Source organism: Rutidosis leptorrhynchoides, chromosome 4, assembly GCF_046630445.1.
Source record: "Rutidosis leptorrhynchoides isolate AG116_Rl617_1_P2 chromosome 4, CSIRO_AGI_Rlap_v1, whole genome shotgun sequence".
In the NCBI taxonomy this organism is placed as follows: Eukaryota; Viridiplantae; Streptophyta; class Magnoliopsida; order Asterales; family Asteraceae; genus Rutidosis; species Rutidosis leptorrhynchoides.
The window spans coordinates 550650989-550723077 of NC_092336.1; the positions used below are offsets into that span (position 1 = coordinate 550650989).

At 33.4% G+C, this 72089-nt stretch overlaps 3 protein-coding genes and 2 long non-coding RNA genes across 8 annotated transcripts; 3 read left to right on the plus strand and 2 right to left on the minus strand.

Moving 5' to 3' along the window:
* Nucleotides 1-14913: 14913 nt before the first annotated feature.
* On the plus strand, nucleotides 14914-17691 carry LOC139845212 (serine/threonine-protein kinase SAPK7-like). Its single transcript, XM_071835455.1, has 9 exons — nucleotides 14914-15371; nucleotides 15486-15560; nucleotides 15632-15733; nucleotides 15828-15881; nucleotides 15962-16054; nucleotides 16132-16224; nucleotides 16416-16520; nucleotides 16609-16707; nucleotides 17130-17691. Exons 1-9 carry the CDS (start codon nucleotides 15252-15254, stop codon nucleotides 17466-17468), a joined length of 1080 nt encoding a protein of 359 aa, XP_071691556.1. The 5' UTR covers nucleotides 14914-15251; the 3' UTR covers nucleotides 17469-17691.
* Nucleotides 17692-21067: 3376 nt separating this feature from the next.
* LOC139845213 (ATP-dependent DNA helicase Q-like 4A) lies at nucleotides 21068-28659 on the plus strand. Of its 3 annotated transcripts, XM_071835458.1 has the most exons (27): nucleotides 21068-21150; nucleotides 21531-21599; nucleotides 21699-21878; nucleotides 22086-22143; nucleotides 22243-22437; nucleotides 22552-22704; nucleotides 22785-22915; nucleotides 23092-23467; nucleotides 23754-23885; nucleotides 23972-24058; nucleotides 24163-24290; nucleotides 24382-24502; nucleotides 24584-24735; nucleotides 24811-24946; nucleotides 25040-25163; nucleotides 25251-25321; nucleotides 25409-25477; nucleotides 25742-25840; nucleotides 25946-26104; nucleotides 26190-26270; nucleotides 26705-26866; nucleotides 27095-27150; nucleotides 27255-27387; nucleotides 27558-27652; nucleotides 27806-27883; nucleotides 28120-28195; nucleotides 28304-28659. In XM_071835458.1, exons 2-27 carry the CDS (start codon nucleotides 21595-21597, stop codon nucleotides 28442-28444), a joined length of 3198 nt encoding a protein of 1065 aa, XP_071691559.1. In that variant the 5' UTR covers nucleotides 21068-21150; nucleotides 21531-21594; the 3' UTR covers nucleotides 28445-28659. The 3 variants fall into 3 exon arrangements, with proteins under 3 accessions (XP_071691559.1, XP_071691558.1, XP_071691560.1); XM_071835457.1 differs by having other exon boundaries at nucleotides 28120-28659; XM_071835459.1 differs by lacking the exon at nucleotides 28120-28195 and having other exon boundaries at nucleotides 28304-28411.
* Nucleotides 28660-29130: 471 nt separating this feature from the next.
* Nucleotides 29131-31127, minus strand: LOC139845214 (uncharacterized). Its single transcript, XR_011758237.1, has 3 exons — nucleotides 30805-31127; nucleotides 29766-29834; nucleotides 29131-29617 (listed from the first exon to the last, which is right to left on the minus strand). It is a non-coding gene; the product is annotated as an uncharacterized lncRNA (long non-coding RNA).
* A 290-nt stretch (nucleotides 31128-31417) lies between these two features.
* On the minus strand, nucleotides 31418-31957 carry LOC139842692 (uncharacterized). Its single transcript, XM_071832808.1, has one exon. It carries the CDS (start codon nucleotides 31955-31957, stop codon nucleotides 31418-31420), a length of 540 nt encoding a protein of 179 aa, XP_071688909.1.
* A 1911-nt stretch (nucleotides 31958-33868) lies between these two features.
* On the plus strand, nucleotides 33869-35326 carry LOC139839951 (uncharacterized). 2 transcript variants are annotated; one of them, XR_011757165.1, is made up of 3 exons: nucleotides 33869-33937; nucleotides 34960-35100; nucleotides 35200-35326. It is a non-coding gene; the product is annotated as an uncharacterized lncRNA (long non-coding RNA). The 2 variants fall into 2 exon arrangements; XR_011757164.1 differs by lacking the exon at nucleotides 33869-33937 and adding an exon at nucleotides 34400-34532.
* Nucleotides 35327-72089: the final 36763 nt, after the last annotated feature.

Genomic DNA, 72089 nt, shown 5'->3' on the forward strand with positions numbered 1-72089 from the left:
AAAATAACATGATATTTTATATATATGTACTCATAATTTAATTTTATATGGTTCAGGATCACCCGTAAACAATACGAGAAGATTAATCATAAGATCCCATGATTGTACGCAACACGTCATTTGACAACACCGGTACTTTATGTACGCAACACGTCATTTGACAACACCGGTACCGTGGGTCAAGATTAATCTCGACCAATACATATACGATGGGGGTTTTTATTTATTTCATTGGGGGTTTATTAAACACCTAAAAATGAACCATTAAAATTGAATTACTAACATCGGACTGCTAACTACGGACTAAGGAATTATTAAAAGTATTAAAAGTATTATAAGTATATATATGTGACGTTTGTTTAAAAAGAAAAGGTATTGATATATTATATATGGATAGGTTCATGATATCAATCGGAGACCAAGTCAAAATTACATATTTTCAAGACGAAAGTGAGTATATAGTCCCACTTTTAAACTCTAAGTATTTCGGGATGAGAATACATGTATTTTATGTTTTACGTTATGGACACAAGTAACTGAAAAATATATTCTACGTTGAGTTGTACCACTGGCATACTTCCCTGTAGCTTGGTAACTGTTATTTACAGCGGTATTGTAAACGCGAATCCTGTTGATAGATCTATCGGGCCTGACAACCCCAACCGGACTGGACGACCAGTATTCAACGGTTGCACAGTACTTCGTTTTGTGACTACACTTGGTACGGTGTAGTAAGATTTCATAATAAAGGGAATATGCGACGTGATTAAATGTTAAGTATGGTTACCAAGTGCTCAACCACTTAGAATATTTTTATTAAAATGTTTATATATGAAATCTTGTGGTCTATATATATATATATTGCTGCCGGCATTAAACCTATATCTCACCAACTTTATGTTGACGTTTTAAGCATGTCTATTCTCAGGTGATAATTAGAAGCTTCCGCTGCAACATGTTGAACTTAAGCAAGATCTTGAGTATGCATATTTGTGTCAAAAATAAAACTGCATATCCGAGGAATTGTAATGTAAAATATGCTAGAAATCGTATTATTATCATCACATGTAAAGTTTGTAAGTCTAAGATTATCGCTAAACGATAATCATCTTTATTTTGTCTAAAGCTTGTATCAAAATAAGAATTATGGTTTGTAATGTAAAATATATGCAGTTGTTCTTTTAAAAATGTCGCATATAGAGGTCAATACCTCGCAATGAAATCATACGTTATCTAACACGTTCTTATGGTTAAGGACGGGTTATGACAAAGGGCGTAAGACTTGGTGCAACCAATCATTCCTTAGTATTTGGAAAATGTTTCTACCAAACCATGGAAATGGGTTTTGGTGTTCGGTCGTTAAGCGCGTGTTCACTTTCGCGTTGAAATTGATGAACCATGAGGTTCGTCGGGTGGATTGAAATTCTTGAAATTGAGTCTTGATCTCGATGTATGTTGGTAAAGGAGTCTACGTGACGCGACATTAGGTGCCTTTTTATACCTACTAGCGTGGTGTTCGACTCCGATTGTGTTGCGGTTACATTGTACTTAGGGTACCGAAGTGAAACCCTTAGGTACATGAGCGGTCGGGTGAAATTCGACAAACTAAAGCAATTGGATGATTGCAAGTGTATAGTTCGTGTAATTTGTGGTACACTTTTTGTTCGAAGTGTTTAAGGATAGGTTAGGATCCTTGGTATGCTCAAAGTTGAAGCAAGACGTGGTGATGGGCCGTGTGAACCCAATTATTGGTAAAGTCTACCTTCGGTAGCATTGTGCGGGTGTACGAGATGCGGTTATGGAACGTAGTTCCAAGTGGGGGAGTTACACTCCCGCACGAGGAGGTTTTAGTGTGAGATTTCGGACAATGCTTTTGGTAGATCCGAAATTTGTGTCGGGACCTAGATTTGGTCGATTTGTGGTAGGGTACAATTTCGGTTAAATTGTACTTATGATTTTGGACTTGAAATATCACCAAGGTAGTAATGTGGTAAATCTCGATGAGAGATAATGGACGGGTATGGTGAGCAAGGTGAAATACCTCGGTTAAGGGATGTGCGTATCGGATCCTCTTTTAGAGAATTATTGTTTTGTGCCTATGTTTGATATAGGCGGTTCTTGCTCGATTGTGTGAATGGTTAGTGGTATCCGTTAGGATTCACTATGGCGTAGCAGAGCGCGATGTTACGCTACTCGTTGTTCGAGGCCAAAAGGGATCGTGGATTGGTGGAGCATGACCTTCGGGGTCCTCTGACTTCATTATGAGATCATTGATTGGTGAAGCATGACCTTCGGGGTCCGCTGACTTCATCATGGGATCGTGGATTGGTGGAGCATGACCTTCGGGGTCCTCTGACTTCATCATGAGATCATTGATTGGTGAAGCATGACCTTCGGGGTCCGCTGACTTCATCATGGGATCGTTGATTGGTGGAGCATGACCTTCGGGGTCTGCTGACTTCATCATGGGTGTAGTGTTATATCGGTGAAGCATGACCGTTGACGGGGTCCGCTGAATTCATCCAGTGTTGAGATTTGGGAAGTGGGTCGCGTGTAGTTTTCTGCCAGCCTTCATGTTGTTGGATGTGTGATCTATTGGTTGTTTTATACGTCAATGGTGGGGTCGTAGGGACCACGTTGTGTGAACTAACGGTGGTTTTATACGCCGATGGTGGGGTCGTGGGGACCATGTCGTGAGATTAGTGAGGCGATAGCCGTGTTTCGCTCACATGTTGTTACGGGTGTAACAATAGTCGATTTTTGTACACCTTGGGTTTAGCGTTGCGATAGTCATTTTGGACGCTATCGGTCTTAGCCGTTGCTTATGATGTTAGGATAGTGGCGTATTGGTTGTATCGCGCACTATAAAGGATGTTTAGTGGTAAGTGTAATTCGTAAGGATTCATGTGGTTCGATCTTCAACGTTCGGATTGTTGACTTTAGGTTGAGACTTGGTCCCTTTTAGCGTGGTCCTTGGTAAAGGTACGCTAAGGAATTGATATCTCGGTTCAAGATTGGTCGAGTTTTTCCCGATGTGAGGGATTGAGCAAGGTTTTAGTGCTCGGTTGGTGGATTTGATAAATCGCGGGTGACGATTTAGTTGTTAAAGGTGATTCATTGGGAAGAATTGTCTAGGAAAGCTCGGATTGGGACTTATGATTGAGGACCGTTGAGTAGGTCCGGATTGGTTAAGTGGAGAAGATCACGAGGACGTGATCGAGTTTAAGTGGGGGAGAGTTGTAAGACCCAAATATTTATTGTACATAATGTATTTATGGTGTACGATACGTGTATGAAGTGTACGAAGCATGTACGTGTTGTTTGCTCGAATGTCGAAGGAAACTGGACGTTGTCTGAAGTGACAAGGTGTGTACGTATCTTTTCAACCCCAAATAAAGTTTGAGTTGATGTTTCAAAGCCTTACCATTGGAAAGAAAATCTTATTACGTTTCCAACGATATTTAATTCATCGAAAACGGAGCTACGGTCAAAAAGTTATGGCCAAAACAAGTTTCTGAAAACTGACCTGAAGGTTGGAGCGGCGCTCCACCTTATGGCGCGGCGCTCCGATCGCGTCAGAAGCAATTTTCAGCTTTTTTAAAAGGTTTAAATGAGGGGTACTTTGGTCTTTTCAATTGAGGTCGGTTTAGGGTCACCAAAACTGATCTAGAACTCCATTAGAGCTCATTTCTCACCCACACAAACACTCTCATCCATATTTAGAGAGAGAGGAAGAGTTCTAGAGTGAGAGAGCTTGATTTGGAGAAGAAGGAGTCGAATTCTAGCCAAAGCTCGGGTTTTAAAGTTGTTCATCTCGCTCCTAGCTACGTTTTGGTAGTATTGGTAAGTCCTAACTACGAATTTCATTTGTTAGATTTGATATTCAAGTTAGGGTTTGAGATTGTTAGTTGTAAAACCCATTTGGTTGATGAAGAGGGTTTATGGAAACTTGCTATTTTGATATTTGGCGGGTTTTGGGTTGGTTAATGATTTAACCATGTTTAAGACTTGTAAATGGTGTATAATCACTAGTGTTAGTGATTATTGGTGTTTTGGAAACCATTAGGGTTCTTATGGTTGACTAATTTCGACTAGAGTCAAAATTATGGTTTGTTGATGATTATGACTCAATTACCGATTTAATAAGGTTTATAAACTTAAAATGAATTAAGTTGAAGCATAAAGACGAGTTAAATATGTTTTGGTGTCAAAACTTGCTAATGGCGTGATATTGACTTCTTATGGGTCAAATTAGGGTTTTAAGTGTCATTTTGGGCAAGATAGGTATTTAACACTTATGATTGGGTTTAATTGGCGTATTAGGACCATTCTCACTTGTGTTAGTGATTATTGATTAGTTTGGGCGCGATTTGTGCTTGGAAGTGCATTTGGGTCGAAATTGCACTAGTAGTCAATTTGGGTTGATTTGTATATCCACCCTAATTGTGTTACTTGTTATGTGATAAATGGAATAGGTACATTCCATCGGCGATTGCGGATTATTCGGTGGCATTCTTCAAGGCGACAAGGTGAGTGTTAATATCCTATATGCATATGTATGTGTAGGATGGGTGCAGGTCGGGTGAAGGGGTTCTCGGTTATAGAGCTCACTTCTCATATAGGTGAAATTGTTGGACTTGTGTATAGGTCCAATTGGCACGGTTATGCGTTTTGGTTGACTACCTTGGCGAGGTGCACACTTTGTGTGTACGTTATCACATGGGCGTGTGATGTGGATTATATAACCCCAATGGCGAAGGGTTAATATTGTGAGTGGAATATCTATGTATGTATGCATATGATTTAGTTGCCCGTAGTAATGGTGTCACATAGCCGTTTTTGTAACCATAGTTGTGGGACATAGCCGTTTTGTCCAATTGATAATTATGCACATAGCCGTGTTTGTGCATATGGTGGTGAGTAATAGCCGTGTTTTACTCCCACGTTGTTTCCCGTATTAATTGTTGCACATAGCCGTGTTTGTGCACATGATTGTGAGTAATAGCCGTGTTTTACTCACACATTGATCAAGTGATGCCATAGCCGTTTTTGGAACACTCGGGGGTGATGCCATAGCCGTTTTTGGAACACCTCGGGGGTTAGCATGCCATAGCCGTGTTTGGAAGCTAACGGTTGTTATGAACATCGATGACTTGTTTCGCGAAGTCATTCCCTTGCGAAGATTAGGTTAACCGTGGTTATTGTGTTGTAAGCGTAAGCAAATTATGTTATTCGAAATATATATATGTATATATTGTATACGTATAATGTTGTATTGTCGTGATGTAGCTAACCCTCTGGTGTAGCTTATTGGCATGGTTCATATCGTTGTTGGTGAACTTATATTTTGTTGATGTATCTTTAGCTCGTTGCTTAGTGATCTTACGGTATGCTTAGACTAGCTTGCCTTTATGCTTGGATGCTCCGGTATGCGGTATTTGGTTATTTGTGTGGCGTGTCCATTTTATGCATATATATGTATGTAGTATATTCTCACTCACTAAGCTTTAGCTTACCCTCTCATTGTTGACTTTTTTTATAGATTTGCATGGATGCGGTGGCTCGGGTAAGCGCGGGGACTAGTGAACTTGCGTAGTTGCTTTAAAGGCATGCTTTTGGATTCGATTAGGATTGGGTAGCGTATCCCCAATCGCCATGCTCGGCCTTTATTTTGTATTACAAATCATGTGGTTGAAAACTTGTATTTTCGTACGAAAGTCGTAAAACGGCCGATGTGGGCCCGGTCTCGTAAAACTTATTTTATGAATGGAACGTGTTAGTTTTTCATATATGAATATGTTGTGAAAAGCGTTTTGTCTAAATACGTCGGGAAGTGGTCGAACATTTTTATGTTTTTGACTTTTTGGGACAGCAGCCTGTCCATGCCTTTTTGCGCGCCGCGCAGAAGGTTGGCGCGCCGCGCCAATAGCTGTGCAACAAAATAAATTTTTTTTTTTTTGTGATACTTTAAGCAGGTTCGAACGTGGTTTGGTTTTGGTTGTTACAGATAACCAAATTCAAAGCAAAATAACAAATATACTATAATACTAGTGAAATGACCCGTGAGATCACGATTTTGTTTAAATGAAACAGTTTAATGATATATTTTAGGTATTAAGTGAATTTAAAAGCTAAAGTCATTTAGTCTAATGACCCGACGGATTGCGACTAAGAAACTTCTCGTTGTTTTTACAAACACATTGATGTACTAACTTGATCGGAATAAATGAACTACATTTATCCTCTCACCATCATATTCCAATTTTCATCACAATTACTATTTTTCTTGTCATAAAATTCTACATTAGAACCTGTGACAACCCAGAAATTTCTGACCAAATTTAAACTTTATCTTTAAATGATTTAATGTTTCCGACACGATAAGCAAAGTCTGTAATATTGATTCTCAAAATTTTTGAACTAATGTTATATATTCAGTTAACCTTTGACTATTGACCGACGAATCACGAACATCTATTTGTAAATAGATATATATATATATATATATATATATATATATATATATATATATATATATAAACAAAAAGTTGGAATATTAATTATTAAAATTAATTATAAATAACTTGCAATATGTATATAAAAACTAATTTATGTATATTAAATAAAGATGTATACATATATACATATATATATATATATATATATATATATATATATATATATATATATATATATATATATATATATATATATATTTCAAGTTATTTAGTAAACGTTAGTAACATTCGTTTGTTAATTCAATTTATATTTAGATAAGTGAACTAAAACGTTTAAGATGAACAAGTAAAACACTAATTTGCTACAGTATTTTCGAATTGCTACAGTACCCAAAAAGCTACAGTGTTTTCGCAAATCACTATTTGCTACAGCAAAAAAACTTTGCTACATTAAAACACTATTTCAAAATGAAAATGTATATATATATTTTACAAGGTGATAAAATAAAATATTAACTTAATCTTAAAACGATTTGATTTAAAATAATACTTTTATATATATATTAGTAAATAACGAGACGTCGATATATAGAAGCAAATGACTAAAGCACTCGAGCGATCAAGTTATATTTCAAGTAATATAATTTATGGATAATTTAAGTCTAATTATTAATAAAGGTACACGTCGCAAAACGTAAAGTGCTAGTTTTCTAAGCGTACGAAAATGCGTTCGAGAAACCGGAACCGGGACATAAGTCGAGTGACAACGTACTAGTCATCGGAATTAAAATTACAAGTCAACTATGCACGTGAATTTAATATAATATATAATTAATTATATAAATTAAATATATTATATTTATATTTATTTAATTATGTCGACAAGCAAAACGTTAAACGAATGTGAGCTGTCAGGACTCCCCATGCGATCGCATGGGGAATGAACTATAAAGTCATGCGATCGCATGACTACTGAATGCTGGCAACATCTATAAATCGAGCAAAAATGTTTCAGTTTTGTGCATTCATTTTGTCTTCTTTCACTCTACTCTCTCGATATATATTTATATATTATTATTATTATTATTATTATTATTATTATTATTATTATTATTATTATTATTATTATTATTAAGATTAATATTATTATTAATATTATTATTATTAGTAGTATTAGTATTATTATTATTTATACATAAAATACTACGACGAGGTTCTGCTCGCATGTTTTCAAAACGGATTTTGCGAGCGGGATAGAGCTAAGGAAACTATGAGTTATAGCTATGGAGGTTATGGGTAATGTTCCTGGGTATTGTTCGCAAGTCAAACCTAGTGTTTATCATCTCCGTTGCATCTACGTACTTTCCTGCAATATTGAATCACAATATTGATACGTGAGCATTCATATCTTATCTTTTATATATTAATAGTGTATCCATGTCCAGTGTGATGACCCGAGAATTTCCGACCAAATTTAAACTTAATCTTTATATGTTTCCGACACGATAAGCAAAGTCTGTTAGATAAGTCTCAACAATTTTGAATTTGTTTTCCTGTATACAGTTACCTTTCGACTATTCCCAACGATTCACGAACCATTGTGTATAGGTAGGTATGTAAATAAATGCATATAAATATAAAAGTGTATATATAATATTTTGAGTTAATAAAATAAACTTTAATTAATTGGATTTAAACGTATAAAATAATAAACAATTAAGTATTTATATATAAATGTATACAAGATATTATTATGAATCTATATGTATATATGTGATTTCTAGCAATAATTGTTAATTGCATATTGTGATATATATATATAAGAAATTACTACTCAATATAAGTTGTTACATTATATAAATTATAAAATTACATAAACAATATGTAATATTAATATATTACAAGTTAAAAATAAAGTTGTTATATCAATATTATTACTCTTATCACTATAAAAATTGATATTAATATTCAAATCAGTATTAGGGATATTATTATAGATATAGTTATGAAGTGTGAGAAATAATTTATTATGATATTATTATCATCTATATTACTATTACTATATTATATTATGAGGTATTATTATTAGTAATTATAACATTAAAAGTATTATTATAGTTATAATTATTAATTAATAAGATAAATCAAAATTTATAAATATATATATATATATATATATATATATATATATATATATATATATATATATATATATATATATATATATATATATATAATTATATAAATGCAGAAATATATACAAGTATATAAAATCAGATTTATATACACTGATATATATACAATACAATATATAAAATGAATATTATTTTATTATTAATATAATTATAAATATATAAATTATAAATTTTATAAACTCACAAAATTAATTAAGATTCTATATCAAATAAACCTGTAGGTAAATTGATCCTGTCTCTAAAAATCTAGTATACAAACAAAAAGCAGTACCATTTGATTCTTAGCCATTCACAAAGTAAAAATTCAGTTCCATGTCTTTATCAATTTATTTATTTATTTAATTATTTCTGTTACCTGCGTAAATGGTTGAACCCTTTTGCTATAAAACTCAATCAGTTACAGTTATTAAGGAATACCAGTCAACTTTACATTACCCATTACAATTTATATTTATCCTTAACAGTTTGTGTAAAATCGAATTTAAACAGAAAATCAAAGTTTATTTCTATTAAATGCATAAAAGTCTCTGTTCTTGACCAAGAACATCAAATGTCGATTTCGAATGGATTTTAAAAATCTAAAAGTGTAGAAAGCATCCAATTCAGGTCGTTAATCTTCCTGTAAGTTTTTAGATTTTAATTTAAAGAATTAAAGACGAATTTTAGAGTCAAAGTTATCTTGAAAAAGTCAACAGTCGAGTTCTTCAGCAAAATTCGAGTTCAATTCAATATATTGGATCCAATTGAAGATACATAGAGTTTATACGTTTGATTTACAACCATTTTCATGTAGAAAACATTTACTAAAATGTTCTTAAAATCAAAAAGTTAAAAAAAATTTTTGTTAAACACCGACGCTGCTGTGGCAGTTTTTTTTTATTTTTTTTGTTTTCAAGTAATTTAAAGACCCATTTAGCTTGACTACAATTCGTATGACAGTCTCAAAGCCAATATATAATGTTGTTGTTGTTAATTCGAGCTTGGGTCGATGGTGTCTGAGTTGAGAAGATGAAGCAATGGAGGAAAAAATATTACGGGTTATATGATTTAAACTGGGGTTATAAACCAGGAAATGGGCAACAGCCCAATGGATTAAGGGAGTGTGTAACGAGCGAGAGGTCTCGGGTTCGAGACCCGGCAGTGGCATATCTTTTTAAAATGTGACTTCAAAGGTTGTATCTATTTTTATTATTATTATTATTATTATTGTTATGTTATTGTTATTGTTAATACTAGTATTAGTAATTAAAATTGTTATCATATAAATAAATATTACTAATATAACTATTATTATTACTACTATTAATAGTATCATTATTGTTATGATTATTATTATCATTAAGTATTAAAGCTATTATTATTAGTATTGACATGGTTATTATTATCATTATATTATTTAAGTAAAGTATCATTTTATTATTTGAACTACTATTATTATTATTAATTATTATTTTTATTATTGTTATTTGTATTATTATCATTAGTTATAGACTTATAGTTATTATTATTATCACATGTATTATAATTATTATTAGTATTAATGTTAAAATAAGTATTGGTTATCATTATTATGATTAATATATTATTATTATTATTATTAAGTATCTGAATTATTATTATTAAGCATTATGAATATTACTTATTATTGTTACTACTGTTAACATAAGTAGTAGTTACCAACTATTATTATCGTTAACATAACCCTAGTTACAATTATAATAATTATTATTATTGTTACTACTAATAATATTATTATCAATATAAGTATTAATATTATATAATATGATTATTAATATTATCTTTATTAATCTCAAAAACTATCACTTTTAAGCAAATAAATATTTTGTACATAAAATATATTTATTATATATACTACACTTATATTAAAACTTCACATAACTATAAATATATAAAACCTACTAAAATTATTTATATAAAAACTTACAACAACAAATTATCGATTTTTAATTATAATATCAAACAAGTACGTATATCAAAATATTAATATAACTATGAAAATATTAACCACTTGAATGAACATACAAATTAAAAATATATATTATTAATATAAAAATAATGTAATTAATAAATTTATATATATATATTCATTCGAATACGATTATATGTATTAATGAATATATAAATGATTTAGGTTCGTGAATCCGAGGCCAACCCTATACTTGTTCAATGTCGTCGTATGTATTTTTACTACAAAATACATTAGGTGAGTTTCATTTACCCTTTTTACTCTTTACCTTTTTGGGCTGAGAATACATGCAAATGCTTTGTTAACTGTTCTACAATATTTATATGCGTGAGTTTCATTAATCCCTTTTTAAATGCTTTTGCAATATATATTTTTGGGACTGAGAATACATGCGCTATTTTATAACTGTTTTACGAAATAGACACAAGTACGTGAAACTACATTCTATGGTTGAATTATCGAAATCGAACATGCCCCTTTTTATATAGTCTGGTAATCTAAGAATTAGGGAACAGACACCCTAATTGACGCGAACTCTAAAGATAGATCTATCGGGCCCAACAAGCCCCATCCAAAGTACCGGATGCTTTAGTACTTCGAAATTTATATCATGTCCGAAGGAGGATCCCGGAATGATGGGGATATTCTTATATGTATATTGTGAATGTCGGTTACCAGGTGTTCAATCCATATGAATGATATTTTGTCTCTATGCATGAGACGTATATTTATGAGAACTGTATATGGAAATCTTGTGGTCTATTAAAATGATGATAATGGTTATTTATGTTAAACTAATGAACTCACCAACCTTTTGGTTGACACTTTAAAGCATGTTTATTCTCAGGTACGAAAGAAGTCTTCCGCTGTAAAATTGCTCATTTTAAAGATATTATTTGGAATCATTCATGACATATTTCAAAAGACGTTGCATTCGAGTCGTTGAGATCATCAAGATTATTATTAAATCAGTTATAGTTAGATATATTATAAAATGGTATGCATGCCGTCAACTTTTGTTGTAATGAAAGATTGTCTTTTCAAAAACGAATGCAATGTTTGTAAAATGTATCATATAGAGGTCAAATACCTCACGATGTAATCAACTGTTGTGAATCGTTTATAATCGATATGGACTTTGTCCGGATGGTTTAGGACGGGTTTTCACATCTAGTGCTCGAGTATATATGTTTATGCATGCTTGTATGCTTTAATTTTGTCGTTAGATAGTTTATGATGAATCACGAATTTGATACATATGCTACTGATATAAAGTATATGATATTCATGTTTTTGAAAAGCTGGCGAAAAATTATTAACTTTTCATTTAGAAATCGCGTGATTTCGATAAACGGATTAAAAGATATGGTCAACTGAATTATGATTAATATTAATTGAAATTGCTTTTGAATCTGCAACTGATTTTTAAACAACTTGTTTATAAGATTGATAAATTGAATTTTCAAATATTACTAATCGAGTAAATGAATTTCTATATAAGGCACGTCTCGTTTTGTTGAACAATTGTCAAAGTTGACTGTCTTATCATGTTTTAAAGTTTTATAGACACTATAATCTGATTTTACAAGTATTGGAAAATTATGTGAAATAATAAATCATGTTCGATTACCATGATAATTCAAATATAATATAGCTCCTGAAATAAATAATATTTTGAGTTTGATAAACTATAAATTCGTTCAAATTATCAAGACTTATACTATGCTAATATAATAAACATGTATAGATTTAAAGATCATATTGGGTCAGGTTGACTTTTAAGATGACTTTTGCTAACTTTTGCATGTCGGTCTCGAGCATTAGGATTGTGATACACTATGACCCGACCTAGCTTGTTAGACATGTATTGACCAACATATGTTCTCTAGGTTGAGATCTACGGTTATTTTGCATTCCGAGTTTCGGTCACATTTCGGTGAATGACCTTATGTGCTGCTAAGGTGAGTTTCATATGCTCCCTTTTTAATTGCTTTTGAAATCTATATTTTTGGGATGAGAATACATGCAATTTATTTTAAACGCAATGGATACAAGTACATACTTAATTCTACACTGAGTTTAAACCGAAAATCCCTTAGCTTTGGTAACTAGTAGCTGCCGGTTATAAGAACTGGTGGGCGCGAATAGTTGTATATGGATCCATAGGGCTTGACATCCCCGTCCATTCCAGATATAGAGACCCTAGCCTGAACTATAAAGCAGACGTATGCTATTTGAGTTTAGTACACGTTGGTTTGCGTGTATTGTACATGTTGGTTGCATGTATGTTAAAACAGGGGTACATATACGTTAAGTTTAGTTACCAGGGTGCTCAATTTCGTAGAATATTTTGATAAACGTTTCTGGATGAAACAACTGAAATCTTGTGATCTACCTTTATATACAGATTATGCGCAACATTAAAACTATGAACTCACCAACCTTTGTGTTGACACTTTTAAGCATGTTTATTCTCAGGTTAATAGAAGTCTTTCGCTGTTTGCTTATACGTTATACAAGCTATGTGCATGGAGTCATACATGCTTTATTCAAGAAAACTTTGCATTCACAAAATCATCACCATGTATCTTATTTTGACTGCATTGTCAACGGATGTAGTATTGTAAACTATTATGTACGGTAATTATCTATACACATAAATCATCAGACGTCGAAAACCTTGTATTTATATATTCATTTATGGTGTGCCTTTTCAAAAGAATGCAATGTTTACAAAACATATCATATAGAGGTGAAAACCTCACTATGAAATCAATGAATGATGTATTCGTCCAAGTAGATTTGGACGGGTCATCACAGAACCTTTTATTGAAACGTGTATTTCGCATACATATATAACGTAATTAATCTCGTAAAGAGAACTCATATCTGAAATTGAATAATAATATAATAATAATTAATAATCAATGAGAGTGATTTTTTTCCCGAAAAACGTGAAATAAATAAATAAGTAGATTTAATTTAATTAGTCATTAATTAGATTAATGACATCATCTTAAGGGTTTAGATTTTTTTTCTTTTTCCTTTTAATTTTTTTAATAAAGGAATTAGCCTAATAATGACATCGATTTTAATAGAAACTATAGATATAGATATAGATAGATGGTATTAATAAATGATTTCACCTTCAAAAAAATCTCGTAAAATTGCCGGACTTTAACTAGTTAACTTAACTAATACGAGTAATATTTACAAAAAAAAAAAAAAAAAAAAAAAAACTCCGTATTCATTACAAAGTAGGGGTGTTCACGGTCCGGTTTGGTCCGGTTTTGACTAAATCTCAAACCAAACCGGCATAGACGGTTTCAACATATATGAAACCAGACTAGACCAAGAAAGTTGTCTAACTGGCCGGTTTGGTCCGGTTTGATCCGATCCGGTTTGACCGGTTTTACGGTTTTGAGTTCTTTTATCTTTCTTTTATTTAATTAAAACAATAATATTAAATAAATTAAATAAGTTTGATAAAGGAGTAACCCTCAAAGTCCTGGACATTTTTTGTGATTGAGATACTATTGTTATTTCACATTAATAAGATTGCAACATCAAATTCCATAGCGTCGCAGTAAGGGAGCAAATGTATTGTCAACAGGATACAAGTTTCAAGCAAAACCATTTTTGAAGTTGTTACACCTATAACATAAGGAAGGTAAACACTGGCACATAACATCGGTAAAAACAAGTTATTTAAATGGAGAATCTTAAGAGTAAGACAGTAAACAAGAAGACCTTAGCATATATATATATATATATATATATATATATATATATATATATATATATATATATATATATATATATATATATATATATATATATATATATATATATATACATATGTTAGGGATTGTTGTCATACTTCGTACTTGTTGTAAAACAAACCACTGTATAGCTATTGAAATCGTAAATCGAGAACTCTACATTCATCGTATTGGTTAGTCCGGTCCGGTCCGGTTTAACCGGCCGATGGCCTAATGAAACCGCAAACCGGACCGAGTTTCGCGGTTTGGAGATCTTAAAACCGACGACCGGACCGCTAATATCGAAAACTGGACCAAACCAATAAATCGATCCGGTCCGGCCGGTTTTCGCGGTTTGACGGTTTTATGAACACACCTATTACAAAGTTTGAGATCCTCTCTTTATTCCTCACATATAATAACATATAAAAATATCGCAGCAACAAATCTCATAAACAGACTCCATTATTCGCAGTTTGCTTGCATGTTCTCTCACTATACTTCTCTTAAATCCACAGCAATCTTACGTCTTTTTCACCAAATTCCCATCTTTACACCCTTTTATTCACACTCAAAATCCTAATTTCAATTTCAATTTTACTTCTGATTCCAATTCCCCATTTAAATTACTTTCCATCTACCAAAAATTAGGGTTTTCGCTTTTTGCTACGTAACAGAACAAATTGAATCCCTCAAACTCTCTAATTTCACTTCAATTCCCGATCCCCTAAACCCTACTTTCCTAATTTTGATCACAAATAAAATCCCTATTTTTATTTCTTTTAGGGTTTACGATTTCGGTTTGCGTTAAATTAGACTTAGTAAAGGATTTGTAAATTAAAATTAAATAATGGAGAAATACGAACTTGTGAAGGATATAGGATCTGGTAATTTTGGTGTTGCTAGATTGATGAGAAACAAAGTTACTAAAGAACTTGTTGCTATGAAATATATTGAAAGAGGGCATAAGGTATGTATTTATATGCTTGATCTAGTATTGATCATCTATTTATATTTTGTTTTTACTGAAATTGAGTTCTATAGATGATGAATTAAGATAAGTTTATGTGTATTTTTGTTGTAGATTGATGCGAATGTTGCTAGAGAAATTATTAATCACAGATCACTTCGACATCCGAATATAATTCGGTTTAAAGAGGTAAGGGATAGATCAAGATTTGTGTGATTGTTCTGATGCTATAAATCGTATCATTAATGGTGTTTTTACAGGTGGTACTCACTCCAACCCACCTTGCTATTGTGATGGAGTATGCTGCAGGAGGTGAGCTTTTTGAGAGGATCTGTAATGCTGGAAGATTTAGTGAAGATGAGGTTTGCAAGTGTTATATGTGAAAAATAAATATGCTATTGAGGGTTGATTTGAATCGTTTTCGTTATTGATATGTTGTTGGTTAATATATTTCAGGCTAGGTACTTCTTTCAACAGCTTGTATCAGGAGTTCACTACTGCCATTTTATGGTAAAAATAATACAATGGTTTTTTTCACATGTCTATATGGTATACGTGTGTTTATTTGATTTTGGTTCATGTTTTTTTAGCAAATTTGTCATCGAGATTTGAAGCTCGAGAACACTCTTTTAGATGGGAGCCCTGCACCACGGCTGAAAATTTGTGATTTTGGCTACTCGAAGGTGTTTAACTTGTTATCATGGCTTACTTTATGTTAATGGTATAACTCAAGATGTTAACTTTGTTACTTATTTTACAGTCATCTCTGTTGCATTCAAGACCTAAATCCACAGTTGGCACCCCTGCATATATTGCTCCCGAAGTTCTTTCTCGTAGAGAATATGATGGCAAGGTACAACCTTTTTGACCTTTATATTCTGATTTCATCATATATTACACTTATGTCAATGATGATTTGGATGTTTGCTTATGGAAGTGAGTAATAAATAATTGTTGACTATACATCTTTTATTCTACAATTATAAGTAGAACTTTGAATTCCCTATTTTGCGGGGTTCGCGAATTTTGCTTTGTTGTTTTTAGACGGCGGACGTGTGGTCTTGTGGAGTGACGCTTTACGTGATGCTTGTGGGAGCATATCCTTTTGAAGACCAAGAAGATCCCAAAAACTTTAGGAAGACAATTCAAGTTTGTGACTTTTTACTTTCTCTATTGTAACATGTCGTTTGCCATAATAACACTTGCATTGACCTTTGACCCACCTTATCTTTTTCAGCGAATAATGTCTGTTCAATACAAAATCCCGGATTATGTTCATATATCTGAAGACTGTAGACAGCTTCTTTCTCGGATATTTGTTGCCAATTCAGCCAGGGTAAGTATAAGAACAAAGATGTGGATTTTGTAGTTTGGATGTGCTTTTAGGAATTGATTATCTACTTACAATCATGTTCATAATGTTTGGATAAACACATTCGAATTTAGTTACCGACAGTTATTATTAGGGGATAAATGATTAGGTTTTCATGCAACAAAACTAATTTAAACTGTTACTCTCATTTCATCTTCCCTTTTTTATAAGAACGTTGTTTTTGTTATTTTACGCATCAGCTTTTTTGAATTACCAGATTTTGCCGAATGTGTGAACAACTGTTTATTTGATTGTCGTAACATCTTTTTTGAGCACCACGCCAACACGTGTTATTACTTGAACAACTGAATGCACATCCCGGCACAATTATTATATTTATATTCATATAGATACAATATGAATATTTGTGTTTATTTTTGCTGTAGAGAATCACTCTAAAGGAAATAAAGAGCCATCCATGGTTCCTGAAGAACTTGCCTCGAGAACTAACCGAAGCAGCACAGGCTGCGTATTACAAAAAGGAGAACCCGACATTTTCGGCACAAAGTGTAGAGGAAATCAATAAGATTGTGGATGAAGCAAAGATACCACCACCTGTTCCGCGTACGGTTAGTGGGTACGGGTGGGGAGATGATGATGAGGATGACGAAAATGATGATGATGATGATGTTGAAAAAGAGGCTGAGGGTGAAGCAGGAGACGAAGATGAATATGATAAGAGAGTTAAAGAAGCTCATGAAAGTGGAGAAGTTGGTCCTATCTAAAACCCTTTTTTTGATGAATTAAGAAATTTGTGTAAAAATGGAGGTTAAATTGTAAATTTGTGTGGTATTTATGTTAAATAGGTGTGATTGGTGTGTGAGAACATTAGGTCTGTGTTTCAAGTATGGATCACTTTTCATGTTCAGGAATCAGGTTCTTTTTGATTACTTATATATACTGGGTGATTTGCCTTTCAAAAAAAAAAAATATATACTGGGTGATTTTTTTTTTTTTTTTTTATGTTTTTGATATTTGATTTGTTACATATTATGTAGCTATTATACAAGTGAATCAATTTTGAGTTATTAAGTAATGGAAATGAGAGCATTTGTTCTTTAATGTAAGTGAATTAGGCGTAAAAGGGTTGATTGTTAAACATTCGTGAGGATTCCTAAAGTTCTATTGCTATATAATTTGATCGAATTCAAATATTAACTGATAAAATTTACATATTCTTTTTATAAAAATCAGTCAGAATCATTCATTTATATAAGGTTTTATAACATACAAGACATATAATGTACTCCGTAATATAATATGATTAAGACATCATTAATCTAATCTAATCAATTAATCAATCAAGTTACAAATATGTGATGATTTGGTGCTACGTAACATCACACTTTCACTTCGCCACAATTCATGCACTTATTATGTTCCTGTCGACATACTTTTTCTTGTTTTTTTCTTGATATAAATGCTTAACAAATTACACTAGGTTTTTTATTTTTATTTTGATTTTTTCTTTTGGAAAAAAACAAAAACTTAATAAAAACAATCTCCAAAACAAAGATAAGATAACAAAAGGCCACCACAAAAAGGCTCGAAGACCGATTACAAAGTTAATCAAGCCAACTCGAAACACTATCTAAAACCGAGCATAAACGTGGACAAAATAACACAAAAGAAAATAAATACAAAAACGGAGCAAGAACAAAAAAATATCCAACAAATTACACTAGTTAGTAGTAGTATTTTTATTTATTTATTTATTTATTTATTTATTATTATTATTGTTTTTAGAGAAAACAAAAACTTTATAACAAATTAACTTTCATCTAATATGAAAGAACCTATCAAGATTTATTTGTGGATTTAAGGTTTTGTGATTTAAATTATATACCTATATCTAAAAGGCAAAGGCCAAATGAATATTACTATTCTTTTTTCCACTTTTCACAAACTTAACCCCCCAACTTTTATTAAAATACAAATCGCACCCCACTTTACACTCTTATTAAAATACAAATCGCACCCCCACTTTATACGTATATTTTTTCCCAAATTTCACAAACTTAACCCCCTAACTTTTATTAAAATACAAATCGAACCCCCACTTTACTAACTTTTTTTTTTACTAATACTCAATTTTCACAAACTTAACCCCCTAACTTTTATTAAAATAGAAATCGAACTCCCACTTTATACGTATACTTTTTTTAAATTTCACAAACTTAACCCCCTAACTTTTATTAAAATACAAATCGAACCCCCACTTTACTAATTTTTTTTTAAATAAAACCCGAACGCTAAAAGAAGCAACTTTCACAAAAGGAACAACCCTTCAATGTTAGATGTCGAAAAAAATTCCTTTTTACAAAATAGATCAAGACTTTTTTTTTAACTCGCATTCAAAACGGAGCCCCCGGCGCGAAGCGAGGGCTCCACATCTAGTTTAAACTATATGATATTAATAATTTGTATTATATAATGTAAGGATGCAATACCCTTTTGCATTTTTGTATTTACAACTATGCATACTAATGTATTATATAATATTATAATGTACAATTATCAATTTAATTACGTGTAATTCAATTGATAGTAGTAATACATATAGACATATCCGCATAGGTTAATATTCATTTACATCCTTAATTTTACTTGAAACCCAGGGAATAAATCTCGATTAAAAATGCGAGACAATCACATGTGATTCACATGTGATTGTAATATTCAATCATATGTGATTGTACAGATCTCAAGGAAAATTAAGGATTCAAATGAATATTTCTCTATCCGCATATATGCCAAAATAGCATAAGGTCACATATTTGAACTCTAATACCCTAGTAATTACAACTACAAATGTTAAGTGAATTAAGTATGTCATGTATTCATTATGCATATGCAACCGATTGTTAGTCGTCTAAATACTTTTTTAAGCGAGGCTCCTATGAGTCCGTCTAGATTTTTTGATCATCAAACTTAACAACTAACTTCTCAATTCTATCTTATTTTTTTTGGGGAAATGTTAGCTACAAAAGCATGTAGCCAACTTTCCTACATGTAGTACTAAAAAAAAGTGCACTTTTTGATGTTTTTGACCTTTTTTTTTATTTTTTATTTTTTTTTATTTTTTCATTTTCTCTTAGTAACTAAAAGTTTTAAGTTTATTATTGGTGTCTTGTATACAAATAATAGGTTTGGTGAAGTTAAAATTGTATGCTATATTACGCGTACATGTTTACATGCATAGTGAGGATATAAACTTCCAAGCGTATAAAATGTTATGAAATCGTGTTTATTGTGAATGGATTCTTTTATTTTGTGTTTACATAGTTGAAAAATTGAAAAAGTAAACTCGAAAAACATAAAAAAGTGCACGTTTTTAGAGGTAATGTAGGAAAGTTGCCTACATGCTTTTGTAGCTATCATTTCTCCAATTTTTTTATGGTCGTAAAGTAAATGATAACCATAAACATGGTTACATCCAATCCAATCTAATCTTCATAGAGCTTTGATTAGACACAATTACTTCGAGAATGGTTTTGGCTAAGTATGAAATCAAGTTTTTAGGTTGGTATTTTTCAATTAGGTAGGCTCATGTTTGGTAAGTTGGTTTTAGTTTACGAATAATGACGTTCTATGTAATTATTGGATTTTTTGTATATATTTTTTCATGAGGTTAGGTTTACTAGTTGTGATTTTGTGTAATTTTCGAGTTGGCTAATAGTTTCTTATGAGATTATATTTAGATATTTAGATTCCGTTAACATATTTATTATAAGTTTGTTAGATTTATTTATATTTTGTTTGAACAACTAGTTTTTTTATTAATAAACCTATAGCAAGAGGTAGATGAAGATTACAAAGGTAACATTAACCGAATGATAAAAAATTCATAATTTAGTACTTTATGTAGGAAACGAGCAATTTAACATTTTCATAACTCAAACATCTAGTATATCATACTACATTCATAGAGCTTATGATTTATAAGTAAAGTGATGGTCATTTACATATATTATGAAAGATGTTTGGTGAGTGTGTGAGTTGCGCTAGAGAATATTTACTTGATGAGTAATCGTTTTAAAAGTTCAATGAGTTAAACGTTTGCTAATGACAAGTTAAAAGTTGTTATTAAAGGATTGAGACATGCAAAAAATACTACTAATTTAATAAAAATCAATCTAAAAAATAACTACTTCATGTACCAATATTTTTTCATCAATTTAATTTTTAATGACAACTTAGCATTTTCCTTTCGATTATATTTTTCCCCCAAAATTTGTTTATTTGTAATTTAATTTATATTTTTTTCTTTTCTTAATTTAAAGATTAAAGATTTTAGTAACAGTTTGAAAATTTACATAAGCGGGAATAGCAGCCACAACCGCTGCACCAAATTCTTCAATTTCAAAAGCCACAGTCGCCGTCGTGATTAATTTTCTACTTCGATTCGTAATTTATCACATCCATTTCCATTTTAAATCTTTATACTTGTATATTGTTATATGCTTCATTTTTTTTTTTTTTTAATTTCAGATGATAATTAAGTACGTTTATCTGCTGCTATAGATACATCTTTTTAGGCGTATATATATGTTTACATATACCGGCCAATATTGTCAACTCGCCGATTTTGCTAGCCCGTTATTTGTTACTTCATTCATTATTAATAATTTCATTCATAATTAATAATAATATGTGAAGGCAAAAAAAAAAAAAAAAAAAAAACCTAATTTCATCAATTAGCATTCATGTATATGTTTGTATGCTTGCTGTCTTTTGAATTTTATAGTTTTCAAAGTATGATGCATATTGTCTTTTGATTTTATCAGCAAGCAGGAAGGAAAGTTATAAATTGCTAGATGATCATATTAATGAGTGACCGAGAGCAAAAATATGAGGTAATAAAAGTTAACTTCAATTATTATTTTAATTTTAATTTATAAAGATAAATTAAAATGGATTTTTGTTGCCTGGGACTGATGTTTAATGGCTTTTAGTACAAGTAGCTGTGATGGAGTTTCAAGTGGCAGTGACAAGCAAATGAGAAATAATTGGTGTCAACATGCCAAATCACATGATCAGCTTTCAAGGCGCGATGAAATATTAAAATCTAACTTTCTTTTTTCCTTGTCACCACAAAAACATTGTGCTAACGAAACAATGGCAGCAACTGCAAGGTATCTTCTCTGTCATGAACTCATGATTTACTTTCATTTTGTCGCGTAGTAGTACTTACTGTAATGTAATTAAAGACTTCAGATTATGTCAACGTAATCAGCTTTTTGAAGCACTTAACTGTTATATATACCTCATATCATCATATGTCTATGCTAAAGAAATACTATACACATATGTTATATACTTTTTTATTTTTTTGGTTCTAGATCATTGTCTCGTAAAGTGCAGAACGTTACTAAGGCACACGACCTACAAGTTGAAACGGTAATATAATTACTTAGTCTATACCATAGTATAAATTTAATTGTTCTACGTTCTTAGGAAATGGTGTTTTTTTTAAAGAAAATTATTTGCTTTTGACAGGCTTGGCAAGCTCTTTCCAACCTTAGGGTGTCTTCTAGAAGTTATATAAAACCTGGTAAAAGGCAGCCTGTAGCAAATGATTGTGATTCAAGCTCCTTTGAAGAAGTTAAAAGAGCTGCTCAACAATGCTCCTCTGATGCATTTAACAAATCAGAACTTAATTGCTCAAAACAAAATTCCAATTATATAAATAAGGTAACTTGTGGACTGTGGTACTAATAAGATTTGGACTGAATGCAGATGATCAATATTTTAAGTTACATGTGTAATTATGTCTTTATCTCAGTATCTATCAATTTCAAATTGCAGGATCCTGGTGTGAATGGAATAATGACTCCACGTGTATCAATTTCAAAGTTTCCTCCCTTCACCCCTGCAGCAAGTAATAATAGTAGTATTACAGCGTGTGAGGGGTTAGGTTTACCTGCAGAACTATGTGTCGAATGTAGCCATGGTTGTAAGGTATGTAATGTAAAACATGATATAAATAAAAGTAAATGTCATATGGAAGATTCCAGGCCTAACTTTTGAAATTGTTTCAGTTAGGAGTTTGCCCGGAAGCTGCAAGCCATTTGCAAATCATGAAGGATATGCTCATTTCCATATCAAATGATCTCATTGACAATGTTGATGAAATGAACACTGATCAAATAGAAAATCTTCGTCAAAATAGGTATATTTCTTCTTTGTGTTGTTGAGAGGATACCAAAGCATTAATATAGATACCCCAATATAGTTGAATTTTGGATGCAATGTATTGAATACTGATGACTGAATTGAGTTTTGCTTTTCTTGTTTATATTCTATTTCTGCAATACATTTTTATATGTTTAAATGGTTTAATAATAGGCTGCAGTTGAATAAGCAAATTAAACAGCTTGAACAATATCTTCGTTCTACTTTAAGAGATGAGGAAGGATGCAAATCATGCTTTTCTGCATATACAGCCATTAAAGATTTTGAGTATGGAACTCCTTCATTATATTCCTCCAAGATTGATCCTGTTAGACTTGATGATCGATTTTACATGAAAAACAAGACAGATGGCCAAAATAAATGGGACACATCATCATTTTCATGTTCCTCAGTGGGTAACTTTGTAGATCTTTCAACGCCTATGGAGAGGGAACCGTATGTTCGAAAGTACGTCGAAGTTAATTATATTGAAGGTTCAGATGACAAGAAGTGGAACAGCAGAGATTTTCCATGGACTAAAAAGCTGGAGGTTTGTGTTAGAATGGCACTTTTGATTCCCTCTACTTATGAATGGGCCGATCTGATTTTTTATTTTTTTTATTAGAAAAGTTTAAAACTTTTTGGCAAAATATTAAAACTTTTTGGCAACAAATGCTCTGAGTCAAGGCAATCGCACTCAATGCCAAACAAAGTTACCTATTTTGACATGTTACCCGACTCACATTTTGCTTCTTCTAGTTTGTGGCATGGTTGTTATTTGAATTTTGCATATGGATGAATTTAGTGGTGATAATGTGTGCAAATGATGCTTTCAGACTAATAACAAGAAAGTGTTTGGGAATCATTCTTTTCGTCCCAACCAAAGGGAGGTGATTAACGCTACAATGAGTGGAAATGATGTTTTTGTCTTGATGCCAACTGGGGGTGGTAAGAGCCTCACATATCAGGTACATTTTTTGTTTATAATCATCAATCACTGAAGTATTTTTTTAATGTTATGTTTTTAATTGTGTCTTGCACAATGTTCTTGCAGCTACCTGCCTATATTAGTCAAGGTGTGACATTAGTAATCTCACCCCTTGTTTCTCTTATTCAAGATCAAATAATGCATTTATTGCTGGTACCCATTTTTTTTTTCTTCTTTCAAATAAATACATTTATATTCATCCCAATCTTGTTCTGTTTGGTGAAACAAGCCGAATTTTGTTGTTGTATACTACATAGGCAAATATACCTGCTGCTTACCTAAGTGCGAATATGGAGTGGAATGAGCAACAAGAGATTCTTAGAAAACTTTGTTCAGGGCAATGTAGTTTCAAGCTGTTATACGTGACCCCAGAAAAAGTAGCAAAGTGAGTGCTTTTAAAGATGCTTGCATTTAAGAAATATGAACTAATTATGTATAATTACTAACTTAAACAATATCTTGATTTGTGGCTGCAGAAGTGATGCTTTGTTGCGTCAATTGGAAAACTTGTATGCGCGAGAGTTGCTAGATAGAATTGTCATTGATGAAGCACATTGTGTAAGCCAATGGGGACATGATTTCAGGCCAGATTATCAGGTAATGTATTATTAATGATTTAAAATTTGCTTATATGCGAAGTTTATTCTATTTTTACTTGTGTTTTTTTTTTATGTTCAGAGTCTTGGTATACTTAAGCAGAAGTTTCCAAAAATTCCTGTGTTAGCATTAACTGCTACTGCCACAGCAAGTGTTAAAGAAGATGTTGTGCAGGCTCTTGGCCTTGTTGACTGTACTATTTTCCGCCAAAGTTTTAACCGCCCAAATTTAAGGTATGTTTCGAATCTAAATTCTATGGTATGTCTTATGTGTGAAGTGTTAACCTCTTATTATTGTTACTGTTGCAGGTTTTCAGTTATCCCCAAGACAAAAAAATGTATGGAGGACATTGACAAGTTCATTAAAGATAATCACTTTGATGAATGTGGAATTATTTATTGTCTTTCAAGGAAGGATTGTGAAAAAGTTGCTGAAAAGCTTCAGGTTATTTTCGTGTGTTCTAATTTCTTTCTTTTTGATCATTGATGTTTTGAAATTTGAAATTATAATCTACTTATGCGTGGATGTATATTTTAGGAATTTGGGCATAAAGCTGCATTTTACCATGGTAGTATGGACCCAGATGAACGTGCAAAGGTTCAAAAGATGTGGAGTAAAGATGAGATTAACATAATATGTGCCACTGTGGCATTTGGGATGGGTATGAACATATGGCCGTGTCTTATAATCACTTATTTGATTAGATATTGGATGATTAATGACAATGGCTTAAACTTGACTGTTTCAGGCATTAATAAACCGGATGTTCGTTTTGTCATTCATCATTCTCTTCCTAAATCCATTGAGGGGTACCACCAGGTAATTTATTCAATAATATTTCAACTTCTTGATTACAATGGAGTTACTTTTTTGCTTTATCTGGTTTTTATAAAAATTGTGTGATAGGAATGTGGCCGTGCGGGTAGAGACGGGCAACATGCTTCTTGTGTGTTGTATTATAGTTATAGTGATTATGTAAGTCATCAGAGAGCACAATTTTTTTTTTTTTTTTTTTTTTTTTTTTTGAAAGGCAATGTTAGTGGTTAGCACACGAAGTTAATTCACGAAAATCCCCCCCCCCCCCCGAGACTCGAACCCTGGTCTCCTCGAACACCATGTTAACATGGTGACCAATGAGGCAAAGCCCCATTGGCTCATCAGAGAGCACAATAACAAGTTGATATTTTTAATGAAGTTATAACATGCATTATTCATGCCAGCTCATCACTTTTTCAATAGATTCGGGTCAAACATATGCTTAGTCATGGATCCGTGGAGCAAAGCTCTTTTGTACCTGGAAGGTTACTGGAAACTAATACTGCAAACCTTTTGCGCATGGTACTATAATATACATTATGATTATGTTATTAGCAGGATAACACTACTTTGATAAATATTCTGAAATTAGTTGGCTAACATTAATATCATAATCTATGAACCCAGGTCAGTTACTGTGAGAATGATGTTGACTGTCGGCGTTATCTACAACTGGTTCATTTTGGAGAGAAGTTTGATCCTGTCAGATGCAGTAAAACATGTGACAATTGTTTAAGTACACATACCCTTGTAGATAAGGATGTTACCGAGATAGCAAAGCATTTGGTAATGATCATACCGAATTTTAATTTTCTATTTTTTCTGTTAAATGGATATGATTGTTTGCTCAGTAATGTTTGTTAACTTGCAGGTTGAATTAGTGAAATCAGCCGAACAGAAATTCTCAGCGTCTCATATCTTGGAAGTCTACAGGGGTTCAATGAGCCAAACTGTAAGCTCACTGATACCATTCATGGTTTTTTATTAGAAAAGGCAGATTTATCCATATATTTGGATGATACAAATCTTACCTATTTACTTACGAATGACCCGATGCGAGTCATGTTTTATCTATCTTGGGTCAAACACGCGAACTAAAACAGCTCGCGTAAAAGGGAACAAGTTGAATTGGTTGAAATGGATCAAAACTCCCAAACCATATATTTAAACTCCTAATGCACCTTGTTCAAATTGTTGGATTATGATTACTTCCTGCATACTAGTTTTCAATTAACAAAGTTAATTTTTTTTTACTAGAAATTTACTGGGTCAACCCCACCTGATCTATCCCAAAGTTAATTGCTGGCTCAACCCACCCATTTTGTCTCCTCTAGTTTTTATCGTTGTGATTTGCAACTTAGTCAATTGACAAATATCAACATGTAGGTGAAGAAATATGAACACAATAGCTTAAGTTTGCATGGAGCTGGAAAAAGTTTAGCCAAGGGAGAAGCATCACGTGTACTACGCCATCTTGTTGTCGAGGAGATCCTCCTAGAAGAAATCAAGAGAAGTGATTTCTATGGATCTGTATCATCTATACTGAAGGTTTATATACTAGTCTAGTTATAAGTTTTATACTTATGATCATCATTCACAAGATCAAAATATAAAATCTTTCATTTTTGATTTTGACATTAAGGCTCCACAACGAGTTTTTTAGCCTTGTTTATTCATAACCTTTTTTTCTTTTCACTTTATTAATTCATTTTCTCAGCATAAATACATCTGTTATCTTCTTCAGTGATGCCTAACTGTTGCTTCTATTGTCTTTAGGTAAATGAAATGAAGGCCGACGATTTACTTGCAAATCGGCAGACAATTGTTTTAAGGTACTTCCAGAGTTACAAATTCATTCACACATATTTTCTTTTGTCATGTTTATGATATCCGTTTACTTTGAAATGTATTGTATCATGTATTATGCTCATTGTAGGTTTCCTTCTGCCATTAAAGCATCTACATCTTATAGAAATGGTACTACCCCAGCTAAGGTATCGTTAACATCATCAAAGAAATGTCCTCCCCAAGTCGATACTCCCGTGCAAACTCAACCGGAAGTTGACTTGGTATGCTACTATTTTTAACTAAAATTTCCATTTCAACCCGAGTTACCTATTTAGTTTTTTTTTAAGCCCTGGCCCGTGATAGATAGAACATCACTTGAATTGACTGATTATTAAATAAATGTATTGAATTGGCAGTGACACTTTAAACTATAATCAATTTTCTTTTGTAGAATCTGTATACCAAATTATACTCAGCTTTGCGGATGCTTAGGGTACAACTTGTTAAGGAAGCAGGTGAAGGGGTCATGGCATACCACATCTTTGGGTGAGTTCGTTTAGTCATAGGATGCAACTTTTTTTCTTTTTGTTTTGAGACCCAATCTATGATATATATACGTTGTTTATGGTATGGTATTGTACTATAGATTTGTAGTTTATGTTGTAGAAATTGTCCCCTTAGGCTGTTTTCATGATTTAGGAATGCCACACTGGAACATATCAGCAAAAGGATCCCCAGAACTAAAGAAGAGCTTCTTGAAGTTAATGGCATTGGCAAGTAAGCACTCCTCCTTATCCCCTGGTCCCACAAAAGAGTACTAGAGGTGGTAAAATGGGCGGGTTGGGTAAGTTGCGTAACTGGTCAAATATGTGTTACATATTGCCATCTTTGACTCGTAACATAAGTCATAACTGAAGTCAACCACTGAACATAATATTTGCCACTGGACAGCTCTTAATTAGTTTAGTTTGTGGTTGTGCTTGTATTTGTACTAATTAACAAGGTTGATACAGGGCAAAAATAAGCAAATATGGAGATAGAATACTAGAAACTATTGAGACAACCCTCAATGAATACTACAATTACAATGTAAACGAACATATCATCTATTATAGTGATGACGAAAGCACCAATTATCCAATAAGAACGTCTGATGTAAATAGTAGATCATTTGAAAATCCAATGGATGTATTTGAGTTTGCTGTAAGTGATGATAGTTCAAAGAACTGGGTGTCCAAGGTAAAAAACACTACAACTGCTCATGATGCTGTTCATTATCTTAATGATGATGACGATGATGATGATGATGATGATCTGGATCTCAACGATGATCAGTAGCATGATAGATAATAAGTGCTGATGTTTCTATTTTAAGACGTTCCTGATTATACTAAGTTAACGTCGTAAGGAATGCGTGTAGTCTATTAGGCGATAGTATTCAGAACATTTGTTCTTTACTAGTTATTTCTAAGTAATTAAGAAACTCTTGATCTTTGTTGGTGGCACCAATGTATGTTACTCTTTAAGTTACATATGCTCTCTAGCTGCTTGTATTGTCTATTTAAAGACTATTATTTATATAACTATAACTATTAACGTTTTTATCTCACTTATGTTAATTAGTTAATTAACGATGTTTATGTTAATTTTCTGAGTCATTTAGCATGCTGCTGCTGCTTTTTTAAATTTGTGGGGATGTTTTTTCTTCCTTTTTATTTTTAGTATTTGTTCGGCACTTGATTAGCAACTTAACTATTTGTTGTAAGATTTTGATATGAATATGATGTTGATGATAACTTGATAATTAGTCCATATAGTCTCACACCATTGAAATGTGCCGTAGCTACTGAACAATTATGATACTTGTCCATCTGACTTGGGTTCGCTAAATATGTTTATATCATTCACGATTAGTTATGTTACGAGCCATTTATATCATTCGCAATTGGTATCTGGACGACATCAAACTAGGCTCTCATACAAGCGGTTAGCACCAGCGGCATGAAATACACATACACCAAAAAGGTAAAAGGTAAAAAGTTTTTTCATGTTCGGTCAATACACATACACCAAGTAATACCAAAACCATTTAAATCATCCATCCTACTTGAACAGACCGTACAAACTACCAAACCTACATCAAGACAATCAAAACCAACAGTTTAACCGATACACGAAATACACATACACCAACAGTTTAAACTACATATTGATTTTCATCATCTGATGGATTGTTAAAAACGTATTCAACCACCGGTGAAGCGTGTGGGGCATCTGAGAGAACTTTTAACATACATAACTCCTCATCATTAACTAATCTATTAAGAAAATTTATCCTCACCTTCTTTAGTAAAGGTGACTTGGCCAATATAAGCTTCACAACCTTCAACTCTGGTACCCGTCAACCTACATTAATCTCCAATTCCTTAAATGTTCCAACCTAATATCTGAATTCTCTTTCAACATAATAGACTCTTTCTCAGATATCTCATCACTAACATGTATGAGACCCTACATGAATGAAACATTGGTTTTGCTTATGTTAGTGTAAATTGGGATGAGAACCAACTTACCCCCACAATTAACGTCAGTTTTTCTCAGAGCGTTCAAATACCCATAATGCTCAAGTACATTAAAAAGATACTGGAAAAATGGATACCTTCGGTAGTTTAATATACACATATCTTCTTAATTGTATCTTGCACCTTCTTCCTCTTTAGTTAAGATACTGAAAAAACTTCAACTTAGAATGTAATATGTAATATACCCTTAAATACATATGAAGTTTTTAGAATTCCATATCATAACAAAGAAAGAAACAAAAAGCAAAGTCATCATAGATGTTTACCTAAGTAAGTCATCAGACATGTTTCTTTACTATATATATATATATATATATATATATATATATATATATATATATATATATATATATATATATATATATAAAACTGCTTTAAGTCGCATGACCCTAAACAAATGCAAAATTAGTTCGCCTAAATAAGTCATTATATCATACATTGCATGTTCCTTAACAAATAGTAGAAAGTTAACCACTATTATAACTTAAATGTTTGATACAAACCTCGTGGCCTAACCCATTTACTGAAAAAAGTAGGATGACTAATACATCTTAAAACCTCCAATTTAACCTACAGTAAATGCATAAGAATTTATGATGTAATATAGCAATTCAGTATTAACTTTTTTTTTATAGTGGATAAGTACTCAATTTAGGTACTAACTTTCTAAAAGAGATTTAAATATTGAAACAAAAAGCTCTTAAAAGGAGATAATAAGTATAAAAACAAATCACTTTCCTTGAACAACAATGTAATTGATTGTAAATTTTGCTCATGGTAAAATTTGAGACTTTCAGGAAAAATAAATATAAGTTTTTTTTTAGCTCACAAATTGTGCCACAATACTACTATGTATCTATTTCTTTCAGACATTTCATCAAACACCTTTAGTGCACTTCTACAATTTTCATTAATCAATAACATGTCAAACATTGAAATTCAATTCAAATAAAATTTACACGTCAATTAACTACTCACTTTTCTTTTTTATTATTATAAATTCTTCAAACTTTATATAAACAGACTAAGAGTGATCTTTATATACACACAATGTACAATTATATTGGATTTATAAATAAAATTAAAAAAATACTACGGAATACCTATTATACATACCGATTGAGGTGTTGTTTTTCTCGAATTTGAACTTCTACTTGCATATCATTTATGAAATACTCCTCTACTTCTCCATTTTCAGCCGCCAGTAACAAATAATTCACGGATTTAAACCTAAAAATCTTCAAATTCAATAATTGTTAAAAAGAAAAAGAAGAAGGGTAGAAAAAAACCAAAAAGGTAAACAAACATAGATGTTGAATCTGAAGAAAATCTTGATTATATGATGCCTTTTTGAATCTGTATCTGAAAAATGAAGAAGAGGATGATATTAACTGAGGAATTGAATCCATAACAGAGATGAGAAACAGTAGAGGCTTATTATTATTATTTTTTGTGAGTAGGGTTTTTTTGAAGAGAGTATAAGCGTGCTTTTTGATATCTATATTTGTCTTCTCAAAAAATTTGAGGCGTGCAGGATCTTGATTACTTGTTTTTTTAAATATTTTATTTTATTTAATTATGGAGTTTTTTTTTTTTTTTGAAAAGCAGTGTCATATAAAATCAAAACGCAAAATACATCGAGAAATACATTGCAAGGCGAAAGGATACCGAGCTAGAAACCTACGCCAAATTACTATACAAGATAAATAAGCGCATCTAAAATTACAATTTAAACAAGGTAAACACTAGGATTATGAAGCCAATCGTGCCATTCGACTTTCCTTTGCTTGCAACGCTTCACAACCCAATCAAAGCTCAAGACTTGAATCTCACTTAGTGCATTCGGGGCGGTCCATGAAAGTTTCTTGAAAACTTTTTGGTTCCTATTCCTCCAAAGAAGATAGCCACTAATCCATTCGACCGCTTGCCATATTTCTCTACCCAAATCGGAGCAATTAGAAGGACCACAACCACATAGGAGATTATCAAAAGATAGATTAATCGAATCAAAACCCCACCAATCAGGTACTTTTTCCCAAATTTCACGAACATGCACACACGACAAAAGAGAATGCTTCACCGATTCAATTTCCATACCACAAAGAGGGCAAAGAACGGAGTGTAGATCGATACCCCGTTTGTCTAGTTCGGACAAAACGGGTAATCTCTCCCGCTTCGCTCTCCAAACGAATACCTCAACTTTTTTTGGAACAAGATTATTCTTCATAGTCACCAAATTTGAATTATTTGAAGGAAACTTTTTCTCCATGATAAGTTTTGTTAGTTTTTTTTGGAGAAAGAACCATTACCACTTAGCTTCCATGAAAAAAAGTCTTCTTTATCCGGATGCATTTCAAAAGATGATAGAAGATCTTCAAGGTTATCCAACTCGCCTCTCGTACGTCCCGAAATTATCCGAGACCATTCCCATGAGTATGAAACCGTGCCATCCTTTTGTTGTATACGATTTGAGACCGTGACATGAGGGTTTGATTCGAGCCGCACTAATCTTTTAAAAACCTACTTGAGTGGTTTGTCCAGTAGCCAAACATCTTCCCAAAATCTTGTATTGTTACCATTTCCGATCACCTTAGCAAAGGAACTTGAAAATTCGACACCCGCATTATTTATCTCGAAACCTGTTTTGACAATATTACTCCAAGTAGAGTTAGTACAAGAAAGATTCCCACCCGTGTTAAGTAGTCCCGTAGCCCCATAAATACTTTTAATAACCTTAACCCACAAGGAGTCGGTTTCGGTGTGAAACCTCCACCACCACTTGCCGATTAAGGCTAGGTTTTTGCAATTAAGAGACCCCACATTAAGTCCGCCATCCGCCCGAGGGCGAATGACATCAATTATGGAGTTTTATTAAAAAAAACGTTTTTTTATTAGATTTCTTAATTTTGTTAGATGGTTAAATAAAATTGTAAACGAAAATTTTTTATGACATCACCATTCATATCTCAAATTTTTTCTTTTGGATTTTTTTTAAGTTTTGTCATACATTTTTAATGACATCATCTTTATAGCCAAATACTTCGTATAAGATAGTAATAGATATTATCTAAATATTTAATACAGTATTTAATTAATTTAGCATTCTCCAATGTATTATATTATATTATTATATTATACTCCGTATTAATAAAGATAAATTAATAAAGTTAAAGATTCAAATTAATTGAGGAACGTACGTAAAAATTAAGCAAATAAGAGTCGGTGGATCATTTAAACCTTATATAAATTCCGACCGTTGAGCTAATACCCACACTCGTACCCTATAAATATTACTCCGATCATCTTCGCATTACATAAAATTTCTGTCATCATCATCAATAATTTTTGTAATCCAATATTTTAGTTTTTTTTTTTTCGATCTTCAACTGTTTTTAATTCTCTCTTTCCGATCATCTTCTCATAACGTATAATTTCTGTCATTATATTATCGTTATCAGTTTTAGTAATTTAATATGCGAATTCTCCTTTGATCTTCAATTTTGCTAATCGTCTCTCACTCTGTATTGTTAGGGTTTTGACATTTCTTATTTGCAGTTACTTGAATAAATCCCTTTTTTTTCTTTCTTTTCAGATATTGGTTTAAACTCGATTATTATATACAATTTAACCCCTTTCTTTACTTCATTCTCTACTCTCTCTCTCTCTCTCTCTCTCTCTCTCTCTCTCTCTCTCTCTAAAAGTCCAAGACGTTTTAATCGTTACAATTAACGGAGTTAATTAGATCTACAGAAGAGAGGGAATGATTCGTATTTGAATTGGCTTCAAGATTGAACCAGGGCAGGGTCTGTTCCAAAGGGGTACGTGCACGTTTAGTCCTAAAAACCACGTAGTAATTAAATTCACAATTTGTTAATCAAGATTCTAGTAATAATTAAATGATTTTAATTAGTTTTCTCCATATAATAATTGATGAGTGATGTTTTATTAGTAGTTTTTATCCAAGTTTTCAAGATTACTCGGATTCTCATCTCAATTGGCTATTATGCACAAGTGATTTTTAATTTGTACTCCCAGATGGAACTCCGTATAACGCGATTTAACATGCTTGAGATTAGTTATTTATTTTCTGGTATGTTACTCATTGTTAAATTATTATTGTCTTAGAACCTTATCAAAGTCAAGATATTTTCTAACCGTTTTATTTTGCAGGAAAATGTAGTAGTTGTTACCATTTGAACGGATATCAGGTAGCTTTCAAGATCTATTGTACCATATTGAATCCTTGCAGGTAATTGGTTAAAGATATCTTATATCCAATTTTTTTATTTAAAGCCTAAATGACTCTCCCTAAATTACAGTTGAGGAGTTAGTCATATTTTGTGTAAGACTCTGTCTTCATCACGATATTAATTAGAAAAAAAATAACTTAGGAAATAGCTACACAAATATTGTTTTCCTAATAACTTGAGGTTACAGTTCATGACTTGTAAATATATTTGTAAATGAAGTCTTGGATTCTGTTGAGCTTTATATCATACAAATTGCATTGGTTGGTTTTCATGGGGTTAGTGGTCTACCAGAAGCGAAACGTAAACGACTCACAAATGAATTAATTTTTGACGACCCAATTAAAATGAGTTTGACGTGGGTACGATTAGCTATGTATGGACTATAGAGATATGAGTTAGTCGATGATACACAAAGTACATGGCTTAAAGCTCAAGGTACAAGCTATTCCAGGACTAGGCAGAGAACATGTGGCAGCCGTTTCATTGGCTGACCACTCCGTATCTCGTATTGTGATAAAAGAGTTGCCATCATTGCACCTCATCCGGGACTATTTTTTCAAGGATGAAACATAACATCCTTACATCCGTTTAGAAGTAATTAACTGATTTATGTGTTTTCATGTCACTAATGATTGATTTCGTATGTGTGTCTACAGTGAAATTAATGACTTACAAAATGCAATTACGCCTTCACCTCAAGATTTATTTTTCCTTGATATGTTACATGACACTTTCACCTCAAGACTAAACTTCAAAAAAATTGGGTCTATGTGCCTTTTACTTTCATTTTAGATGTGTGCCTTTTAGCATATGTTTTCACTATAGCTTACATCTGTATAATCATATGTTAAATAGCCACATAATATAGCTCTAAGGATGAGAATGATGGTGAGCCTTTTCGAAATTAGTGATTCGTATAATGAGGATTTTACTCGGTATATTAATAATTGGTATTGGTATAGCCACTGGATTATTTGTAAGACTGTCTTTATCCTAATTGATTAAAAAACTAAATACGCAGGACTACACAGATACGAGTCAGTGGGTTATGCACAAACTACATGGATTAAAGCTTAACGTACGAGTTGTTTAATGTTGTTGCATGGATTGACGTATCTTATTTGGTTATTGTTGTTGCTGATACAATTGCTTTTAAAACAAGGTATTTGTTTATTTATGTTTATTTGTTTAAAGCGCAAGTGACTTCCAAAATGCAATAACAGCTTCACCTCAAGAAATATCTTTTTTTGATATGTCACAGACACTTTCACCCCAAGACTGGGCTTCAACAAAATTCGATCCTAGACCTGTAAGTCAAATTCTGTTATATATCTATACGCCTTTTACTTTCATTTAGGATGTGTGCCTTTTAGCATATCCTTTTACCGTACAATAATATGTTTAATATCCTTTGACTTTCGCCCGCGGTTGAGGATGATGATGAGCCTTTTTGAAAACGCCATTGATTGCATAAAAAATAAGTGACTGGTATTGTCCATAACAATGAGGATTTTATGATTTGAGATATTAGCTTCTGTTTGATGAAAATTTCTGTATGAATGTTGTTAAAGTTTACCACCCATCAGGACATCAGGTATGTCACATGAAAGTAAATCACATTTACCACTTCATGGAAGGTCATATGTTTTCTTATGGAATTAGTCATAATTTAGTAGTGTTCTTTTCACATGGATGACCATGGTCTACTATGGTATTGTAAAATATTGGCCATGCAGTAAGTGACTTCTATTTTTTCACCCAGTCGGAACTAGGTAAAACACGAATTCTGCTTTTGTCGCCGCGCCGCGGCTCACCAAAAGAGCTGAAGTTCAGTCCCTGCAAGACATTCTGTTACAGTTAGTTGACTTTGGTTGACGTTAATTAACGTTAGTTAACGTAACTTAACGTTAGTTGACATTAATTAACGTTAGTTAACGTAACTTAACATTAGTTGACGTAACTTAACGTTGGTTAACGTTAGTTGACGTTAATTAACGTTAGTTGACTTTAGTTGACGTTAATTAACGTTAGTTAACGTAACTTAACGTTAGTTGACGTTAATTAACGTTAGTTAACGTAACTTAACACTAGTTGACGTTAGTTGACGTTAGTGGACGTTAGTGGACGTTAATTAACGTTGGTTGACGTAACTTAACATTAGTTGACGTTAGTTGACGTTAGTTGACGTAACTTGACGTTAGTTAACGTAACTTAACGTTAGTTGACGTAACTTAACGTTAGTTGACGTAACTTAACGTTAGTTGACGTTAATTAACGTTAGTTGACGTTGGTGGACGTTAGTTGACGATAGTTAATGTAATTTAACGTTAGTTGACGTTAATTAACGTGTTAGTTGACGTAACTTAACGTAACTTCACGTTAGTTGACGTTAGTTGACGTTAATTAACTTTAGTTCACGTTAGTTGACGTTAGTTGACGTTAATTAACGTTAGTTGACGTAACTTAACGTAACTTAACGTAACTTAACGTTAGTTGACGTGACTTAACGTAACTTAACGTTAGTTGACGTGACTTAACGTAACTTAACGTAACTTAACGTAACTTAACGTTAGTTGACGTTAGTTGACGTAACTTAACGTTAGTGGAAGTTAGTTGACGTTAATTAACGTTAGTTAACGTAACTTAACGATAGTTGACGATAATTAACGTTAGTTGACGTTAATTAACGTTAGTTGACGTAACTTAACGTTAGTTGACGTTAGTGGACGTTAGTTGACGTTGGTTGACGTTAAGTAACGTTAGTTAACGTGACTAAACGTTAGTTGACGTTAATTAACGTTAGTTGACTTTAGTTGATGTTAATTAACGTTAGTTAACGTAACTTAACATTAGTTGATGTTAGTAGACGTTAGTGGACGTTAATTAACGTTAGTTGACGTTAGTGTTAGTTGACGTTAATTAACGTTAGTTGACGTAACTTAACGTTAGTTGACGTAACTTAACGTTAGTTGACGTAACTTAACGTTAGTTGACGTTAGTGGACGTTAGTTGACGTAACTTAACGTTAGTTGACGTTAGTGGACGTTAGTGGACGTTAGTGAACGTAACTTAACGTTAGTTGACGTTAGTTGACGTTAATTAACGTTAGTTGACATAACTTAACGTTAGTTGACGTAACTTAACGTTAGTTCACGTTAGTTGACGTAACTTGACGTAACTTAACGTTAGTTAACGTTAGTTGACGTTAATTAACATTAGTTGACGTTAATACGTTAATTAACGTTAGTGGACATTAGTTGACGTTAGTGGATGTTAGTTGACGTTAGTTGACGTTAGTTGACGTAACTTAACGTAAGTTAACGTTAGTTGACGTAACTTAACGTAACTTAACATTAGCTAACGTTAGTGGATGTTAGTTGACGTTAGTGGACGTTAATTAACGTTAGTCAACGTAACTTAACGTTAGTTAACGTAACTTAACGTTAGTTGACGTTAATTAACGTTAGTTAACGTAACTTAATAATAGTCGACGTTAGTTGACGTTAGTCGACGTTAATTAACGTTAGTTGGCGTAACTTAACATTAGTTGACGTTAGTTGACGTTAGTGGACGTTAGTTGACGTAACTTAACGTAACTTAACGTAACTTGACGTTAGTTAACGTAACTTAACGTTAGTTGACGTAACTTAACGTTAGTTAACGTTAGTTGACGTTAGTTGACGTTAGTTGACGTTAGTTAATGTAATTTAACGTTAGTTGACGTTAGTTGACGTTAATTAACGTGTTAGTTGATGTAACTTAACGTAACTTAGCGTTAGTTGACGTTATTTGATGTTAATTAACGTTAGTTCACGTTAGTTGACGTTAGTTAACGTAACTTAACGTTAGTTGACGTAACTTAACGTAACTTAACGTAACTTGACGTTAGTTAACGTAACTTAACGTTAGTTGACGTTAATTAACGTTAGTTGACGTTGGTGGACGTTAGTTGACGTTGGTGGATGTTAGTGACGAAACTTAACGTAACTTAGCGTTAGTTGATGTTAGTTGATGTTAATTAACGTTAGTTCACGTTAGTTGACGTTAATTAACGTTAGTTGACGTAACTTAACGTAACTTAACGTTAGTTGACGTTAGTTAACGTAGTTAGTTGACGTTGGTGGACGTTAGTTGACGTTAATTAATGTAATTTGACGTTAGTTGACGTTAGTTGACGTTAATTAATGTAATTTAACGTTAGTTGACGTTAGTTGACGTTAATTAACGTGTTAGTTGACGTAACTTAACGTAACTTAGCGTTAGTTGACGTTAGTTGATGTTAATTAATGTTAGTTCACGTTAGTTGACGTTAATTGACGTTAATTAACGTAACTTAACGTTAGTTGACGTAACTTAATGTAACTTAACGTTAGTTGACATTAGTTGACGTAAATTAACGTTAGTGGAAGTTAGTTGACGTTAATTAACGTTAGTAAACGTAACTTAACGTTAGTTGACGTTAGTTGACGTAACTTAACGTTAGTTGACGTTAGTGGACGTTGGATGACTTTAAGTAACGTTAGTTAACGTGACTTAACGTTAGTTGACGTTAATTAACGTTAGTTGACTTTAGTGGACGTTAATTAACATTAGTTAACGTAACTTAACATTAGTTGACGTTAGTAGACGTTAGTGGACGTTAATTAACGTTAGTTGACGTTAGTGTTAGTTGACGTCAATTAACGTTAGTTGACGTAACTTAACGTTAGTTGACGTAACTTAACGTTAGTTGACGTAAGTTGACGTTAGTGGACGTTAGTGGACGTAACTTAACGTTAGTTGACGTTAGTTGACGTTAATTAACGTTAGTTGACATAACTTAACGTTAGTTGACGTAACTTAACGTTAGTTCACGTTACTTGACGTTAATTAACGCTAGTTGACGTTAATTGACGTTAGTTGACGTTAATTAACGTTAGTGGACCTTAGTGGACCTTAGTGGATGTTAGTTGACGTTAGTCAACGTTAATTAACGTTAGTTGACGTTAGTTGACGTAACTTAACGTAACTTAACGTAACTTAACGTAACTTAACGTTAGGGGATGTTAGTTGACGTTAGTGGACGTTAATTAACGTTAGTTAACGTAACTTAACATTAGTTGACGTTAATTAACGTTAATTAACGTCAGTTAACGTAACTTAACATTAGTTGACGTTAGTTGACGTTAGTGGACGTTAGTGGACGTTAATTAACGTTAGTTAACGTAACTTAACGTTAGTTGACGTTAGTTGACGTAACTTAACGTAACTTGACGTTAGTTGACGTTAGTTGACGTTAGTTAACGTAAATTGACGTTAGTTGACGTAATTTAACGTTAGTTAACGTTAGTTGACGTTGGTGGACGTTAGTTAATGTAATTTAACGTTAGTTGACGTTAGTTAACGTTAATTAACGTGTTAGTTGACGTAACTTAACGTAACTTAACTTAACGTAACTTAGCGTTAGTTGACATTAGTTGATGTTAAGTAACGTTAGTTCACGTTAATTAACGTTAGTTGACGTAACTTAATGTAACTTAACGTTAGTTGACGTAACTTAACGTAACTTAACGTTAGTTGACGTTAGTTAACGTAACTTAACGTTAGTTGACGTTAGTTGACGTAACATAACGTAACTTAAAGTTAGTTGACGGTAATTAACGTTGGTGGACGTTAGTTGACGTTAGTTAATGTAATTTAACGTTAGTTGACGTTAGTCGACGTTAATTAACGTGTTAGTTGACGTAACTTAACGTAACTTAGCGTTAGTTGACGTTAGTTGATGTTAATTAACGTTAGTTCACGTTAGTTGACGTTAGTTGACGTTAATTAACGTTAGTTGACGTAACTTAACGTAACTTAACGTTAGTTGACGTAACTTAACGTAACTTAACGTAACTTAACGTTAGTTGACGTTAGTAGACGTAAATTAACGTTAGTGGAAGTTAGTGGACGTTAATTAACGTTAGTTGACGTAACTTAACGTTAGTTGACGTTAATTAACGTTAGTTGACGTAACTTGACGTTAGTTGACGTTAGTGGACGTTAGTTGACGTTGCTTGACGTTAAATAACGTTAGTTAACGTGACTTAACGTTAGTTGACGTTAATTAACGTTAGTTGACTTTAGTTGATGTTAATTAACGTAACTTAACATTAGTTGACGTTAGTAGACGTTAGTGGACGTTAATTAACGTTAGTTGACGTTAGTGTTAGTTGACGTTAATTAACGTTAGTTGACGTAACTTAACGTTAGTTCACGTAACTTAACATTAGTTGACGTTAATGGACGTTAATGGACGTTAGTGAACGTAACTTAACGTTAGTTGACGTGAGTGGACGTGACGTAATTTAACGTTAGTTCACGTTAGTTGACGTAACTTGACGTAACTTAACGTTAGTTAACGTTAGTTGACGTTAGTTGACGTTAATTAACATTAGTTGACGTTAATTAACGTTAGTGGACATTAGTGGACGTTAGTCAACGTTAATTAACTTTAGTTGACGTTAGTTGACGTAACTTAACGTAAGTTAACGTTAGTGGAAGTAACTTAACGTAACTTAACGTAACTTAACGTTAGCTAACGTTAGTGGATGTTAGTTGACGTTAGTGCACGTTAATTAAGGTTAGTTAACGTAACTTAACGTTAGTTGACGTTAATTAACGTTAGTTAACGTAACTTAACATTAGTTGACGTTAATTGACGTTAGTGGACGTTAATTAACGTTAGCTGACGTAACTTAACATTAGTTGACGTTAGTTGACGTAACTTAACGTAACTTGACGTTAGTTGACGTTAGTTGACGTAACTTAACGTTAGTTGACGTAACTTAACGTTAGTTAACGTTAGTTGACGTTGGTGGACGTTAGTTAATGTAATTTAACGTTAGTTGACGTTAGTTGACGTGTTAGTTGACGTAACTTAACGTAACTTGGCGTTAGTTGACGTTAATTAACGTTAGTTGACGTAACTTAACGTTAGTTGACGTTAGTTAACGTAACTTAACGTTAGTTGACGTAACTTGACGTAACTTAACGTTAGTTGACGTGAATTAACGTTAGTTGTCGTTGGTGGACGTTAATTGACGTTAGTTAACGTGTTAGTTGACGTAACTTAACGTAACTTAGCGTTAGTTGACGTTAGTTGATGTTAATTAACGTTAGTTCACGTTAGTTGACGTTAGTTGACGTTAATTAACGTGAGTTGACGTAACTTAACGTAATTTAATGTTAGTTGACGTAACTTAACGTAACTTAACGTTAGTTGACGTTAGTTGACGTAACTTAACGTTAATGGAAGTTAGTTGACGTTAATTAACGTTAGTTAACTTAACTTAACGTTAGTTGATGATAATTAACGTTAGTTGACGTAGCTTAACGTTAGTTGACGTTAGTGGACGTTAGTTGACGTTGGTTGACGTTAAGTAACGTTAGTGTACGTGAATTAACGTTAGTTGACGTTAATTAACGTTAGTTGACTTTAGTTGATGTTAATTAACGTTACTTAACATTAGTTGACGTTAGTAGACGTTAGTGGACGTTAATTATAACGTTAGTTGACGTTAGTGTTAGTTGACGTAACTTAACGTTACTTAACGTTAGTTGACGTAACTTAACGTTAGTTGACGTTAGTGAACGTTAGTTGACGTTAACTTAACGTTAATTGACGTAACTTAACGTTAGTTCACGTTAGTTGACGTAACTTAACGTTAGTTAACGTTAGTTGATGTTAGTTGACGTTAATTAACATTAGTTGACGTTAATTAATGTTAGTGGACCTTAGTAGACCTTAGTGGATGTTAGTTGACGTTAGTCAACGTTAATTAACGTTAGTTGACATTAGTTGACGTAACTTAACGTTAGCTAACGTTAGCGGATGTTACTTGACGTTAGTGGACGTTAATTAACGTTAGTTAACGTAACTTAACGTTAGTTGACGTTAGTTAACGTAACTTAACATTAGTTGACGTTAGTTGACGTAACTTAACGTAACTTGACGTTAGTTGACGTTAGTGAACGTAAGTAACTTAACGTTAGTTGACGTTAGTTAACGTTAGTTGACGTTGGTGGACGTTGGTGGACGTTAATTAACGTGTTAGTTGACGTAATTTAACGTAACTTAGCGTTAGTTGACGTTAGTTGATGTTAATTAACGTTAGTTCACGTTAGTTCACGTTAGTTGACGTTAATTAACGTGAGTTGACGTAACTTAACGTAACTTAACGTTAGTTGACGTAACTTAACGTAACTTAACGTTAGTTGACGTAACTTAACGTTAATGGAAGTTAGTTGACGTTAATTAACGTTAGTTAACTTAACTTAACGTTAGTTGACGATAATTAACCTTAGTTGACGTAGCTTAACGTTAGTTGACGTTAGTGGACGTTGGTTGACGTTAAGTAACGTTAGTGTACGTGAATTAACGTTAGTTGACGTTAATTAACGTTAGTTGACTTTAGTTGATGTTAATTAACGTTAGTTAACGTTACTTAACATTAGTTGACGTTAGTAGACGTTAGTGGACGTTAATTAACGTTAGTTGACGTTGGTGGACGTTAGTTAATGTAATTTAACGTTAGTTGACGTTAGTTAACGTTAATTAACGTGTTAGTTGACGTAACTTAACGTAACTTAGCGTTAGTTGACATTAGTTGATGTTAAGTAACGTTAGTTCACGTTAGTTCACGTTAATTAACGTTAGTTGACGTAACTTAATGTAACTTAACGTTAGTTGACGTAACTTAACGTAACTTAACGTTAGTTGACGTTAGTTAACGTAACTTAACGTTAGTTGACGTTAGTTGACGTAACATAACGTAACTTAAAGTTAGTTGACGGTAATTAACGTTGGTGGACGTTAGTTGACGTTAGTTAATGTTTAACGTTAGTTGACGTTAGTCGACGTTAATTAACGTGTTAGTTGACGTAACTTAACGTAACTTAGCGTTAGTTGACGTTAGTTGATGTTAATTAACGTTAGTTCACGTTAGTTGACGTTAGTTGACGTTAATTAACGTTAGTTGACGTAACTTAACGTAACTTAACGTTAGTTGACGTAACTTAACGTAACTTAACGTAACTTAACGTTAGTTGACGTTAGTAGACGTAAATTAACGTTAGTGGAAGTTAGTGGACGTTAATTAACGTTAGTTGACGTAACTTAACGTTAGTTGACGTTAATTAACGTTAGTTGACGTAACTTGACGTTAGTTGACGTTAGTGGACGTTAGTTGACGTTGCTTGACGTTAAATAACGTTAGTTAACGTGACTTAACGTTAGTTGACGTTAATTAACGTTAGTTGACTTTAGTTGATGTTAATTAACGTAACTTAACATTAGTTGACGTTAGTAGACGTTAGTGGACGTTAATTAACGTTAGTTGACGTTAGTGTTAGTTGACGTTAATTAACGTTAGTTGACGTAACTTAACGTTAGTTCACGTAACTTAACATTAGTTGACGTTAATGGACGTTAATGGACGTTAGTGAACGTAACTTAACGTTAGTTGACGTGAGTGGACGTGACGTAATTTAACGTTAGTTCACGTTAGTTGACGTAACTTGACGTAACTTAACGTTAGTTAACGTTAGTTGACGTTAGTTGACGTTAGTCAACGTTAATTAACTTTAGTTGACGTTAGTTGACGTAACTTAACGTAAGTTAACGTTAGTGGAAGTAACTTAACGTAACTTAACGTAACTTAACGTTAGCTAACGTTAGTGGATGTTAGTTGACGTTAGTGCACGTTAATTAAGGTTAGTTAACGTAACTTAACGTTAGTTGACGTTAATTAACGTTAGTTAACGTAACTTAACATTAGTTGACGTTAATTGACGTTAGTGGACGTTAATTAACGTTAGTTGACGTAACTTAACATTAGTTGACGTTAGTTGACGTAACTTAACGTAACTTGACGTTAGTGGACGTAACTTAACGTTAGTTGACGTAACTTAACGTTAGTTAACGTTAGTTGACGTTGGTGGACGTTAGTTAATGTAATTTAACGTTAGTTGACGTTAGTTGACGTGTTAGTTGACGAAACTTAACGTAACTTGGCGTTAGTTGACGTTAATTAACGTTAGTTGACGTAACTTAACGTAACTTAACGTTAGTTGACGTTAGTTAACGTAACTTAACGTTAGTTGACGTAACTTGACGTAACTTAACGTTAGTTGACGTTAATTAACGTTAGTTGTCGTTGGTGGACGTTAATTGACGTTAGTTAACGTGTTAGTTGACGTAACTTAACGTAACTTAGCGTTAGTTGACGTTAGTTGATGTTAATTAACGTTAGTTCACGTTAGTTGACGTTAGTTGACGTTAATTAACGTGAGTTGACGTAACTTAACGTAATTTAACGTTAGTTGACGTAACTTAACGTAACTTAACGTTAGTTGACGTTAGTTGACGTAACTTAACGTTAATGGAAGTTAGTTGACGTTAATTAACGTTAGTTAACTTAACTTAACGTTAGTTGACGATAATTAACGTTAGTTGACGTAGCTTAACGTTAGTTGACGTTAGTGGACGTTAGTGGACGTTAGTTGATGTTGGTTGACGTTAAGTAACGTTAGTGTACGTGAATTAACGTTAGTTGACGTTAATTAACGTTAGTTGACTTTAGTTGATGTTAATTAACGTTACTTAACATTAGTTGACGTTAGTAGACGTTAGTGGACGTTAATTATAACGTTAGTTGACGTTAGTGTTAGTTGACGTAACTTAACGTTACTTAACGTTAGTTGACGTAACTTAACGTTAGTTGACGTTAGTGAACGTTAGTTGACGTTAACTTAACGTTAATTGACGTAACTTAACGTTAGTTCACGTTAGTTGACGTAACTTAACGTTAGTTAACGTTAGTTAACGTTAGTTGACGTTAGTTGACGTTAATTAACATTAGTTGACGTTAATTAATGTTAGTGGACCTTAGTAGACGTTAGTGGATGTTAGTTGACGTTAGTCAACGTTAATTAACGTTAGTTGACATTAGTTGACGTCACTTAACGTTAGCTAACGTTAGCGGATGTTACTTGACGTTAGTGGACGTTAATTAACGTTAGTTAACGTAACTTAACGTTAGTTGACGTTAGTTAACGTAACTTAACATTAGTTGTCGTTAGTTGACGTAACTTAACGTAACTTGACGTTAGTTGACGTTAGTGAACGTAAGTAACTTAACGTTAGTTGACGTTAGTTAACGTTAGTTGACGTTGGTGGACGTTAATTAACGTGTTAGTTGACGTAATTTAACGTAACTTAGCGTTAGTTGACGTTAGTTGATGTTAATTAACGTTAGTTCACGTTAGTTGACGTTAGTTGACGTTAATTAACGTGAGTTGACGTAACTTAACGTAACTTAACGTTAGTTGACGTAACTTAACGTAACTTAACGTTAGTTGACGTAACTTAACGTTAATGGAAGTTAGTTGACGTTAATTAACGTTAGTTAACTTAACTTAACGTTAGTTGACGATAATTAACCTTAGTTGACGTAGCTTAACGTTAGTTGACGTTAGTGGACGTTGGTTGACGTTAAGTAACGTTAGTGTACGTGAATTAACGTTAGTTGACGTTAATTAACGTTAGTTGACTTTAGTTGATGTTAATTAACGTTAGTTAACGTTACTTAACATTAGTTGACGTTAGTAGACGTTAGTGGACGTTAATTAACGTTAGTTGACGTTGGTGGACGTTAGTTAATGTAATTTAACGTTAGTTGACGTTAGTTAACGTTAATTAACGTGTTAGTTGACGTAACTTAACGTAACTTAGCGTTAGTTGACATTAGTTGATGTTAAGTAACGTTAGTTCACGTTAGTTCACGTTAATTAACGTTAGTTGACGTAACTTAATGTAACTTAACGTTAGTTGACGTAACTTAACGTAACTTAACGTTAGTTGACGTTAGTTAACGTAACTTAACGTTAGTTGACGTTAGTTGACGTAACATAACGTAACTTAAAGTTAGTTGACGGTAATTAACGTTGGTGGACGTTAGTTGACGTTAGTTAATGTAATTTAACGTTAGTTGACGTTAGTCGACGTTAATTAACGTGTTAGTTGACGTAACTTAACGTAACTTAGCGTTAGTTGACGTTAGTTGATGTTAATTAACGTTAGTTCACGTTAGTTGACGTTAGTTGACGTTAATTAACGTTAGTTGACGTAACTTAACGTAACTTAACGTTAGTTGACGTTAGTAGACGTAAATTAACGTTAGTGGAAGTTAGTGGACGTTAATTAACGTTAGTTGACGTAACTTAACGTTAGTTGACGTTAATTAACGTTAGTTGACGTAACTTGACGTTAGTTGACGTTAGTGGACGTTAGTTGACGTTGCTTGACGTTAAATAACGTTAGTTAACGTGACTTAACGTTAGTTGACGTTAATTAACGTTAGTTGACTTTAGTTGATGTTAATTAACGTAACTTAACATTAGTTGACGTTAGTAGACGTTAGTGGACGTTAATTAACGTTAGTTGACGTTAGTGTTAGTTGACGTTAATTAACGTTAGTTGACGTAACTTAACGTTAGTTCACGTAACTTAACATTAGTTGACGTTAATGGACGTTAATGGACGTTAGTGAACGTAACTTAACGTTAGTTGACGTGAGTGGACGTGACGTAATTTAACGTTAGTTCACGTTAGTTGACGTAACTTGACGTAACTTAACGTTAGTTAACGTTAGTTGACGTTAGTTGACGTTAATTAACATTAGTTGACGTTAATTAACGTTAGTGGACATTAGTGGACGTTAGTCAACGTTAATTAACTTTAGTTGACGTTAGTTGACGTAACTTAACGTAAGTTAACGTTAGTGGAAGTAACTTAACGTAACTTAACGTAACTTAACGTTAGCTAACGTTAGTGGATGTTAGTTGACGTTAGTGCACGTTAATTAAGGTTAGTTAACGTAACTTAACGTTAGTTGACGTTAATTAACGTTAGTTAACGTAACTTAACATTAGTTGACGTTAATTGACGTTAGTGGACGTTAATTAACGTTAGTTGACGTAACTTAACATTAGTTGACGTTAGTTGACGTAACTTAACGTAACTTGACGTTAGTTGACGTAACTTAACGTTAGTTGACGTAACTTAACGTTAGTTAACGTTAGTTGACGTTGGTGGACGTTAGTTAATGTAATTTAACGTTAGTTGACGTTAGTTGACGTGTTAGTTGACGAAACTTAACGTAACTTGGCGTTAGTTGACGTTAATTAACGTTAGTTGACGTAACTTAACGTAACTTAACGTTAGTTGACGTTAGTTAACGTAACTTAACGTTAGTTGACGTAACTTGACGTAACTTAACGTTAGTTGACGTTAATTAACGTTAGTTGTCGTTGGTGGACGTTAATTGACGTTAGTTAACGTGTTAGTTGACGTAACTTAACGTAACTTAGCGTTAGTTGACGTTAGTTGATGTTAATTAACGTTAGTTCACGTTAGTTGACGTTAGTTGACGTTAATTAACGTGAGTTGACGTAACTTAACGTAATTTAACGTTAGTTGACGTAACTTAACGTAACTTAACGTTAGTTGACGTTAGTTGACGTAACTTAACGTTAATGGAAGTTAGTTGACGTTAATTAACGTTAGTTAACTTAACTTAACGTTAGTTGACGATAATTAACGTTAGTTGACGTAGCTTAACGTTAGTTGACGTTAGTGGACGTTAGTGGACGTTAGTTGATGTTGGTTGACGTTAAGTAACGTTAGTGTACGTGAATTAACGTTAGTTGACGTTAATTAACGTTAGTTGACTTTAGTTGATGTTAATTAACGTTACTTAACATTAGTTGACGTTAGTAGACGTTAGTGGACGTTAATTATAACGTTAGTTGACGTTAGTGTTAGTTGACGTAACTTAACGTTACTTAACGTTAGTTGACGTAACTTAACGTTAGTTGACGTTAGTGAACGTTAGTTGACGTTAACTTAACGTTAATTGACGTAACTTAACGTTAGCTCACGTTAGTTGACGTAACTTAACGTTAGTTAACGTTAGTTAACGTTAGTTGACGTTAGTTGACGTTAATTAACATTAGTTGACGTTAATTAATGTTAGTGGACCTTAGTAGACGTTAGTGGATGTTAGTTGACGTTAGTCAACGTTAATTAACGTTAGTTGACATTAGTTGACGTCACTTAACGTTAGCTAACGTTAGCGGATGTTACTTGACGTTAGTGGACGTTAATTAACGTTAGTTAACGTAACTTAACGTTAGTTGACGTTAGTTAACGTAACTTAACATTAGTTGACGTTAGTTGACGTAACTTAACGTAACTTGACGTTAGTTGACGTTAGTGAACGTAAGTAACTTAACGTTAGTTGACGTTAGTTAACGTTAGTTGACATTGGTGGACGTTAATTAACGTGTTAGTTGACGTAATTTAACGTAACTTAGCGTTAGTTGATGTTAGTTCACGTTAGTTCACGTTAGTTGACGTTAATTAACGTGAGTTGACGTAACTTAACGTAACTTAACGTTAGTTGACGTAACTTAACGTTAGTTGACGTAACTTAACGTTAATGGAAGTTAGTTGACGTTAATTAACGTTAGTTAACTTAACTTAACGTTAGTTGACGATAATTAACCTTAGTTGACGTAGCTTAACGTTAGTTGACGTTAGTGGACGTTGGTTGACGTTAAGTAACGTTAGTGTACGTGAATTAACGTTAGTTGACGTTAATTAACGTTAGTTGACTTTAGTTGATGTTAATTAACGTTAGTTAACGTTACTTAACATTAGTTGACGTTAGTAGACGTTAGTGGACGTTAATTAACGTTAGTTGACGTTAGTGTTAGTTGACGTAACTTAACGTTACTTAACGTTAGTTGACGTAACTTAACGTTAGTTGACGTTAGTGAACGTTAGTGGACGTTAGTTGACGTTAATTAACGTTAGCTGACATAACTTAACGTTAATTGACGTAACTTAACGTTAGTTCACGTTAGTTGACGTAACTTGACGTAACTTAACGTTAGTTGACGTTAGTTGACGTTAATTAACATTAGTTGACGTTAATTAATGTTAGTGGACCTTAGTAGACGTTAGTGGATGTTAGTTGACGTTAGTCAACGTTAATTAACGTTAGTTGGCGTTAGTTGACGTAACTTAACGTTATTAGTTGACGTAACTTAACGTAACTTAACGTTAGCTAACGTTAGCGGATGTTACTTGACGTTAGTGGACGTTAATTAACGTTAGTTAACGTAACTTAACGTTAGTTGACGTTAATTAACGTTAGTTAACGTAACTTAACATTAGTTGACGTTAGTTGACGTAACTTAACGTAACTTAACGTAACTTGACGTTAGTTGACGTTAGTTAACGCAACTTAACGTTAGTTGACGTTAGTTAACGTTAGTTGACGTTGGTGGACGTTAGTTGACGTTAGTTAATGTAATTTAACGTTAGTTGACGTTAGTTGACGTTAATTAACGTTAGTTCACGTTAGTTGATGTTAGTTGACGGTTAGTTCACGTTAGTTGACGTAACTTAACGTAACTTAACGTTAGTTGACGTTAGTGGACGTTAGTTAACGTAACTTAACGTTAGTTGACGTAACTTAACGTTAGTTGACGTTAATTAACGTTAGTTGACGTTGGTGGACCTTAGTTGACGTTAGTTAATGTAATTTAACGTTAGTTGACGTTAATTAACGTGTTAGTTGACGAAACTTAACGTAACTTAGCGTTAGTTGACGTTAGTTGATGTTAATTAACGTGAGTTCACGTTAGTTGACGTTAATTAACGTTAGTTGACGTAACTTAACGTTAGTGGACGTAACTTAACGTTAGTTGACGTAACTTAACGTTAGTGGAAGTTAGTTGACGTTAATTAACGTTAGTTAACGTAACTTAACGTTAGTTGACGATAATTAACGTTAGTTGACGTAACTTAACGTTAGTTGACGTTAGTGGACGTTAGTGGACGTTGGATGACGTTAAGTAACGTTAGTTTACGTGACTTAATGTTAGTTGACGTTAATTAACGTTAGTTGACTTTAGTGGACGTTAATTAACGTTAGTTAACGTAACTTAACATTAGTTGACGTTAGTAGACGTTAGTGGACGTTAAGTAACGTTAGTTGACGTTAGTGTTAGTTGACGTTAATTAACGTTAGTTGACGTAACTTAACGTTAGTTGACGTAACTTAACGTTAGTTGACGTTAGTGAAACGTAACTTAACGTTAGTTGACGTTAGTTGACGTTTATTAACGTTAGTTGACATAACTTAACGTTAGTTGACGTAACTTAACGTTAGTTCACGTTAGTTGACGTAACTTGACGTGACTTAACGTTAGTTAACGTTAGTTGACGTTAGTTGACGTTAATTAACATTAGTTGACGTTAATTAACGTTAGTGGATGTTAGTTGATGTTAGTCAACGTTAATCGACGTTAGTTGACGTAACTTAACGTAAGTTAACGTTAGTGGACGTAACTTAACGTAACTTAACGTCAGCTAACGTTAGTGGATGTTAGTTGACGTTAGTGGACGTTAAGTAACGTTAGTTAACGTAACTTAACGTTAGTTGACGTTAATTAACGTTAGTTAACGTAACTTAAGCTTAGTTGACGTTAGTGAACGTGAATTAACGTTAGTTGACGTAACTTAACATTAGTTGACGTTAGTTGACGTTAGTGGACGTTAGTTGACGTAACTTAACGTAACTTAACGTAACTTGACGTTAGTTGACGTTAGTTAACGTAACTTAACGTAACTTAACGTTAGTTGACGTTAATTAACGTTAGTTAACGTTGGTGGACGTTAGTTGACGTTAGTTAATGTAATTTAACGTTAGTTGACGTTAATTAACGTGTTAGTTGACGTAACTTAACGTAACTTAGCGTTAGTTGACGTTAGTTGATGTTAATTAACGTTAGTTCACGTTAGTTGACGTTAGTGAACGTAACTTGACGTTAGTTGACGTAACTTAACGTAACTTGACGTTAGTTGACGTTAGTTAACGTAACTTAACGTTAGTTGACGTTAATTAACGTTAGTTGACGTTGGTGGACGTTAGTTGACGTTAGTTAATGTAATTTAACGTTAGTTGACGTTAATTAACGTGTTAGTTGACGTAACTTAACGTAAATTAGCGTTAGTTGACGTTAGTTGATGTGAATTAACGTTAGTTGACGTTAGTTGACGTTAATTAACGTTAGTTGACGTAACTTAACGTTAGTTGACGTAACTTAACGTTAGTTGACGTAACTTAACGTTAGTTAACGTTAGTTGATGTTAATTAACGTTAGTTGACGTTGGTGGACGTTAGTTGACGTTAGTTAATGTAATTTAACGTTAGTTGACGTTAGTCGACGTTAATTAACGTGTTAGTTGACGTAACTTAACGTAACTTAGCGTTAGTTGACGTTAGTTGATGTTAATTAACGTTAGTTCACGTTAGTTGATGTTAGTTGACGTTAATTAACGTTAGTTGACGTAACTTAACGTAACTTAACGTAACTTAACGTTAGTTGACGTTAGTGGACGTAACTTAACGTTAGTTGACGTTAGTGGACGTAACTTAACGTTAGTGGAAGTTAGTTGACGTTAATTAACGTTAGTCAACGTAACTTAACGTTAGTTGACGTTAGTGGACGTTAGTGGACGTTGGATGACGTTAAGTAACGTTAGTTGACGTTAATTAACGTTAGTTGACGTTAATTAACGTTAGTTGACGTAACTTAACGTTAGTTGACGTTAGTTAACGTAGTTAGTTGACGTTGCTGGACGTTAGTTGACGTTAGTTAATGTAATTTAACGTTAGTTGACGTTAATTAACGTGTTAGTTGACGTAACTTAACGTAACTTAGCGTTAGTTGACGTTAGTTGAGGTTAAGTAACGTTTGTTCACGTTAGTTGACGTTTATTAACGTTAGTTGACGTAACTTAACGTAACTTAACGTTAGTATACATTAGTTGACGTAAATTAACGTTAGTGGAAGTTAGTTGACGTTAATTAACGTTAGTTAACGTAAATTAACGTAACTTAACGTTAGTTGACGATAATTAACGTTAGTTGACGTTAATTAACGTTAGTGGACGTAACTTAACGTTAGTTGACGTTAGTGGACGTTAGTGGACGTTGGATGACGTTAAGTAACGTTAGTTAACGTGACTTAACGTTAGTTGACTTTAATTAACGTTAGTTGACTTTAGTGGACGTTAATTAACGTTAGTTAACGTAACTTAACATTAGTTGACGTTAGTAGACTTTAGTGGACGTCAATTAACGTTAGTTGACGTTAGTGTGAGTTGACGTTAATTAACGTTAGTTGACGTAACTTAACGTTAGTTGACGTAACTTAACGTTAGTTGACGTTAGTGGACGTTAGTGGACGTTAGTGAACGTAACTTAACGTTAGTTGACGTTAGTTGACGTTAATTAACGTTAGTTGACATAACTTAACGTTAGTTGACGTAACTTAACGTTAGTTCACGTTAGTTGACGTAACTTGACGTAACTTAACGTTAGTTAACGTTACTTGACGTTAGTTGACGTTAATTAACATTAGTTGTCGTTAATTAACGTTAGTGGACCTTAGTGGACGTTAGTGGATGTTAGTTGACGTTAGTCAACGTTAATTAACGTTAGTTGACTTTAGTTGACGTAACTTAACGTTAGCTAACGTTAGTGGATGTTAGTTGACGTTAGTGGACGTTAATTAACGTTAGTTAACGTAACTTAACGTTAGTTGACGTTAGTTGACGTAACTTAATGTAACTTGATGTTAGTTGACGTTAGTTAACGTAACTTGACGTTAGTTGACGTAACTTAACGTTAGTTAACGTTATTTGACGTTAATTAACGTTAGTTGACGTTGGTGGACGTTAGTTAATGTAATTTAACGTTAGTTGACGTTAGTTGACGTTAATTAACGTGTTAGTTGACGTAACTTAATGTAACTTAGCGTTAGTTGACATTAGTTGATGTTAAGTAACGTTAGTTCACGTTAGTTGACGTTAGTTGACGTTAATTAACGTTAGTTGACGTAACTTAACGTAACTTAACGTTAGTTGACGTGAGTTAACGTAACTTAACGTTAGTTGACGTAACTTAATGTAACTTAACGTTAGTTGACGTTAATTAACGTGAGTTGACGTTGGTGGACGTTAGTTGACGTTAGTTAATGTAATTTAACGTTAGTTGACGTTAGTCGACGTTAATTAACGTGTTAGTTGATGTAACTTAACGTAACTTAGCGTTAGTTGACGTTAGTTGATGTTAATTAACGTTAGTTCACGTTAGTTGACGTTAATTAACGTTAGTTGACGTAACTTAACGTAACTTAACGTTAGTTGACGTAACTTAACGTAACTTAACATAACTTAACGTTAGTTGACGTTAGTAGACGTAACTTAACGTTAGTGGAAGTTAGTTTACGTTAAGTTACGTGAACTTAACGTTAGTTGACGATAATTAACGTTAGTTGACGTAACTTAACGTTAGTTGACGTTAGTTCACGTTAGTTGACGTTGGTTGACGTTAAGTAACGTTAGTTAACGTGACTTAACGTTAACTAACGTTAATTAACGTTAGTTGACTTTAGTTGATGTTAATTAACGTTAGGTAACGTAACTTAACATTAGTTGACGTTAGTAGACGCTTGTGGACGTTAATTAACGTTAGTTGACGTTAGTGTTAGTTGACGTTAATTAACGTTAGTTGACGTAACTTAACGTTAGTTCACGTAACTTAACGTTAGTTGACGTAACTTAACGTTAGTTGACGTTAATGGACGTTAATGGACGTTAGTGAACGTAACTTAACGTTAGTTGACGTTAGTTGACGTGAGTTGACGTGATGTAACTTAACGTTAGTTGACGTAACTTGACGTAACTTAACGTTAGTTAACGTTAGTTGACGTTAGTTGACGTTAATTAACATTAGTGGACGTTAATTAACGTTAGTTGACGTTAGTGTTAGTTGACGTTAATTAACGTTAGTTGACGTAACTTAACGTTAGTTCACGTAACTTAACGTAACTTAACGTTAGTTGACGTAACTTAACGTTAGTTGACGTTAATGGACGTTAATGGACGTTAGTGAACGTAACTTAACGTTAGTTGACGTTAGTTGACGTGAGTTGACGTGATGTAACTTAACGTTAGTTGACGTAACTTGACGTAACTTAACGTTAGTTAACGTTAGTTGACGTTAGATGACGTTAATTAACATTAGTTGACGTTAATTAACGTTAGTGGACATTAGTGGACGTTAGTGGATGTTAGTTGACGTTTTAGTTGACGTTAGTCAACCTTAATTAACTTTAGTTGACGTTAGTTGACGTAACTTAACGTAAGTTAACGTTAGTGGACGTAACTTAACGTTAGCTAACGTTACTGGATGTTAGATGACGTTAGTGCACGTTAATTAAGGTTAGTTAACGTAACTTAACGTTAGTTGACGTTAATTAACGTTAGTTAACGTAACTTAACATTAGTTGACGTTAGTTGACGTTAGTGGACGTTAATTAACGTTAGTTGACGTAACTTAACATTAGTTGACGTTAGTTGACGTTAGTGGACGTTAGTTGACGTAACTTAACGTAGCTTAACGTAACTTGACGTTAGTTGACGTTAGTTAACGTAAATTAACGTTAGTTGACGTAACTTAACGTAACTAAACGTTAGTTAACGTTCGTTGACGTTAATTAACGTTAGTTGACGTTGGTGGACGTTAGTTGACGTTAGTTAATGTAATTTAACATTAGTTGACGTTAATTAACGTGTTAGTTGACGTAAATTAACGTAACTTGGCGTTAGTTGACGTTAGTTGAGGTTAAGTAACGTTAGTTCACGTTAGTTGACGTTGGTTGACGTTAATTAACGTTAGTTGACGTAACTTAACGTTAGTTGACGTTAGTGGACGTTAGTTGACGTAACTTAACGTTAGTTGACGTAACTTAACGTTAGTTGACGTTAATTAACGTTAGTTGACGTTGGTGGACGTTAGTTGACGTTAGTTAATGTAATTTAACGTTAGTTGACGTTAATTAACGTGTTAGTTGACGTAACTTAACGTAACTTAGCGTTAGTTGACGTTAGTTGAGGTTAATTAACGTTAGTTGACGTTAGTTGACGTTAATTAACGTTAGTTGACGTAACTTAACGTTAGTTGACGTAACTTAACGTTAGTGGAAGTTAGTTGGCGTTAATTAACTTTAGTTAACGTAACTTAACGTTAGTTGACGAAAATTAACGTTAGTTGACGTTAATTAACGTCAGTTGACGTAACTTAACGTTAGGTGACGTTAGTGGACGTTAGTTGACGTTGGTTGACGTTAAGTAACATTAGTTAACGTGACTTAACGCTAGTTGACGTTAATTAACGTTAGTTGACTTTTAGTTGACGTTAATTAACGTTAGTTAACGTAACTTAACATTAGTTGACGTTAGTGGACGTTAATTAACGTTAGTTGACGTTAGTTGACGTTAGTTGACGTTAGTGGACGTTAGTGTTAGTTGACGTTAATTAACGTTAGTTGACGTAACTTAACGTTAGTTGACGTTAGTGGACGTTAGTGGACGTTAGTTGACGTTAGTGGACGTAACTTAACGTTAGTTGACGTAACTTAACGTTAGTTGACGTAACTTAACGTTAGTTCACGTTAGTTGACGTAACTTGACGTAACATAACGTTAGTTGACGTTAATTAACATTAGTTGACGTTAATTAACATTAGTTGACGTTAATTAACGTTAGTGGACATTAGCGGACGTTAGTGGATGTTAGTTAACGTTAATTAACGTTAGTTGACGTTAGTTGACGTTAGTGGACGTTAGTGGACGTTAGTGGACGTAACTTAACGTAAGTTAACGTTAGTGGACGTAACTTAACGTAACTTAACGTTAGCTAACGTTAGTGGATGTTAGTTGACGTTAGTGGACGTTAATTAACGTTAGTTAACGTAACTTAACATTATTTGACGTTAATTAACGTTAGTTAACGTAACTTAACATTAGTTGACGTTAGTTGACGTTAATGGACGTTAATTAACGTTAGTGGACGTTAGTGGACGTTAGTTGACGTTAGTGGACGTAACTTAACGTTAGTTGACGTTGGTTGACGTTAATTAACGTTAGTTGACGTAACTTAACGTTAGTTCACGTTAGTTGACGTAACTTGACGTAACATAACGTTAGTTGACGTTAATTAACATTAGTTGACGTTAATTAACGTTAGTGGACGTTAGTGGATGTTAGTTAACGTTAATTAACGTTAGTTGACGTTAGTGGACGTAACTTAACGTAAGTTAACGTTAGTGGACGTAACTTAACGTAACTTAACGTTAGCTAACGTTAGTGGATGTTAGTTGACGTTAGTGGACGTTAATTAACGTTAGTTAACGTAACTTAACGTTAGTTGACGTTAATTAACGTTAGTTAACGTAACTTAACATTAGTTGACGTTAGTTGACGTTAATGGACGTTAATTAACGTTAGTTGACGTAACTTAACATTAGTTGACGTTATTGACGTTAGTGGACGTTAGTTGACGTAACTTAACGTAACTTAACGTAACTTGACGTAACTTGACGTTAGTTGACGTTAGTGGACGTTAGTGAACGTAACTTAACGTTAGTTGACGTTAGTTAACGTTAATTAACGTTAGTTGACGTTGGTGGACGTTAGTTGACGTTAGTTAATGTAATTTAACGTTAGTTGACGTTAGTTGACGTTAATTAACGTGTTAGTTGACGTAACTTAACGTAACTTAGCGTTAGTTGACGTTAGTTGATGTTAATTAACGTTAGTTCACGTTAGTTGACGTTAATTAACGTTAGTTGACGTAACTTAACGTAACTTAACGTAACTTAACGTAACTTAACGTTACTTGACGTTAGTTGACGTAACTTAACGTTAGTGGAAGTTAGTTGACGATAATTAACGTTAGCTGACGTAACTTAACGTTAGTTGACATTAGTTGACGTAAATTAACGTTAGTGGAAGTTAGTTGACGTTAATTAACGTTAGTTAACGTAACTTAACGTTAGTTGACGATAATTAACGTTAGTTGACGTTAATTAACGTTAGTGGACGTAACTTAACGTTAGTTGACGTTAGTGGACGTTAGTGGACGTTGGATGACGTTAAGTAACGTTAGTTAACGTGACTTAACGTTAGTTGACGTTAATTAACGTTAGTTGACTTTAGTGGACGTTAATTAACGTTAGTTAACGTAACTTAACATTAGTTGACGTTAGTAGACGTTAGTGGACGTCAATTAACGTTAGTTGACGTTAGTGTTAGTTGACGTTAATTAACGTTAGTTGACGTAACTTAACGTTAGTTGACGTAACTTAACGTTAGTTGACGTTAGTGGACGTTAGTGGACGTTAGTGAACTTAACTTAACGTTAGTTGACGTTAGTTGACGTTAATTAACGTTAGTTGACATAACTTAACGTTAGTTGACGTAACTTAACGTTAGTTCACGTTAGTTGACGTAACTTGACGTAACTTAACGTTAGTTAACGTTAATTGACGTTAGTTGACGTTAATTAACATTAGTTGTATTTAATTAACGTTAGTGGACCTTAGTGGACGTTAGTGGATGTTAGTTGACGTTAGTCAACGTTAATTAACGTTAGTTGACTTTAGTTGACGTAACTTAACGTAAGTTTGACGTAACTTAACGTTAGCTAACGTTAGTGGACGTTAATTAACGTTAGTTAACGTAACTTAACGTTAGTGGACGTTAGTTGACGTAACTTAACGTAACTTAACATAACTTGACGTGTTAGTTGACGTTAGTTAACGTAACTTGACGTTAGTTGACGTAACTTAACGTTAGTTAACGTTATTTGATGTTAATTAACGTTAGTTGACGTTGGTGGACGTTAGTTAATGTAATTTAACGTTAGTTGACGTTAATTAACGTGTTAGTTGACGTAACTTAACGTAACTTAGCGCTAGTTGACATTAGTTGATGTTAAGTAACGTTAGTTCACGTTAGTTGACGTTAGTTGACGTTAATTAACGTTAGTTGACGTAACTTAACGTAACTTAACGTTAGTTGACGTAACTTAACGTAACTTAACGTTAGTTGACGTGAGTTAACGTAACTTAACGTTAGTTGACGTAACTTAACGTTAGTTGACGTAACTTAACGTTAGTTGACGTTAATTCACGTGAGTTGACGTTGGTGGACGTTATTTGACGTTAGTTAATGTAATTTAACGTTAGTTGACGTTAGTCGACGTTAATTAACGTGTTAGTTGATGTAACTTAACGTAACTTAGCGTTAGTTGACGTTAGTTGATGTTAATTAATGTTAGTTCACGTTAGTTGACGTTAATTAACGTTAGTTGACGTAACTTAACGTTAGTGGACGTAACTTAACGTAACTTAACATAACTTAACGTTAGTTGACGTTAGTAGACGTAACTTAACGTTAGTGGAAGTTAGTTGACGTTAATTAACGTTAGTTAACGTAACTTTACGTTCGTTGACGATAATTAACGTTAGTTGACGTTAATTAACGTTAGTTGACGTAACTTAACGTTAGTTGACGTTAGTTGACGTTAGTGGACGTTAGTTGACGTTGGTTGACGTTAAGTAACGTTAGTTAACGTGACTTAACGTTAGTTGACGTTAATTAACGTTAGTTGATGTTAATTAACGTTAGTTAACGTAACTTAACATTAGTTGACGTTAGTGGACGTTAATTAACGTTAGTTGACGTTAGTGTTAGTTGACGTTAATTAACGTTAGTTGACGTAACTTAACGTTAGTTCACGTAACTTAACGTAACTTAACGTTAGTTGACGTTAGTTGACGTTAATGGACGTTAGTGAACGTAACTTAACGTTAGTTGACGTTAGTTGACGTGAGTTGACGTGATGTAACTTAACGTTAGTTCACGTTAGTTGACGTAACTTGACGTAACTTAACGTTAGTTAACGTTAGTTAACGTTAGTTGACGTTAATTAACATTAGTTGACGTTAATTAACGTTAGTGGACATTAGTGGACGTTAGTGGATGTTAGTTGACGTTTTAGTTGACGTTAGTCAACCTTAATTAACTTTAGTCGACGTTAGTTGACGTAACTTAACGTAAGTTAACGTTAGTGGACGTAACTTAACGTAACTTAACGTTAGCTAACGTTAGTGGATGTTAGATGACGTTAGTGCACGTTAATTAAGGTTAGTTAACGTAACTTAACGTTAGTTGACGTTAATTAACGTTAGTTAACGTAACTTAACCTTAGTTGACGTTAGTTGACGTTAGTGGACGTTAATTAACGTTAGTTGACGTAACTTAACATTAGTTGACGTTAGTTGACGTTAGTGGACGTTAGTTGACGTAACTTAACGTAGCTTAACGTAACTTGACGTTAGTTGACGTTAGTTAACGTAAATTAACGTTAGTTGACGTAACTTAACGTAACTAAACGTTAGTTAACGTTTGTTGACGTTAATTAACGTTAGTTGACGTTGTTGGACGTTAGTTGACGTTGTTGGACGTTAGTTGACGTTAGTTAATGTAATTTAACGTTAGTTGACGTTAATTAACGTGTTAGTTGACGTAACTTAACGTAACTTGGCGTTAGTTGACGTTAGTTGAGGTTAAGTAACGTTAGTTCACGTTAGTTGACGTTAATTAACGATAGTTGACGTAACTTAACGTAACTTAACGTTAGTTGACGTTAGTGGACGTTAGTTGACGTAACTTAACGTTAGTTGACGTAACTTAACGTTAGTTGACGTTAATTAACGTTAGTTGACGTTGGTGGACGTTAGTTGACGTTAGTTCATGTAATTTAACGTTAGTTGACGTTAGTTAACGTGTTAGTTGACGTAACTTAACGTAACTTAGCGTTAGTTGACGTTAGTTGATGTTAATTAACGTTAGTTGACGTTAGTTGACTTTAATTAACGTTAGTTGACGTAACTTAACGTAACTTAACGTTAGTTGACGTAACTTAACGTTAGTGGAAGTTAGTTGGCGTTAATTAACTTTAGTTAACGTAACTTAACGTTAGTTGACGAAAATTAACGTTAGTTGACGTTAATTAACGTTAGTTTACGTAACTTAACGTTAGGTGACGTTAGTGGACGTTAGTTGACGTTGGTTGACGTTAAGTAACGTTAGTTAACTTAACGCTAGTTGACGTTAATTAACGTTAGTTGACTTTAGTTGACGTTAATTAACGTTAGTTAACGTAACTTAACATTAGTTGACGTTAGTAGACGTTAGTGGACGTTAATTAACGTTAGTTGACGTTAGTGGACGTTAGTGTTAGTTGACGTTAATTAACGTTAGTTGACGTTAACGTTAGTTGACGTAACTTAACGTAACTTAACGTTAGTTGACGTAACTTAACGTTAGTGGACGTTAGTTGACCTTAGTGGACGTAACTTAACGTTAGTTGACGTTGGTTGACGTTAATTAACGTTAGTTGACGTAACTTAACGTTAGTTGACGTAACTTAACGTTAGTGCACGTTAGTTCACGTTAGTTGACGTAACTTGACGTAACATAACGTTAGTTGACGTTAATTAACATTAGTTGACGTTAATTAACATTAGTTGACGTTAATTAACGTTAGTGGACGTTAGTGGATGTTAGTTAACGTTAATTAACGTTAGTTGACGTTAGTTGACGTTAGTGGACGTAACTTAACGTAAGTTAACGTTAGTGGACGTAACTTAACGTTAGCTAACGTTAGTGGATGTTAGTTGACGTTAGTGGACGTTAATTAACGTTAGTTAACGTAACTTAACGTTAGTTGACGTTAATTAACGTTAGTTAACGTAACTTAACATTAGTTGACGTTAGTGGACGTTAATGGACGTTAATTAACGTTAGTTGACGTAACTTAACATTAGTTGACGTTAGTTGACGTTAGTGGACGTTAGTTGACGTAACTTAATGTAACTTAACGTAACTTGACGTAACTTGACGTTAGTTGACGTTAGTGGACGTTAGTTAACGTAACTTAACGTTAGTTGACGTAACTTAACGTTAGTTAACGTTAGTTGACGTTAATTAACGTTAGTTGACGTTGGTGGACGTTAGTTGACGTTAGTTAATGTAATTTAACGTTAGTTGACGTTAGTTGACGTTAATTAACGTGTTAGTTGACGTAACTTAACGTAACTTAGCGTTAGTTGACGTTAGTTGATGTTAATTAACGTTAGTTCACGTTAGTTGACGTTAATTAACGTTATTTGACGTAACTTAACGTAACTTAACGTAACTTAACGTTAGTGGAAGTTAGTTGACGATAATTAACGTTAGTTGACGTAACTTAGCGTAACTTAACGTTAGTTGACATTAGTTGACGTAAATTAACGTTAGTGGAAGTTAGTTGACGTTAATTAACGTTAGTTAAAGTAACTTAACGTTAGTTGACGATAATTAACGTTAGTTGAGGTTAATTAACGTTAGTGGACGTAACTTAACGTTAGTTGACGTTAGTGGACGTTGGATGACGTTAAGTAACGTTAGTTAACTTGACTTAACGTTAGTTGACGTTAATTAACGTTAGTTGACTTTAGTGGACGTTAATTAACGTTAGTTAACGTAACTTAACATTAGTTGACGTTAGTAGACGTTAGTGGACGTCAATTAACGTTAGTTGACGTTAGTGTTAGTTGACGTTAATTAACGTTAGTTGACGTAACTTAACGTTAGTTGACGTAACTTAACGTTAGTTGACGTTATTGGACGTTAGTGAACTTAACTTAACGTTAGTTGACGTTAATTAACGTTAGTTGACATAACTTAACGTTAGTTCACGTTAGTTGACGTAACTTGACGTAACTTAACGTTAGTTAACGTTAATTGACGTTAGTTGACGTTAATTAACATTAGTTGTATTTAATTAACGTTAGTGGACCTTAGTGGACGTTAGTGGATGTTAGTTGACGTTAGTCAACGTTAATTAACGTTAGTTGACTTTAGTTGACGTAACTTAACGTAAGTTTGACGTAACTTAACGTTAGCTAACGTTAGTGGACGTTAGTTGACGTTAGTGGACGTTAATTAACGTTAGTTAACGTAACTTAACGTTAGTGGACGTTAGTTGACGTAACTTAACGTAACTTAACGTAACTTGACGTTAGTTGACGTAACTTAACGTTAGTTAACGTTATTTGATGTTAATTAACGTTAGTTGACGTTGGTGGACGTTAGTTAATGTAATTTAACGTTAGTTGACGTTAGTTGACGTTAATTAACGTGTTAGTTGACGTAACTTAACGTAACTTAGCGTTAGTTGACATTAGTTGATGTTAAGTAACGTTAGTTCACGTTAGTTGACGTTAGTTGACGTTAATTAACGTTAGTTGACGTAACTTAACGTAACTTTACGTTAGTTGACGTAACTTAACGTAACTTAACGTTAGTTGACGTGAGTTAACGTAACTTAACGTTAGTTGACGTAACTTAACGTTAGTTGACGTTAATTAACGTGAGTTGACGTTGGTGGACGTTAGTTGACGTTAGTTAATGTAATTTAACGTTAGTTGACGTTAGTCGACGTTAATTAACGTGTTAGTTGATGTAACTTAACGTAACTTAGCGTTAGTTGACGTTAGTTGATGTTAATTAATGTTAGTTCACGTTAGTTGACGTTAATTAACGTTAGTTGACGTAACTTAACGTAACTTAACGTAACTTAACGTAACTTAACGTAACTTAACGTTAGTTGACGTAACTTAACGTAACTTAACATAACTTAACGTTAGTTGACGTTAGTAGACGTAACTTAACGTTAGTGGAAGTTAGTTGACGTTAATTAACGTTAGTTAACGTAACTTTACGTTAGTTGACGATAATTAACGTTAGTTGACGTTAATTAACGTTAGTTGACGTAACTTAACGTCAGTTGACGTTAGTGGACGTTAGTTGACGTTGGTTGACGTTAAGTAACGTTAGTTAACGTGACTTAACGTTAGTTGACGTTAATTAACGTTAGTTGACTTTAGTTGATGTTAATTAACGTTAGTTAACGTAACTTAACATTAGTTGACGTTAGTGGACGTTAATTAACGTTAGTTGACGTTAGTGTTAGTTGACGTTAATTAACGTTAGTTGACGTAACTTAACGTTAGTTCACGTAACTTAACGTAACTTAACGTTAGTTGACGTTAGTTGACGTTAGTGGACGTTAATGGACGTTAGTGAACGTAACTTAACGTTAGTTGACGTTAGTTGACGTGAGTGGACGTGATGTAAACGTTAGTCCACGTTAGTTGACGTAACTTGACGTAACTTAACGTTAGTTGACGTTAATTAACATTAGTTGACGTTAATTAACGTTAGTGGACATTGGTGGACGTTAGTGGATGTTAGTTGACGTTTTAGTTGACGTTAGTCAACCTTAATTAACTTTAGTCGACGTTAGTTGACGTAACTTAACGTAGCTTAACGTTAGTGGATGTTAGATGACGTTAGTGCACGTTAATTAAGGTTAGTTAACGTAACTTAACGTTAGTTGACGTTAATTAACGTTAGTTAACGTAACTTAACATTAGTTGACGTTAGTTGACGTTAGTGGACGTTAATTAACGTTAGTTGACGTAACTTAACATTAGTTGACGTTAGTTGACGTTAGTGGACGTTAGTTGACGTAACTTAACGTAGCTTAACGTAACTTGACGTTAGTTGACGTTAGTTAACGTAAATTAACGTTAGTTGACGTAACTTAACGTAACTAAACGTTAGTTAACGTTTGTTGACGTTAATTAACGTTAGTTGACGTTAGTTGATGTAATTTAACGTTAGTTGACGTTAATTAACGTGTTAGTTGACGTAACTTAACGTAACTTGGCATTAGTTGACGTTAGTTGAGGTTAAGTAACGTTAGTTCACGTTAGTTGACGTTAATTAACGATAGTTGACGTAACTTAACGTAACTTAACGTTAGTTGACGTTAGTGGACGTTAGTTGACGTAACTTAACGTTAGTTGACGTAACTTAACGTTAGTTGACGTTAATTAACGTTAGTTGACGTTGGTGGACGTTAGTTGACGTTAGTTCATGTAATTTAACGTTAGTTGACGTTAGTTAACGTGTTAGATGACGTAACTTAACGTTAGTTGACGTTAATTAACGTTAGTTAACGTAACTTAACATTAGTTGACGTTAGTTGACGTTAGTGGACGTTAATTAACGTTAGTTGACGTAACTTAACATTAGTTGACGTTAGTTGACGTTAGTTGACGTTAGTGGACGTTAGTTGACGTAACTTAACGTAGCTTAACGTAACTTGATGTTAGTTGACGTTAGTTAACGTAAATTAACGTTAGTTGACGTAACTTAACGTAACTAAACGTTAGTTAACGTTTGTTGACGTTAATTAACGTTAGTTGACGTTGGTGGACGTTAGTTGACGTTAGTTAATGTAATTTAACGTTAGTTGACGTTAGTTAACGTGTTAGTTGACGTAACTTAACGTAACTTAGCGTTAGTTGATGTTAATTAACGTTAGTTGACGTTAATTAACGTTAGTTGACGTAACTTAACGTAACTTAACGTTAGTTGACGTAACTTAATGTTAGTGGAAGTTAGTTGGCGTTAATTAACTTTAGTTAACGTAACTTAACGTTAGTTGACGAAAATTAACGTTAGTTGACGTTAATTAACGTCAGTTGACGTAACTTAACGTTAGGTGACGTTAGTGGACGTTAGTTGACGTTGGTTGACGTTAAGTAACGTTAGTTAACGTGACTTAACGCTAGTTGACGTTAATTAACGTTAGTTGACTTTAGTTGACGTTAATTAACGTTAGTTAACGTAACTTAACATTAGTTGACGTTAGTAGACGTTAATTAACGTTAGTTGACGTTAGTGGACGTTAGTGTTAGTTGACGTTAATTAACGTTAGTTGACGTTACTTAACGTTAGTTGACGTAACTTAACGTAACTTAACGTTAGTTGACGTAACTTAACGTTAGTGGACGTTAGTTGACGTTAGTGGACGTAACTTAACGTTAGTTGACGTTGGTTGACGTTAATTAACGTTAGTTGACGTAACTTAACGTTAGTTGACGTAACTTAACGTTAGTTCACGTTAGTTCACGTTAGTTCACGTTAGTTGACGTAACTTGACGTAACATAACGTTAGTTGACGTTAATTAACATTAGTTGACGTTAATTAACATTATTTGACGTTAATTAACGTTAGTGGATGTTAGTTAACGTTAATTAACGTTAGTTGACGTTAGTTTACGTTAGTGGACGTAACTTAACGTAACTTAACGTTAGTGGACGTAACTTAACGTAACTTAACGTTAGCTAACGTTAGTGGATGTTAGTTGACGTTAGTGGACGTTAATTAACGTTAGTTAACGTAACTTAACGTTAGTTGACGTTAATTAACGTTAGTTAACGTAACTTAACTTTAGTTGACGTTAGTGGACGTTAATGGACGTTAATTAACGTTAGTTGGCGTAACTTAACATTAGTTGACGTTAGTTGACGTTAGTGGACGTTAGTTGACGTAACTTAACGTAACTTAACGTAACTTGACGTAACTTGACGTTAGTGGACGTTAGTTAACGTAACTTAACGTTAGTTGACGTAACTTAACGTTAGTTAACGTTAGTTGACGTTAATTAACGTTAGTTGACGTTGGTGGACGTTAGTTGACGTTAGTTAATGTAATTTAACGTTAGTTGACGTTAGTTGACGTTAATTAACGTGTTAGTTGACGTAACTTAACGTAACTTAGCGTTAGTTGACGTTAGTTGATGTTAATTAACGTTAGTTCACGTTAGTTGACGTTAATTAACGTTAGTTGACGTAACTTAACGTAACTTAACGTAACTTAACGTTAGTGGAAGTTAGTTGACGATAATTAACGTTAGTTGACGTAACTTAACGTAACTTAACGTTAGTTGACATTAGTTGACGTAAATTAACGTTAGTGGAAGTTAGTTGACGTTAATTAACGTTAGTTAAAGTAACTTAACGTTAGTTGAGGTTAATTAACGTTAGTGGACGTTAGTGGACGTTGGATGACGTTAAGTAACGTTAGTTAACGTGACTTAACGTTAGTTGACGTTAATTAACGTTAGTTGACTTTAGTGGACGTTAATTAACGTTAGTTAACGTAACTTAACATTAGTTGACGTTAGTAGACGTTAGTGGACGTCAATTAACGTTAGTTGACGTTAGTGTTAGTTGACGTTAATTAACGTTAGTTGACGTAACTTAACGTTAGTTGACGTAACTTAACGTTAGTTGACGTTAGTGGACGTTAGTGGACGTTAGTGAACGTAACTTAACGTTAGTTGACGTTAGTTGACGTTAAATAACGTTAGTTGACATAACTTAACGTTAGTTGACGTAACTTAACGTTAGTTCACGTTAGTTGACGTAACTTGACGTAACTTAACGTTAGTTAACGTTAATTGACGTTAGTTGACGTTAATTAACATTAGTTGTCGTTAATTAACGTTAGTGGACCTTAGTGGACGTTAGTGGATGTTAGTTGACGTTAGTCAACGTTAATTAACGTTAGTTGACTTTAGTTGACGTAACTTAACGTAAGTTTGACGTAACTTAACGTTAGCTAACGTTAGTGGATGTTAGTTGACGTTAGTGGACGTTAATTAACGTTAGTTAACGTAACTTAACGTTAGTGGACGTTAGTTGACGTAACTTAACGTAACTTAACGTAACTTGACGTTAGTTGACGTTAGTTAACGTAACTTGACGTTAGTTGACGTAACTTAACGTTAGTTAACGTTATTTGATGTTAATTAACGTTAGTTGACGTTAGTGGACGTTAGTTAATGTAATTTAACGTTAGTTGACGTTAATTAACGTGTTAGTTGACGTAACTTAACGTAACTTAGCGTTAGTTGACATTAGTTGATGTTAAGTAACGTTAGTTCACGTTAGTTGACGTTAGTTGACGTTAATTAACGCTAGTTGACGTAACTTAACGTAACTTAACGTTAGTTGACGTAACTTAACGTAACTTACCGTTAGTTGACGTGAGTTAACGTAACTTAACGTTAGTTGACGTAACTTAACGTAACTTAACGTTAGTTGACGTTAATTAACGTGAGTTGACGTTGGTGGACGTTAGTTGACGTTAGTTAATGTAATTTAACGTTAGTCGACGTTAATTAACGTGTTAGTTGATGTAACTTAACGTAACTTAGCGTTAGTTCACGTTAGTTGATGTTAATTAACGTTAGTTCGCGTTAGTTGACGTTAATTAACGTTAGTTGACGTAACTTAACGTAACTTAACGTTAGTTGACGTAACTTAACGTAACTTAACCTTAACGTTAGTCGACGTTAGTAGACGTAACTTAACGTTAGTGGAAGTTAGTTGACGTTAATTAACGTTAGTTAACGTAACTTTACGTTAGTTGACGATAATTAACGTTAGTTGACGTTAATTAACGTTAGTTGACGTAACTTAACGTTAGTTGACGTTAGTGGACGTTAGTTGACGTTGGTTGACGTTAAGTAACGTCAGTTAACGTGACTTAACGTTAGTTGACGTTAATTAACGTTAGTTGACTTTAGTTGATGTTAATTAACGTTAGTTAACGTAACTTAACATTAGTTGACGTTAGTAGACGTTAGTGGACGTTAATTAACGTTAGTTGACGTTAGTGTTAGTTGACGTTAATTAACGTTAGTTGACGTAACTTAACGTTAGTTCACGTTACTTAACGTAACTTAACGTTAGTTGACGTTAATGGACGTTAATGGACGTTAGTGAACGTAACTTGACGTTAGTTGACGTGATGTAACTTAACGTTAGTTCACGTTAGTTGACGTAACTTGACGTAACTTAACGTTAGTTGACGTTAATTTACATTAGTTGACGTTAATTAACGTTAGTGGACATTAGTGGACGTTAGTGGATGTTAGTTGACGTTTTAGTTGACGTTAGTCAACCTTAATTAACTTTAGTTGACGTTAGTTGACGTAACTTAACGTAAGTTAACGTTAGTAGACGTAACTTAACGTAACTTAACGTTAGCTAACGTTACTGGATGTTAGATGACGTTAGTGCACGTTAATTAAGGTTAGTTAACGTAACTTAACGTTAGTTGACGTTAATTAACGTTAGTTAACGTAACTTAACATTAGTTGACGTTAGTTGACGTTAGTGGACGTTAATTAACGTTAGTTGACGTAACTTAACATTAGTTGACGTTAGTTGACGTTAGTGGACGTTAGTTGACGTAACTTAACGTAGCTTAACGTAACTTGACGTTAGTTGACGTTAGTTAACGTAAATTAACGTTAGTTGACGTAACTTAACGTAACTAAACGTTAGTTAACGTTTGTTGACGTTGTAACTTAGCGTTAGTTGACGTTAGTTGATGTTAATTAACGTGAGTTGACGTTAGTTGACGTTAATTAACGTTAGTTGACGTAACTTAACGTTAGTTGACGTAACTTAACGTTAGTGGAAGTTAGTTGGCGTTAATTAACTTTAGTTAACGTAACTTAACGTTAGTTGATGAAAATTAACGTTAGTTGACGTTAATTAACGTCAGTTGACGTAACTTAACGTTATGTGACGTTAGTGGACGTTAGTTGACGTTGGTTGACGTTAAGTAACGTTAGTTAACGTGACTTAACGCTAGTTGACGTTAATTAACGTTAGTTGACTTTAGTTGACGTTAATTAACGTTAGTTAACGTAACTTAACATTAGTTGACGTTAGTAGACGTTAGTGGACGTTAATTAACGTTAGTTGACGTTAGTGGACGTTAGTGTTAGTTGACGTTAATTAACGTTAGTTGACGTAACTTAACGTTAGTTGACGTTAGTGGACGTTAGTGGACGTTAGTTGACGTTAGTGGACGTAACTTAACGTTAGTTGACGTTGGTTGACGTTAAATAACGTTAGTTGACGTTAGTTGACGTAACTTGACGTAACATAACGTTAGTTGACGTTATTTAACATTAGTTGACGTTAATTAACATTAGTTGACGTTAATTAACGTTAGTGGACATTAGTGGACGTTAGTGGATGTTAGTTAACGTTAATTAACGTTAGTTGACGTTAGTGGACGTAACTTAACGTAAGTTAACGTTAGTGGACGTAACTTAACGTAACTTAACGTTAGCTAACGTTAGTGGATGTTAGTTGACGTTAGTGGACGTTAATTAACGTTAGTTAACGTAACTTAACATTAGTTGAAGTTAATTAACGTTAGTTAACGTAACTTAACATTAGTTGACGTTAGTTGACGTTAATGGACGTTAATTAACGTTAGTTGACGTAACTTAACGTTAGTTGACGTTAGTTGACGTTAGTGGACGTAAGTTGACGTAACTTAACGTAACTTAACGTAACTTGACGTAACTTGACGTTAGTTGACGTTAGTGGACGTTAGTTAACGTAACTTAACGTTAGTTGACGTAACTTAACGTTAGTTAACGTTAGTTGACGTTAATTAACGTTAGTTGACGTTGGTGGACGTTAGTTGACGTTAGTTAATGTAATTTAACGTTAGTTGACGTTAGTTGACGTTAATTAATGTGTTTGTTGACGTAACTTAACGTAACTTAGCGTTAGTTGACGTTAGTTGATGTTAATTAACGTTAGTTCACGTTAGTTGACGTTAATTAACGTTAGTTGACGTAACTTAACGTAACTTAACGTAACTTAACGTTAGTTGACGTTAGTTGACGTAACTTAACGTTAGTGGAAGTTAGTTGACGATAATTAACGTTAGTTGACATTAATTAACGTTAGTTGACGTAACTTAACGTTAGTTGACGTTAGTGGACGTTGGTTGACGTTAAGTAACGTTAGTGAACGTGACTTAACGTTAGTTGACGTTAATTAACGTTAGTTGACGTAACTTAACATTAGTTGACGTTAGTTGACGTTAGTGGACGTTAAAAACGTTAGTTGACGTAACTTAACATTAGTTGACGTTAGTTGACGTTAGTGGACGTTAGTGGACGTTAGTTGACGTAACTTAACGTAACTTAACGTAACTTGACGTTGGTTGACGTTAGTTGACGTTAGTTAACGTAAGTTAACGTTAGTTGACGTAACTTAACGTTAGTTAACGTTAGTTGATGTTAATTAACGTTAGTTGACGTTGGTGGACGTTAGTTGACGTTAGTTAATGTAATTTAACGTTAGTTGACGTTAATTAACGTGTTAGTTGACGTAACTTAACGTAACTTAGCGTTAGTTGACGTTAGTTGATGTTAATTAACGTTAGTTCACGTTAGTTGACGTTAATTAACGTTAGTTGACGTAACTTAACGTAAGACAAAATTTCATTCCTCGTCCCTGAACTTTACATCGATTTTGACTCCCTGTCCTTTTTCTTTTTTTGTGCATCCCTCGTCACTAAACTATGAAAAGAGTACATCCCTCGTCCCCCCGTCTACTTTCTGTCTATTTCAGCCGTTAAGTCAAGCATGTGCAAAACATGTGAGGGTATTTCAGTCTTTCTTTCTTTTTGTTCCCTTTACCCCTTCATCATTTCTCATCCCTACTAGTGTTTCTTCCTTTTTCATCTTTTTTTTGGTTGATTCTCCTTGTTTCCTTACTAAAATCCATCAATAATCATGGTAAAATGCTCAAACAATTAGTGTAAACCAAAGAGAATCGCTTGTAATTTACTCTTAAATTTATATTTATTTATTATATTTATATAGAAAATTAAAAGATGACGAAAATCATCTGAAAAAAAATTTCGTTGGTGACATAGTTTATGGTATCATCAACAGCTTCTCATACAAATTCCATAAATTGGAAAAAAAAATTCGTTCACTCATACGGCTCACTGTTTTTTTTTCTTCCTATTTTAACTTGCAATAAAATAAAATGGATTCAATTTATCAATAAAAACGCCATATTCTTCACCCAATTGCACACCCAGCTTCCTGCACCACCATTACCATTTGTTGCAACCAAAATTAATAATTAAATTTGAATTAATACAAGTATTGTGATTTATTATTATATAGGGAGTAGTTAATTATTAACTAGTAAAATATAGACAAGAACAGCACCTTGAGTTCCAGATCTGAGATTATACCAAGTTTTCAAAATAAAATCGCAAAAAAATTAAAGAAAAAAAAAAAAAAAACAAATAGTGAGATTGAAACATGAGAATACACCTTTAAAATAGCAAGAGGGTGAAGGACTTTTATACAGTATAGTGGTTATGTTTTACGACGTGCATTTTGGGTCATGAACTCTATATAACGTTTTCATCAAAAGTTGACCTTGGGCTCATCTAAAAAATTCTTCAATCTTGTAAAATGCCTCTTGTTGAGTATCTTCGACATGCTATAAGATCCACTTGGATCATCTCCAAAACATTTATTGGTAAATCTTTTGAGTAATTCCAACTAATAAAATTAAACCATTTACACAAAATGTAATAATTGAAGAAAGAGGGAAGTCTGTAGAAGAATGTGGAAGAAAGAGGGTGGAGGGTAAGAGGGTGGAGGGTAGGTGAAGGAGAGGTGAAAGGAAATTTGGATTTATTTTGTAGTATATAATTACAATAATAAAATAAAAGAAATATGTAAAATGACAAAACTACCCTCACATGCTTAGCACATGACTTCATTTAACAGAAAAATAGACAGAAAGTAAACGGGGGACGAGGGATGTACTCTTTTCATAGTTTAGTGACGAGAGATGCACAAAAAAAAGAAAAAGGACAGGGAGTCAAAATCGATGTAAAGTTCAGGGACGAGGAATGAAATTTTGTTAGTTGACGTAACTTAACGTTAGTTGACGTAAATTAACGTAACTTAACGTTAGTTGACGATAATTAACGTTAGTTGACGTTAATTAACGTTAGTTGACGTAACTTAACGTTAGTTGACGTTAGTGGACGTTAGTTGACGTTCGTGGACGTTAGTTGACGTTGGTTGACGTTAAGTAACGTTAGTTAACGTGACTTAACGTTAGTTGACGTTAATTAACGTTAGTTGACGTAACTTAACATTAGTTGACGTTAGTTGACGTTAGTGGACGTTAATTAACGTTAGTTGACGTAACTTAGCATTAGTTGACGTTAGTTGACGTTAGTGGACGTTAGTGGACGTTAGGTGACGTAACTTAACGTAACTTAACGTAACATGACGTTAGTTGACGTTAGTTAACGTAACTTAACGTTAGTTGATGTAACTTAACGTAACTTAACGTTAGTGAACGTTAGTTGAAGTTAATTAA

What these genes read in the sequence shown, in the direction of transcription:
- LOC139845213 (XM_071835457.1), top strand. An exon ending in ACAATGGCAGCAACTGCAAG is followed by an intron (nt 21,879 to 22,085) that starts GTATCTTCTCTG and finishes TTTTGGTTCTAG; the next exon opens with ATCATTGTCTCGTAAAGTGC. An exon ending in ATTCCAATTATATAAATAAG is followed by an intron (nt 22,438 to 22,551) that starts GTAACTTGTGGA and finishes TTCAAATTGCAG; the next exon opens with GATCCTGGTGTGAATGGAAT.
- LOC139842692 (XM_071832808.1), bottom strand. Translation starts at nt 31,957, where the DNA reads ATGGAGAAAAAGTTTCCTTCAAATAATTCAAATTTGGTGACTATGAAG.
- LOC139845212 (XM_071835455.1), top strand. Translation starts at nt 15,252, where the DNA reads ATGGAGAAATACGAACTTGTGAAGGATATAGGATCTGGTAATTTTGGT. An exon ending in ATATTGAAAGAGGGCATAAG is followed by an intron (nt 15,372 to 15,485) that starts GTATGTATTTAT and finishes TTTTTGTTGTAG; the next exon opens with ATTGATGCGAATGTTGCTAG. An exon ending in GTAGAGAATATGATGGCAAG is followed by an intron (nt 16,225 to 16,415) that starts GTACAACCTTTT and finishes TGTTGTTTTTAG; the next exon opens with ACGGCGGACGTGTGGTCTTG.